This window comes from Sebastes umbrosus, chromosome 23 (genome assembly GCF_015220745.1).
Source record: "Sebastes umbrosus isolate fSebUmb1 chromosome 23, fSebUmb1.pri, whole genome shotgun sequence".
NCBI lineage: Eukaryota > Metazoa > Chordata > Actinopteri > Perciformes > Sebastidae > Sebastes > Sebastes umbrosus.
In genome coordinates, this window is record NC_051291.1 from 21,393,538 (window position 1) to 21,462,063 (window position 68,526).

At 39.8% G+C, this 68,526-nt stretch overlaps 16 protein-coding genes across 17 annotated transcripts; 3 read left to right on the forward strand and 13 right to left on the reverse strand.

The window, feature by feature from the left end:
• The first annotated feature begins 9,744 nt into the window (after positions 1 to 9,744).
• LOC119482510 (histone H3) lies at positions 9,745 to 25,917 on the forward strand. Its single transcript, XM_037760048.1, is given in 3 exon segments — positions 9,745 to 10,100; positions 14,342 to 14,363; positions 25,423 to 25,917. Coding segments are annotated over 3 exon segments (747 nt in total). The 5' UTR covers positions 9,745 to 9,807; the 3' UTR covers positions 25,855 to 25,917.
• LOC119482504 (histone H3) lies at positions 10,940 to 11,664 on the reverse strand. Its single transcript, XM_037760042.1, has one exon. The coding sequence runs from the start codon at positions 11,420 to 11,422 to the stop codon at positions 11,012 to 11,014; it is 411 nt and encodes a 136-aa protein (XP_037615970.1). The 5' UTR covers positions 11,423 to 11,664; the 3' UTR covers positions 10,940 to 11,011.
• LOC119482507 (histone H2B 1/2-like) lies at positions 11,983 to 13,258 on the reverse strand. Its single transcript, XM_037760045.1, has one exon. The coding sequence runs from the start codon at positions 12,782 to 12,784 to the stop codon at positions 12,401 to 12,403; it is 384 nt and encodes a 127-aa protein (XP_037615973.1). The 5' UTR covers positions 12,785 to 13,258; the 3' UTR covers positions 11,983 to 12,400.
• On the reverse strand, positions 14,635 to 15,125 carry LOC119482509 (histone H4). Its single transcript, XM_037760047.1, has one exon. The coding sequence runs from the start codon at positions 15,047 to 15,049 to the stop codon at positions 14,738 to 14,740; it is 312 nt and encodes a 103-aa protein (XP_037615975.1). The 5' UTR covers positions 15,050 to 15,125; the 3' UTR covers positions 14,635 to 14,737.
• On the reverse strand, positions 15,365 to 17,346 carry LOC119482505 (histone H2A-like). Its single transcript, XM_037760043.1, has one exon. It carries the CDS (start codon positions 17,174 to 17,176, stop codon positions 16,793 to 16,795), a length of 384 nt encoding a protein of 127 aa, XP_037615971.1. The 5' UTR covers positions 17,177 to 17,346; the 3' UTR covers positions 15,365 to 16,792.
• LOC119482500 (histone H1-like) lies at positions 19,128 to 20,363 on the reverse strand. The gene has a single exon (XM_037760037.1). The coding sequence runs from the start codon at positions 19,818 to 19,820 to the stop codon at positions 19,140 to 19,142; it is 681 nt and encodes a 226-aa protein (XP_037615965.1). The 5' UTR covers positions 19,821 to 20,363; the 3' UTR covers positions 19,128 to 19,139.
• Positions 23,339 to 24,154, forward strand: LOC119482502 (histone H1-like). The gene has a single exon (XM_037760040.1). It carries the CDS (start codon positions 23,358 to 23,360, stop codon positions 23,889 to 23,891), a length of 534 nt encoding a protein of 177 aa, XP_037615968.1. The 5' UTR covers positions 23,339 to 23,357; the 3' UTR covers positions 23,892 to 24,154.
• A 7,401-nt stretch (positions 25,918 to 33,318) lies between the features above and the next one.
• Positions 33,319 to 34,582, reverse strand: LOC119482499. Its single transcript, XM_037760036.1, has 2 exons — positions 33,732 to 34,582; positions 33,319 to 33,403 (listed from the first exon to the last, which is right to left on the reverse strand). Exon 1 carries the CDS (start codon positions 34,578 to 34,580, stop codon positions 33,828 to 33,830), a length of 753 nt encoding a protein of 250 aa, XP_037615964.1. The 5' UTR covers positions 34,581 to 34,582; the 3' UTR covers positions 33,319 to 33,403; positions 33,732 to 33,827.
• A 2,024-nt stretch (positions 34,583 to 36,606) lies between these two features.
• On the reverse strand, positions 36,607 to 37,118 carry LOC119482508 (histone H4). Its single transcript, XM_037760046.1, has one exon. The coding sequence runs from the start codon at positions 36,927 to 36,929 to the stop codon at positions 36,618 to 36,620; it is 312 nt and encodes a 103-aa protein (XP_037615974.1). The 5' UTR covers positions 36,930 to 37,118; the 3' UTR covers positions 36,607 to 36,617.
• A 643-nt stretch (positions 37,119 to 37,761) lies between these two features.
• LOC119482506 (histone H2A-like) lies at positions 37,762 to 38,254 on the reverse strand. Its single transcript, XM_037760044.1, has one exon. It carries the CDS (start codon positions 38,220 to 38,222, stop codon positions 37,839 to 37,841), a length of 384 nt encoding a protein of 127 aa, XP_037615972.1. The 5' UTR covers positions 38,223 to 38,254; the 3' UTR covers positions 37,762 to 37,838.
• A 2,042-nt stretch (positions 38,255 to 40,296) lies between these two features.
• LOC119482501 (histone H1-like) lies at positions 40,297 to 41,788 on the reverse strand. 2 transcript variants are annotated; one of them, XM_037760039.1, is made up of 2 exons: positions 41,075 to 41,788; positions 40,297 to 41,044 (listed from the first exon to the last, which is right to left on the reverse strand). In XM_037760039.1, the coding sequence occupies exons 1-2, from the start codon at positions 41,529 to 41,531 to the stop codon at positions 40,944 to 40,946; spliced, it is 558 nt and encodes a 185-aa protein (XP_037615967.1). In that variant the 5' UTR covers positions 41,532 to 41,788; the 3' UTR covers positions 40,297 to 40,943. The 2 variants fall into 2 exon arrangements, with proteins under 2 accessions (XP_037615967.1, XP_037615966.1); XM_037760038.1 differs by having other exon boundaries at positions 40,297 to 41,788.
• Positions 41,789 to 45,835: 4,047 nt separating this feature from the next.
• LOC119482503 (histone H3) lies at positions 45,836 to 46,459 on the forward strand. The gene has a single exon (XM_037760041.1). It carries the CDS (start codon positions 45,988 to 45,990, stop codon positions 46,396 to 46,398), a length of 411 nt encoding a protein of 136 aa, XP_037615969.1. The 5' UTR covers positions 45,836 to 45,987; the 3' UTR covers positions 46,399 to 46,459.
• Positions 46,460 to 47,395: 936 nt separating this feature from the next.
• Positions 47,396 to 47,831, reverse strand: LOC119482840 (histone H4). Its single transcript, XM_037760726.1, has one exon. It carries the CDS (start codon positions 47,761 to 47,763, stop codon positions 47,452 to 47,454), a length of 312 nt encoding a protein of 103 aa, XP_037616654.1. The 5' UTR covers positions 47,764 to 47,831; the 3' UTR covers positions 47,396 to 47,451.
• Positions 47,832 to 50,279: 2,448 nt separating this feature from the next.
• Positions 50,280 to 50,736, reverse strand: LOC119483176 (histone H2A-like). The gene has a single exon (XM_037761273.1). The coding sequence runs from the start codon at positions 50,709 to 50,711 to the stop codon at positions 50,328 to 50,330; it is 384 nt and encodes a 127-aa protein (XP_037617201.1). The 5' UTR covers positions 50,712 to 50,736; the 3' UTR covers positions 50,280 to 50,327.
• Positions 50,737 to 53,204: 2,468 nt separating this feature from the next.
• On the reverse strand, positions 53,205 to 56,114 carry LOC119483098 (histone H2A-like). The gene is made up of 2 exons (XM_037761140.1): positions 56,026 to 56,114; positions 53,205 to 53,684 (listed from the first exon to the last, which is right to left on the reverse strand). Exons 1-2 carry the CDS (start codon positions 56,053 to 56,055, stop codon positions 53,331 to 53,333), a joined length of 384 nt encoding a protein of 127 aa, XP_037617068.1. The 5' UTR covers positions 56,056 to 56,114; the 3' UTR covers positions 53,205 to 53,330.
• On the reverse strand, positions 55,546 to 56,094 carry LOC119483097 (histone H2A-like). The gene has a single exon (XM_037761139.1). The coding sequence runs from the start codon at positions 56,053 to 56,055 to the stop codon at positions 55,672 to 55,674; it is 384 nt and encodes a 127-aa protein (XP_037617067.1). The 5' UTR covers positions 56,056 to 56,094; the 3' UTR covers positions 55,546 to 55,671.
• Positions 56,115 to 68,526: the final 12,412 nt, after the last annotated feature.

Below are 68,526 nucleotides of genomic sequence, written 5' to 3' on the forward strand. Positions count from 1 at the left end.
TACTTCATATCAGAAGAAAATCCCTCGCTGTGCAATATCAGTCCATATTTATGTGAAATTGTCATGTGGATGTAGACTTTGGACAAACTTTTTTTTGTTTTATTTTTGTAATGGTGTTTTGCTGATTTCTATTTTTCTAAAATGATGAAAGACTGATGAGCGGAGGGAGAAAAAAAATAATATCATCTGAACACATTTGAAGGGAGAGAAGATGTTTGGTTGTTGCTGAATTTGTCCCAGTTTAGTTTTCCTCGACGACACCCCCCTCCTGCTCTGACCGGAGCCAAAGCCATAGCCTATCTCAGTTAACAACACACCAGTGTCCCCAACAGCAAGATGCATTCAGGGTCTCACCGTCTGGGGCCGACACCACAGACTCCTCTTGTCAGCTCATTTTAGCTGTTGGATTTTATGAGCGACGTTTCGGTTTCTACTGTATGTTCAGGGGCTTGAATCCGAAGTATTTAGTATTTCTCTACCTTTGTGTGGCCTGTTCTTCTTGCTGTTATTTTGTACTTCCTCCTACATATCAATCAAGCAACTATAAGTGGCATGAGTATGTGTGTCAGTGAGAACAATGAATGAGTGTGATCGCCAGAATGGGAGGTGAAATACTGTAAATTCTCAAATGAAAGCCGACTAATGGCTTCGGTGTCTGGGCCGAAACTAAAGTATCCTCATACGACAATTAAAGTTCATTCTTCTTCTGCTTTGTGTGAAACACATAGTTTAGGATACCTCATAAATTTGGTATTTTTTACCTAAATGTTGGAATATATTATGCTGCCTTCATGTTTTATGGGAGTTACTGCAGTTTCTGACCTGTAAACATCCAAGTTTTGACAGTTTTATGAGTTTCCACTCTTTACAAAGCACAATCTCAGGAGATTGAAGTGTGATTTATTCCCAAATCTAACCACAGAGGTTCAGCTTCAGAGCTTTCAACCACATTTCAAGGCAATTGTGCAGATCTTTTCTTCCCAAAGGGTCAAGAATTAATATCAAATATAACTTCAGGTAACATTAGTAGACCAGTTTATTGATTGTTGATCGCTTTGTTAATATTGTGCTCGAGAAATCGAAAGGCCGGCTTTGTAAAGACAACTGGAAACTCAGATAAAACTAAAAGAGCACTTGGAGAGCGCAGACCTCCGCAGGCCCAGTGAAAAATAATCCATATATCCACCCCGTAATACAGATTCATTCCATGTCCCATGCTACACCCTTCCACCGAGTTTCATGAAAATCAGGCTGGTAGTTTTTCTGTAATCCTGCTGACAAACAAACAAACATACAAGCCAGACCGAAAACATAACTCCTTGGCGGAGGTAACTATAACAGATTTCTAGAAATTTGCTTTTCCTGCATTTTGGTGAGAAATGGAGTAAGTAAATAAGGTATTGTCCTAAATTAAAGTCTACAGGTGAGAAGGGTCAGAAAAGGTCAAATATAGGCCTATATCCAACTTGAAGCTTTGGCAAACAAATATGGATTCCTCACGCCAAGTCCGTCAATTAAGGTAATTTAATGGATGTTTTATCGTCCATTTTAACTCTCACACGACCAAGTCTGCAATCATACAACCATCTTGAAAGATGTCGTGGATGTTTCACAGTTTTCCATATCCACCATTTATCCCATACGGCTGGCGACAACAACGCAGCGTTAGCCCCTCTAACAAGAGTATAGAAGCAAAGAGACGAAACTCTGGTGTTTTTTTTTTTAACAGCCGCTGCCGCCATTTTGGACTGCTATTTATATTTATAATATTTTCTTGTTCAACACAGGCCATTTCAGTAAAATCTGACAACAGAAAATAGAAATAATTTAGTTTTACTTTTGTACGACACTTTTGTAGGCGGACGTTTTACTGGCGTTTGGTAGTCGCTGTCAGTCCAAAATGGCGGAAGCGTAGCTCTGCTGCTGGGCGCTGATGTTGCAATGGAACGAACAATTGACTTTCACTTCTTGGCAATATATGTTCTTTGCCTCTAATAATCTAACGTTAGATTAGTGCCTTGTAAGCGGATGTTAGGTCGCTAGTAGCTTAGCTACCAGTAGGTCTACTATTGTCGTTCACAAACTAGTGATAAACAAATGGAAATGTGAGATATTTACTATTGAATTTCGAAAACAAGATAATGTCAAGAAAATGTAAACAATTGATCCAAAAGTTGAAACAAAAAACACTGTTTTACTGTGCTTTTATCGCATTACGCTTTCACAATAAAAGTCTTTCAAGGGAATTATGGTCTCTGAACAAGTGGGAGGCTTTTAATGTGAAACTGAAAAAAAATGAATGAGGTTATTCACAGGAAGTTAACATGGATCAAGAGCGAGGGACGCAAAATATAATCAAATGTACCTAAAAAACAGGAGGATTTATTCAAAATAATTTCCTCTTTCTACTAAAGACTCAGCTACTATTTGAGCATTTACAGTAATTCCTGTTTATTGTTTCAATCCTGTTTTCTGCAGTTGTGAAATGTGTTCTGTGTATCCTTGAAGCTGCTATCCCTGTACTGTGTAGATCGGAGATGTCCAGCCTTATCCCTGAAGTCCTACAAACATCCTCCATTAGCTGTCCACATACCTCATATACACACCAACACACGTTGATTATGAACTCAGTCATTAAATGTGGTTCAGTTTGGGCCTTTCAGGGAATCAACGTTTTCACTATTGAGAACTGTGTTTTCATCCAAAAGTGACTATTCTGTCTTGTGTTAAGAATTTAACCTGATTAACAAGGTGCATCTCTGTTCCTTTAACCGAACAAAGTTTCAACCGTACTGATATTTCAGAGCCGTGGTCGGGGCCATAGATTCTAACTTACTTCAAACCGCCTACGGTTATTGTCCCATGAGCAGCCAAGATGTCAGTTAGCTAGCTCGTTAGCTTTCAACACCCATCAATAACTCTTTATTGAATGAAATCTTGAGAACAAAATGCCAGTAAAATTCTAAGTACAGAGAAAACAGAAAGAAGCTTGGCGAACTGATTAGCACTAACATGTTCCTGGCTAACTAGCGTGTTAGCATTTTATCTCTCCTGCCAGTTTTTCCAAGTTGAACTGTTTGTTTTTGATGAAAACACAGCTGTTTACTTCTGGGCAAAACTCACAATGTCAAATCTGTGATCCCGTCAGAGGCACAAACTGGAGCTCGTGGGCCACACATTTGTTTTATTTAATCAAATCAAACATTTTGCAGCATTTTATAATATTTCTTGAAAAGCGACTGTTTGTAGGCATACCTGCAAAGTGTTTTTTTTTTTTTTTTTTTTTTAAATGCATGGTTTTGATTGAGCAAAGCCCTCCATTCATATTCACCCAGGGATGTTGTGTTCTGCCAACAGTAGTGGAGGTAGTTTCCTTTCTGTGTGGAGTCCGTAGACTTTGCTGCCTGTGAGTGTGAATCATCCGTGAAGCTGCCTCCGTCCATTAAGTACCTTTTTACTGACGCCATTCCCCAAAACAACGCTGCCAAATTGGTCTGAATAAGCCAAAAGTTTTCTGACGTTCTCTGTGTATAAGTGGTTTAAGTGTATCACATGTTAAACCTCATCCCGTTAATGTTACATTGTGTTTTTAACAAAAAAGAATCCTGTTTGTTAAATTGTTGATAATATATGCAGAAGAGTTATGAAATAAACTGAAACAAACTCAGATGTTTGTTGGCTGATTGCATTTCATTGTTTACCCACTTGATGGAGACATTTTCGGTATTTCAAGCTCAAAACATCTCTCAGCAAAGTCTTTTTTTATGTTATTAAACATTAATTTAGGGCTATTTAACATAATAAACTAGATTTTGACACAATGACCTTCAAAACAAGACCTCAAGGTTAGAAAATAAATCAGTTGATATGGTGCTTCAGTGGTGCAAATTCCCAAACCTACTTCTTAATTAATTGAGCACACAGTAAACCAGAGAGATTAAACTGTAAAATTGAATTTAGACATGCTAAGATAAATAATAACAATGATTTTGAGAGTGTATCGAGGCAGTGTGGGTGCCCTTTGGGACTAAAATATACTCTTAAAGGAAAATTGTACTAGATTTGTTTCAGTCTTCTACACTTTTTTTTTGTTTAAGTTTTCATACTTTATTTCAAAGGTTCAATACAGTAGTTAATTAATGCACGTTTTTCATTATTAAAAAAATCTGTAAATATATTAGTTTAATATTTTTAATAATGTTGTGTAGCATAATTTATTTATTTATTTATTAATTCATATAATTAATTTTGATAATGAGCAAACAAGCTATAGAACTAAAACTATACTTTCTATATCACTATAACTATACCCCGCTCAGTCAAAATAATAAAAAATTTGGATTTTTACAGGGAATCTGCTGGGTATAATTTGACACAGAGGGCCAGATGCTATTTCACCAGAGAAGTACAGGTTGGTTGGTTGGTTGGTTGAAGATGATGGACATTTGAAGACCACTGATCCATATCACAACACACTGAGGGTTAATCTGTCCTAAATGTAACACTTTTGTAGATAAAAGTGAATAACCTGAACAAGAAAGGCTGTTGCATAATGTGAAGCTCGCTGGTATGAATTCAGCTTCTATCTAATTAATAATGAATAATAAAATAGAGATAAAATTATTATTAATAATAGTAAAATTGTTATTATTAATAATAATTCCATCAAATTCTAACTTCAATTCAAAACTCAAAATATTTTGTAGCTATAATATACCACAGTCTCCACGGAAATTGTCCTGTCCTACTCCAAACAGCACGGATTTACCTCCAAATAAACTTATTTTTTAAAGAAAGCTTGTCCTATCAGTCCGAAATATGTTAGTTAAAGGGACAGCTTGTAACTTCTTACACGTATAAATCACCCGGGTCGGTTTCCAATGCGCGCTCGCATGTGCGCGCGTGTGTGGCTACACTGTTCAGACTCAGACTCCAACATAAACTACACGGAAGCACCAAAACCTCTTGGTTATATCTAGTGAAGCCCATCTGTTAAACAGTGTTGGCCGCGGTCGTAGGACGCGGGGGAGACCATAGCTTTGGTCTCCAGGGCCGGAGTCTCTGCTGTGCTCTTCTGCTCCTCTGCCTGCCTTCACTCGGCTCGCTCCACCTCACGTGCATGGGTGCACATTACACACTGCAGAAGAGTTAGTAGCTCTGAGAATATCTAGTGAATGTACAGTGGACGTTTGTGCAGAAATAACTGCTGCAGCTCCTCCAGACCAACAGAGGTTTCCCGTGTCTTGTGAAGTGACGGGGCTCAGTACGTGCCAGAGTCTCCCCTGTTCCCTCCGACCGCGGTTGGGAGGCTGAGGCAGGAAAAGCCAACACTAGGATCAGCATTGATTCATGGAGAGACCTTCGTCCTGGTCAGCGAACATTACTGCCAAGCAGGTGAAATATAGAGTGATATTGTGCTTTTAGCTGACGTGTGTCGCCTCACTGTTTTGAGCGATGCTCGTTCATGTCTATTTAGATCGAGCAAGCGCGAGCCCGACACTGACTTTTGTTGACTTAACGGCCACGGGTGTCGCTGTTAGCAAGCATTTCTGATTCTTAGAAACAGCCCCTTTAATATTTTTCTTATTTTGACAACAAGCAAATATACTGGGAAAAAAAAGTTCGGAAACTTGTGTATGGTTGATTATTTCTCTGTTGTTACAATGCTAATTGGCATATATTTTACATGGTTGGACAGGCCCGTTTGCGATGGTGTCGACAACACAGACAATGGAACCTGAACATGTGGGGGTATGTCATGTTCAGTGATGAGTCCAGGTTTCTGTCTGCCAAAGTTGGATGGCAGGGTCAAAGTATGGAGACGACACGGAGAACACTATGCTGATTGTTGCACCGATGGAGTAACAGCTTTTGGTGGGGGCAGTTTCATGGTGTGGGGCGGCATCTCCCTCACTAGCAAAACAAGGCTTGTCATCATTGAAGGCCATCTCAATGCAGTGAGATATCGGGATGAGATTCTGCAGCCAGTGGCGATCCCATATCTCCACAATCTGGGACCTAACTTCATCCTCCAAGATGATAACGCTCGCCCTCACAGAGCCAGGGTTATCACAGACTACCTCCACAATGTGGGAGTAGAGAGAATGGAACGGCCTGCCAAGAGTCCAGACCTCAACCCAATTCAACACTTGTGGGATCAGGTTGGGTGTGCTGTACGTGTTAGAGTGACCAAAACAACTACGCTGGCTGACCTGCAACGAATCCTAGTTGAGGAATGGAACGCCATCCCACAGCAATGTGTGACCAGGTTGGTGACCAACATGAGGAGGAGGTGACAGGCTGCTCTTCCACCGCTACTGAGGCTCCTGACGGTGTATTAAATGAATAAAGTTTAAAATAGCCAATATGTCTTGTTTGTTCCTTGTTACTGACTCAATCAATTCCAACTGGAGAACACACTGTTTACCATATTAATTGTAAATATTATATTAAAATATAAATTTTTCATGGGTGCTCCCCACATAATCAGCTGTGCTGCTCATCCCACAAATGCATGATCCTTACAAGTTGGACATCATTGTGAAGGTATATATACAGGCTTTCCAACGATGTAAAATACAATGCCAATTAGCATTGCAACAACAGAGAAATAATCCACCAAACACAAGTTTCCGAACTTTTTTTTCCCAGTTTATATGTGGCACTTAAATGATAAAATCAATTGAATAACAAGGGAAACGTGTCTTTAAAAAAAATAATACACCCATTAAAGCATCGTAAACACGTTAAATTAGGCTTTTTGTAACGATATACTGAAGTTAAAATGTACCTTCATTCACTTTAACGAGCCAAACAGCAGGCACAGACGTCTCTGACGATCAGCCAATGGCAGAGGGGAGACAGCACAGGTACATTTGCATGTGCGGTGTTTAATAAAACGCAGCGCACTAGTTCGTCCCACATTTCTCGGTGAATTTCAAACAAATTAAATAAAATGAAATGAATAAAACAGAACGGAATAAAAAAAATTATAAAATGCATAAAAATATATAAAGTAAAAAATAAAGAAAACTTAAAAAAAAGCCAACAGAACTGGGCAAGGATCAATATGAATATCGTGTGACTGTGTACAGTGTGTGTGCTTGAGACGGTGGGGGTGACTGGCGGTCAGTCACGGTGCAAATCAAATTAAGGCAAGATTAAAAAAAAATAATAATAAATAGATAAGTAGATTGATAGATAAGTAAAAGGATGGTGTTTAAAAGGGCGATGGGTAAAAAGATGATGTGGTTGTATGTGGTGTGTGGACTGTAGATGGAGTTAAAGGTCCCATATCGTGCTCATTTTCAGGTTCATACTTGTATTTTGTGTTTCTACTAGAACATGTTTACATGCTGTAATGTTCAAAAAACACATTATTTTCCTTGTACTGTCTGCCTGAATATACCTGTATTTACCCTCTGTCTGAAACGCTCCGTTTAAGTACATTTCAATGGAATTGCAACCTAATTGCATTGCTAGGCAACAGTTTGGGTCCATGTTTACTTCCTGTCAGCTGATGTTATTCACATACTCTGCAACAGGATATAAACTGATTGGCCGGCCGCCACTGCGTTGGAGATGTAGATGAGAAAAAGGAGGGGGCTGAGGACGGCACCTTGTGGGACACCGCCTTCGGGAGTGAAAGGGGAGGAGAGAGAAGTGGAGACTTTGACTTTTGTTTGTGGGTTGAGGAGAAAGCTTGAAATGATGTTGTAGATTGGAAATGGTATTTGGAGTTTTGGGTCTTGTAGTCTGTATATTAGTCCGTTGTGCCACATTTTGTCGAAGGCTTTTTCGATGTCGATGAATATTGCCTGGGTGAACTTTTTTTTGGTGAAACTGCGGGTGATTGATTCTGATAGTCTGAGGATGTTGTCGGTGGTGGATCTGTTTTTGCGGAAGCCGGCTTGGTGAATACCCAGGAGTCCCATGTTGTCTGTGTGTTGTGTTAGGCGTGCAGTGATGATGCGTTCAAAAAGTTTACCGATGTGACTGAGGAGGCTGATGGGTCTGCAGCTGGTGGGATGTTTTGGATATTTTCCTGGTTTATGGATCATTGTGACTATGGCTGTTTTCCAGGGTAAGGGGAAGTGACCGGTGGTGAGGCAGGTGGTGAAGAGGAGGCAGAGCAGGTTGAGGTAGGTGGTGAAGAGGAGGGAGAGCAGATTGAGGCAGGTGGTGAAGAGGAGGGAGAGCAGGTTGAGGTAGGTGTCTTGTGCTTGTTTGATCAGGATGGTGTCTATGTTGTCAGTGGGTGGTCATCTGCTGAGGTGAGTGATGGGGGGGATTGGTTGTTGTGGCCATGTCGACAGTTTCTTTCCAGTTGTGATCAGAGTGTGGATCTGAGGGACAGGAGTGAGTGTTCTGGACGTGGTTTCTGAACAGGGTTGCTTTTTCTTGGTTATTTTCAATAGATTTTCCTTGGTGTATGAGAGTTGGTATGTTGTTTTTGTTTTGTGCACTGTTCATGTTTTTTATTTTCTGCCAAAAGCTGCGTGTTGCTGTAATCTGTACTTGCTGTCCAGTTTATTGTAGAATAATTTCCATTGTTGCTGTGAGTGCAGAGTGAGTTGTTGTCTGATTTGGTTCTGGAGCCGGTTTATTTCTGTTTTGGTATCCGGTGATCTGTATTTGATGTTGTGCCTCCGTAGTTTTCTTTTCCTTTTGACCAGGTGTAGGATGCGGGATTGGAGCTGTTGCTGTGGTTTGGTGGCGGAGTGAAGTTGGATGCATGTGTTACGAGCCTGGGTGAGCAGTGATCCGATGTGTGTAGCCAGGTGGTCTAGTGAATGGTGGTCGAGGGGGATCTGAGTGAAGTCCGGGTGTCTTTGATGATGTGTTTCCTGTAGTTTTCCCAGTTTGCTTTTTTATAGTTGTACCGTGGTTGTCTATGCAGGTGCTGGAATGGGAGGGAAAAAGTGGCGAGGATAAGGTCGTGGTCGTGGCTCACATGGAAGTTGTGAAATGTGGCTGAAAGGTCTGGTGATGAGAGGGCAAGGTCCACTACGTCCATGGTGGAGTTGGCAGAGTGGATGTGTGTCGGTTCATCATTATTGAGGATAGTGAGGTTGGTGGATATATTTAAAAACAGTGTGGTGGCCATGTATTCATTATGTGTGAGTTCTTCTTGTGTCCGATTAAAAAGGGTTTCCCTGTATTTGATTCCCTGTTTGATTAAAAAAGCCACTCCGCCCCCATGGCCTGTTGGTCGCTCTTTTCTTAAAATATTAAAACCATCCAGGTTAAAGGGTGTTTATTTCCTGACCAGAGTTTCATTGATGGAGGCTACTGTGACTTGTTTTTCAGTTTAAATTTTTTTCAGTTCAATTTTGTTTTTCCTCACTCCTCTGATGTTTATGTGTAAAAAGGTGGTAGCCATTAAACAGGTTAAAAGGATTGGATAAAAAGACAACAAAAAAAATTATGGGTGGTTTAAAGATGGGACTGTTTAAAAAAAATGTGTGTTTTTCTGATGCTTTCCTGTATGGTTTTCTCCTTTTTGCATAGGAGTTTGAGGTCTTTCGTGTGTCTTCTTGAGGTTTGTGCTGGGGTCCTGGGGGGGTCGGTGGGATGTTCTGGGGGGTCGGTGTATAATTGCCAGCGTCAATGGTTCGCTTTTATTTTGAAGGCAATCTATCTTAACCGGAAATGTAGCGATTGCACTCTCTAGCGTGATGAAGAGCTAAGGGGGGGAAAAGGCGGGCTGAGCTGTCTTCAACTACGTCCGCAAAAGGCCTTTAAGTAGCAACGCTCGCCACTCTGTGGTATCAGTTTATTCTACTGAGCAAACTAAACTCTGACAAGATGAGTGGTCGCGGAAAAGGAGGTAAGGGACTCGGTAAAGGAGGTGCCAAGCGTCACCGTAAAGTGCTCCGTGATAACATCCAGGGAATCACCAAACCCGCCATCCGCCGTCTGGCTCGCCGTGGCGGAGTGAAGCGTATCTCCGGTCTGATCTACGAGGAGACCCGCGGTGTGCTCAAGGTGTTCCTGGAGAACGTGATCCGTGATGCCGTCACCTACACCGAGCACGCCAAGAGGAAGACTGTGACCGCCATGGATGTGGTGTACGCTCTGAAGAGGCAGGGCCGCACCCTGTACGGCTTCGGAGGATAAACCAATGACGACCTGATCTCTCTACAACACAACGGCTCTTTTAAGAGCCACCCAAACCATCCAAAGAGCTCATTTCAATTGTCCAAGATGATATATGATATTTAATATTTTTAAAGACTTATGTAAATTAATATATCCACAATCCCAACACTTCTTTAACAAACTCAATTTCTTACAAATAAAAGTAATGTTGACAATAGTTTTGAGATTGCTGCCAGGGTAAACCCTTATAAATGCCAGCCAAATGGAGAAATGTATGCTTTATATCAATTTCAGTTTACTGGTACACAGCACTGTATTTTGTCTATATTTTAGTAGAAAAGGGGCATCTATTACCAAACCCATGCCGGATTGTAGCTAAATATCTAAATAACCCTCACCTATGATCAGGGTGACATTTGTTTTAGTTCCGGAAAGATCATGTAGGCCGCCATTACACGTGGCTTCTCACTACGGTATCCTGGAATGGACATAAGACAAATTCCTTAGCGCTAAAACCACTGCCCTAAAACGTTGAATATATGTGCAGTGTCTGTAGCTACAAGTTTTATTATAACCGAGGTTAGATCCATATTTTTCGTATGATAAATTTCAGCAGGAGAACAAGACTGATAAACCTGCAGTAACATCTTTTCGGTCAGGATCACAGCTCAGAGACTTATCAGTTCTGATATGAAAAGCCAATAAGAGTCAGTAAAAAAAACATTTAAACCCACGCCGAATTGATACCATATATAAACAATGCATAGAAATATTAAATAAAGGAGTGACTTTAGTTCCAATATTATGTGATTTAGAGTATATTCAGTGATTTCAGTAGAAGGATCACAGCTCTTAGAGGCAGATGTGTGGCTCTTAAAAGAGCCGTTGTGTTGATAACTGTCAGGTCAGTCTAAGCCCGCTCTCCGCGGATACGGCGGGCCAGCTGGATGTCTTTGGGCATGATAGTGACCCTCTTGGCGTGGATGGCGCACAGGTTGGTGTCCTCGAACAGGCCGACCAGGTAAGCCTCGCTGGACTCCTGCAGAGCCATGACAGCAGAGCTCTGGAAGCGCAGGTCGGTCTTGAAGTCCTGGGCGATCTCCCTCACCAGGCGCTGGAAGGGCAGCTTGCGGATCAGCAGCTCGGTGGACTTCTGGTAGCGACGGATCTCTCTCAGGGCCACGGTACCGGGCCTGTAACGGTGAGGCTTCTTCACGCCGCCGGTGGCCGGGGCGCTCTTACGAGCGGCCTTGGTGGCCAGCTGCTTTCTGGGGGCTTTGCCTCCGGTGGACTTACGAGCGGTCTGCTTGGTTCTTGCCATTGTTGGTGAGCGTCAGCTTCTCTTAACTCAAGAAAAATAGTTGTGCTTCAACAGAGACAGCCACTGCTTATATAGCCAGAGCCGGCGCGCCGGCAACGCTGATTGGTCCAATGTATGCACGTGATACAGCAGCTCAGCTATTGGAGGAGAGAAATTTGAAAATTCAACTGACCCGCGCATCTTTTGATTTGTAAATTCCTAAAGCTTTGAGGTACTAACAATAATAAAATACAGATAAACATACTTTGTGTAATAAAAACATAAAGTTCTGGTCTGAATATTAGTGAAAATAATAATATATTGGCATAAATGATGCAATACTAATGTGTGTGAATACATACTTCTACAATAGAGTGTGCTTCTTTCTATATTACAGATTATTATAATACATAAAATAATAATTAAATTAAATATAAATAATAAATAAATAAATATCTGAATTACAAAACAGGAACAGACTATTTATTTGTATCAGAACGTATGTAAAAAGTAAAATATGCATATTGTATTGTTTTAAGTAGATTTTCTAGATTTAGGTACAAGTTGATATTACATAAACAACAAATGTGATGGAAAGGTGCAAAAAACAGGGCTCTCTCAAGTGAATAATTTAATCAATTATAATACAATATAACCAAACCTTTAAACTATATTAGATTAATCTTATACTAGTTGAATTGTTGATTATATGAATACTGTGTACTGTGCAATCTGAGTTTACTTCGTGTTTATTCATATACCAGAGGACAATATTTTAAAAAAAAAATTATAAAATGTTTTAAGATGAAATTAATAGTAACAGTAATAGTAGTTTTGCGTAGGGGCCAGCTTAAGGTAGAACCTAATCATGTTTCTTTATAGCTAAGTGACAACATAAACCATTCGTTGTTACTTGTACAATGTAGAACTTTGCTCTTCATAAGAAGTACGTAGCTCTTGAAAGAGCCGTTGGTTTGTGGTTTGTTAGAGCTGGACGGTTTACTTTGAGCTGGTGTACTTGGTCACAGCCTTGGTACCCTCAGACACGGCGTGCTTGGCCAGCTCACCGGGCAGCAGCAGGCGGACGGCCGTCTGGATCTCCCTGGAGGTGATGGTGGAACGCTTGTTGTAGTGAGCCAGACGGGAGGCCTCACCGGCGATGCGCTCAAAGATGTCGCTCACGAAGGAGTTCATGATGCCCATGGCCTTGGAGGAGATGCCGGTGTCGGGGTGCACCTGCTTCATCACTTTGTACACGTAGATGGCGTACCTCTCCTTCCTGGGCTTTCTCCTCTTCCTGTCCTTCTTGCCGGCGGTCTTCGCCACCGCTTTCTTGGATCCCTTCTTAGCTAAAGCGGGCCCTTTCGGTGCTGGATCAGGCATGATTACGACTGTGGAGTTCACAATTGTGTTTACAAGTGGCTGTACACTACGTCTCCTTAGACCCTAAATATGCAAATTATACTGTGCTGTCCCTTCTCTGTTATTGGCTGATTTCAAATGCGTCAGGGAGTAACTATGCGGAAGTCCCCACATGCATGAAATGAGTTTGCCTATAACTTGTCTGGTTGAAGTGATTTGAGATGCATTTTAATCACCATTGTATCTTAAAGGAAACATGGGTTATGTTTAGATAGTGGCATAGACATGTGGCGTGACATAGACAGCAAATATGTTAACAGTGTAAAAATACTAATTACAAACAGTAGTTCCTGATAATTCCTTTATAGCAAATATTTTTCCTCAATCAAACAAAATGATAATAAACTAAACAGCATGTCAGTTTAATCTGGGAAACAACCAGGGAAGTAACTAAAAGATTATTAATGTATGAAAGCAAATAATCTATATGCCACCTTTATGAAACAAAAAAAATTCTGTGAATAGTTGTTTTCCACATTTCATATTAATGATGTAGCATCGATGGTGATCAGTAACTTTAATGTTTGTTTATTTTTATGGTTTTCATCACTTGTTCTTTCTAAATGTCCTCATTATTCTAATGTCCTCACATTACAATAATGTTTATTTCATACATTTTGCTTTTTTAATTTCTATAATATTTTTCATTAAGCTTTGTGCATCATTGTAAATATTTAAATTATATATATATAATATATATATATATATTATATATATTATATATATATCTTATATATGTATATATATAAGATATATATATTAATTAAATAGGGGATTTAATGATTTTCTCTTATGACAGATATTGCAATTCTAATGTCTAATGTTCTAAAAAATCATATAAATTATTTATAAACAAAACAAATATTTTAATACGGTGTTAAGTAAAATGTATATGAAATGATTGAATTGAAATAATGTGATATAATTGAATTACCTCATTTTGCATATCTGACATGAACAAAAATTGGTGTTTGGACACATAAAATGCTTCATAGATGTATTAAATCTCATTATTTAGTTATTATTGAGTATGTCAAGATGGGTAATAACACTGTATATATTTATCAAGCATTGCACTGCAACTTTTATTATTAATAATATTAAATTGGACTTATATAGCGCCTTTCAAGAAACCCAAGGACGCTTTACAAAGAGGGCAAACAAACTCATCATGAATAAAACAGGTAATTAAAGAGTGATGTGTATGAAGAGTTAAAGGTCATAGACCTCTAAGAACAGGTGGTGCTTGAGATGCTTTTAACTTTTAACATTAACCCAAATTGCCATTACTAGGTCAAAATTGCCTGTAATTGTAGTAAGTTAGTAATGTTATGTGCCGAGGCTTCGGAGTGTGTCGAGTAATCCAGGAAGTTTTCTGTGAAGCACGTGTCGAGGCTTGTAAGATGCCTGAAGCCGAAATACAGTTGAGAGCTTATTATTCCTGAATAAAAACAAATAATGTCTCCCATCTACCATTTGCCTTTAGTTACACAAGCACATTCACTGCCCTGTGCCCAGTTAACCCACTGCCACATATCTGGTATATATGTACCTCTTTTACGCTATTTGACTGATTGGTGGCTTCATGTGCATATGAAGCCTAGAAGAAGCCTCGTGAAATGAACCCTTCCAATTAGCCGGGGATTCAGTAAGCTTGATCTTCCATCACAAGTTGTAGTTACACCCACATATATAAACCCAATGGCACCAGGTAAATATCTGTGAAGAGTTAGTCCTATGTATTTGATTATTTGTCAGATTCAACAGTGGGGAAATATTCTAAATGAAGGCTCTTAATATCCAAATATTTCTATTAAAAAATATATTCTTGGACAATTGAAATGAGCTCTTTGGATGGTTTGGGTGGCTCTTAAAAGAGCCGTTGTGTTGTAGAGAGATCATGTCGTTATTGCTTTATCCTCCGAAGCCGTAAAGGGTGCGGCCCTGCCTCTTCAGAGCGTACACCACGTCCATGGCGGTCACAGTCTTCCTTTTTGCGTGCTCGGTGTAGGTGACGGCATCACGGATCACGTTCTCCAGGAACACCTTGAGCACACCGCGGGTCTCCTCGTAGATCAGACCGGAGATACGCTTCACTCCGCCACGGCGAGCCAGACGGCGGATGGCGGGTTTAGTGATCCCCTGAATGTTATCACGGAGCACTTTACGGTGACGCTTGGCGCCTCCTTTACCGAGTCCCTTGCCTCCTTTTCCGCGACCACTCATCTTGTAAGAGTCAAGTTTGTTCGGCAGAAAAAACTGATACCACAGACTGGAGAGCGTTGCTACTTAAAGGCCCTTTGCGGACGTAGTTGAAGACAGCTGGGCGGCAACATTAGAAACTGATGAACTCTCACCTTCACGACCATGAGTTGTTTTGACTGGTGCCGTTGGATGTTAATAACAGGGTTTGCAGTCAGTCCAATCAGTTCATTTGGATATGTGAAAGTAAAATCCAGTTTAACTTAAATTGAATTTAATTTAATGGATGATTCAATATTTTACAGTAAGATTGTCCTGTAAAACAAGAACATTGGGTTGTCTTATTTCATCATTTTTTATTAATTATGATACAAACTCACCAGTAAACAGTCACACTTTTTGTTAGAAATGAGAAATATCAAATTCTTGCACCCTTTCTGCTTCTTTAATTATTATAAAACCTCAGCTTCTTACAATTTATGATACCGATGTTTACCAAATATGTGCAAGATTCACAGATTTAATCATCCAGATATTCGTCTATTATTCATCTTCATGAACAGATGTCAATATTCAGTTCGAATTTATTGGGGTTCTATTAATATCACATATTATTTAATGTTAATGTAACAGAACATATGAAATCATACTTAAACATCTGTGTAAATAAATAAAACTCAAACTTAAACACTTTAAACAGTTTAAATATATACAAATAACTGAAAATTTGCTGCTGCTCAAAACACAGTACTCAGAAAATGTTATATTTCCTAAATTAATGCACTAATGTGTGAATAAAAAAGTACAAGAGTAGGCTTACAAGTAAGCTTGTAAGAAGAGAGTGTCATCAAGTTTACACCTTACCAACTCAAAACTATTCGATCACTTTACCTTCCTTTACCCATACGGAGACCTCCTGCTGTCATAATAATAGTAAATAATGTTCTTTGAAACTAAAATATAATTCAGGTGTTTATGCAATATGAGCTATCAACAATATGTTATCTTAGATATATTACTGACGTTTATGTTGAATAAAAATAAATGACTCGATAAGTAAATTGTCTTTAAATGCAGCAAAAATAATATTAGAATAAATGTAGCACAATGAAGCAGAGATGCACATTTTTTTTAAAACAAATATATAAAGAAAATACAGAAATAAATAAGTTTGGGGACATAAATAACGGGGGAAATGCAAAAGGGAAAAATTGTGCATACATAAATGCACAAACAAATATAAAACAGATGAAAAAAAAAAATGCTAAGAGGTTAAATAGAAATAAATAAATGGGAAAATTAAGCAGAAGAGTAAATAAAAAGTGTAATAATACAAAGATACAGAAATATCAAGTTATGTCACATTAATATGGCCATTTAATTTTAATATTATATTAGCTGCATTTAATGACATTTACTTAGCAAGTCATTTGTTTAGGGTCTCTGATAGACCTCTTATATACTGTTCCATTAGACTCCATTGACTGAAATAGTATAGTTAAGATGTCTAACATACAGATACTGTGAGGAACTATTCAACCACGTTTCACAGGTGGGGCCTCTGAGAACAGAGACAATGTTAGTGCCTCTATGAGACCAGGATATATGATGAAATGTTTAATAAATAAAATAACAAAGACCCTCTAGGTGTAATGCATTTGATCTTCATAAGTCAGTTTGTTTGCATTTTCATCAGGAATGATCTCTTTGAGAGGAGTGGGTGGCTCTTAAAAGAGCCGTTGGGGTAGTTGTGACCGGTATGGAGATTTACTTCTTGGCGGCCTTCTCGGTTTTCTTGGGCAGCAGGACGGCCTGGATGTTGGGCAACACACCACCCTGAGCGATGGTCACGCCGCCCAGCAGCTTGTTCAACTCCTCATCGTTGCGGACGGCGAGCTGCAGATGGCGGGGGATGATTCTGGTCTTCTTGTTGTCACGGGCGGCGTTTCCAGCCAGCTCCAGGATCTCAGCGGTCAGATACTCCAGCACCGCCGCCAGGTACACCGGCGCTCCGGCACCAACACGCTGAGCGTAGTTACCCTTCCTCAGATGTCTGTGGACACGACCCACAGGGAATTGGAGTCCAGCACGGGATGAGCGGGTCTTTGCCTTGGCTCTGACCTTTCCGCCGGTTTTGCCTCGTCCAGACATTTTCACGTAGTGGTTTCAGTTTAGGAATGCTAAAGCGGAATACCTTCGGAGAGAGACAGCCCGGGGTTTATATAGAGATCAACTCGTCACTCATTGGTCAGGTATATCAGCCGGTCGCCCAATCAGAGGGACCTACGTCACGTCACTAGTCCAAAACTGCGTCCCTCCAGTATCTGGGATTTACAAAGTAAAACATCACAGATCAGATAAATAAGAAAATAACATACACTATTTATGTATATACAGTATCAGAAACAAAGTATAAAAATAAAGTAGAATTTAATGGATGAAAGTGAACAAATTCAATGAAGCACATAATGAAGAAATAATAATTAAAAAAATGAATCAAATAAGATATACTATTTATGGTGTGTATTTCTATACATACAAGCAGAAAAAATACAGTGTCAGAAAATAATATAAAACAAAGTAGAATTGAATGGATGAAATTAAAAGAAAAAATACAGTATGGCACATAATGAAATATTTTTTGAAATAAGTTATTAATATACATTTTAATAAAACCTAGCTGATTAAAGCTAACCTGATCTCCTCAGTCAAAGAAGCCTGCATGTGAGGAGACGTATTAAAATACGTATTATTCACGTGCATCAATATTAAACAATTTAAATTCCTAAAAGTCAAATTGAATTAATCATATCAAAGTTGTAAATCGCGAGACACTGAGCAGATCTGAGGGACCTAAATGCTAAAGAGGCCTTCATGACCTCTCAGCAAACATTCAAAATGATTTAATCAATAATAGCAGCTGAAATCATTGTATGTAAATTGGATTTCCAGTGACTTTGAACTAGTATTCATTGTCTCATTAAGATATTTGTAGGAAACATGTAATTTAAAGTGTTAAACTTGTCATAAACATGTGCCTGCAATATGACCAAGATGAGTCACTATTAAATAAGAAGTACTCAGATCCTTCACTTAAGTAGAAGTACTAATACCACACTGCAAAAAGTAAAATATGTAAGTATAACCAGGAATTTGTACTTGAATATTATATCATTAGATTATTATTATTATTCATGCATTAATGTAAAAGCAGGATTTTACTGTGGTAGTTGGTTGAGGTGAACTAATAAGTATTTTCATTATGGATTAATCTGCTGATTATTTCCTCTATTAATCAATTAATTGATTGGTTTGTTAAAATAATGTAAATAGCGGGAAATGGCATCACACACTCTCAAAAGTCTCAAAATAAATGTAGTGCAGTAAAAAGTACAATATTTGCCTCTGAGTTATGGTGGAGTAGAAGTATAAAGTACAGTACCTGAGTAAATGTACTTAATTACTTTTAATCAGTGGTGAAATGTCAGTGACACAATCCGCGTAGTTTCTGAGGCAAGTTAAAGTTTCCTAAAATAGGAAAAAAAAAAAAAAAAAAAAAAGGTATTATAATCACATGGTGGCACTACACGTTGTAGGGTTTTATTTTGTTTAATAATTATATTCTTTTTTGACTTAATCTTTACTCTGATTTCAGGTCTCCTATAAAGGTCTTTGTGGCTTTTTTCTTCCACGGGGCAGGTCTTTAATATCGGGATAATCTATATTTATAATCAGTTATTTTTAGGAAAAATCATGTTGATTGAATATTATATCCTATTCAAATGAAGCTACATTATATTTACTACATACCTGTTTACATTACAGTTCATTCACGTTGCAGTTACTGTAAACCTATTTAATACAAAATAATATTTTAGAGTATTCCTATATTCTGCACTTTTATGCAATATAGTCTCACTTGTGCTTGCAACGCATGTTGATTTTGTGCTTTGAAAAAAATCTGAGATACAAGCATATCATTGCCAATGACTATAATTGACAATAAACAACTTGGCCCCACTCTTATTATAAAAACATCAGGAAAAGTGCTCGTTTTGCAGATTTGGGTGGCTCTTAAAAGAGCCGTTTGGTTGTTTAGCAAACTTAAGTTCGTTTACTTCTTCGCTGTTTTCTTGGCTGTGGGTTTCTTAGTTGAGGTCTTCTTAACAGATTTTGGTTTAGTAACCCTCTTCGGGAGAGCTGTCTTCCTTTTGGGTGTAGCTGCCTTCTTGGACGCAGCTGCCTTCTTGGGTGCAGCTGCCTTCTTGGGTGTAGCTGCCTTCTTGGACGCAGCTGCCTTCTTGGGCGCAGCAGCTGACTTCTTGGGCACAGCAGCTGACTTCTTGGGCACAGCAGCTGACTTCTTGGACACCTTCTTCAGGCTCTTTCCTGCAGCAGTTGGCTTCTTGGTTGGCCTCGCTTTCGCCGCCGGCTTCTTGGCTTTGGCGACAGATTTCCTCACCACCAGCTTCTTGGCTTTGACGGCGGGCTTTGACAGCTTGAAGGACCCGGACGCCCCCTTGCCTTTGACCTGCGTGATGCATTTTGACAGAATCATCCTCTTGAGGGCTTTTTTCAGATGGACGGTCTTGTGTTCAACATCGTAGCCTTCAGCGGCCGCTGCCTTCTTCATAGCCACGAAAGACATGCCTTTAGGGCCCTTGTTGGATGCCAACACTAACTTGATGGCATCAGTGGGACCGAGACCGGGCTTCTTGGTCGGCTGTGAAGCTTTCTTCTTCGCTTTCACCGGGGCTGCCGCTACAGGGGCTGGGACTTCTTCCGTTTCTGTCATGATGCTGTATCAAGTTGATCCTCTCGACTAGTCTGATGTGACTGATGAAGTCTCCCAGCAAAGAGAGGAACTTAAACACACCATGAGAACCGTGGAGACTCAACCCAGCCTGCCGCTCACCGGTGCAGCAGGAATACTGTGCCACTTGTGTTTTCTCTGTACCGATAAAAGTATAAAATACACATCTGGAGGAAGTACTAAAGTCTAAAATTGAATCGAACTGATAGCAAAGGAGTTTCTTCTCACATTTAAGTCAAAAGAACCGTAATACCTTTCTGCATTTTGTTTGGAAAGCGTTAAAACGTCTCCTATCTGCCGCTGTGTGAGGCTCTGCTGCGTGTCTTTTCCTCGTGATTTCTCTCCTAAATGCTTTAAAACACACCAGAAACCCACTCAAAAGAGTTTAACAGCGAGAAGAGATGTTTGTTCAGAGACCCAATGTGAAAACACTCAAGTCTTGCGAATATTTATTTATTAAACAGAGGTTCTTTTGGTATCTGCAAAACACACTCCTATTGAGATAGGTCACTGGCTGAGTTTTACTTCCTGAAACAAGGTGTGCCCTTTATGTAGCACATTGTTCTTTTTAATATTAATACAACCATCTTTTTATATGAGATAGTTATAACAATCTGAAATGTGTTAGACATTTAGATCTAACACTGTTAGGACACAGAGGCTCCTATACAGCCCCCAACTTCCTCAGGAGACAGATGAGCTCCCACAAGTTGTTAACACTAGACATCATTTATTGAGCTCTAGTCTTGTTCATTGACTTTTGTATAATATCAGAGAAACTAATTATTCAATAATTATATTTTTTATGCCGTAAATACAATCAATTGCCAGTTTGTGAGCTACACAAAGTAATGTGGTGTAATTACAACAGTCTATAAGGTGTGAATAATATTAATACTAATAATAACACGACACAATCCAACACCTCACTGTTTCACCTCAACAGTTTTAACACAAACCGATCATTAGAACCTTGATGAAGATTTATTGCAAGGTAAATAAAATAAATTAATTACGTAAATTACTGTAAGAAAGGTGTAATGAACATAGCAATGGTTAGTATACTACTTTATGTAGTTTTGTACCATAACATTTTTACTATTATGTGTTTGTAATGGGTCGTGAGTCATGGTCATATGATTAATGCTTTCACAGATAAGGTAAGGTAAGATACAGTATATCATTTTAGTTACTCTGTTGTGAAATGTATTACAGCAAGTTATATTGTTTCATATCTAATATTTCTTTACAATGTTCAGAAAAAAAGGCAGCTACAATCACTCCTGATCTATACCAAAATTAGAATTATCATTGTTATTCATCTTTTATTGGCGTAGTACAATCTCACAAACTTGGAACGTCTTTGGCCTTAAGGTAAATATGGTATTATAATATAATACCAGACAACAGTGCTTTCTATTGAAGAAATATCTGTCCATCCCATGTTTGTAACTGTGTATCTTTAATATAAATATAATTTAGTCTTCTATTAGTGCTATTTATATATACTTTATACTGTTGTTTTTATTTTATTCCAATATTGGTTATCAGAATCAAAATCAGAAATAATTTATTGATACCTGGGGGAAATCGGGGTGTTACAGTTGCTCATGGAGTATGTAACATGGAAATTATATATATACTACAATATATAACATAATTTATGTAAAGAGATATAAGTAAGTACTCAAATTAAAAATAATAAAATGAGAATTAAAAAAAAGATGTACACATATTTGCATTAAGATGTGCAATATATAACAAATAACCAGAGTGCAGTGTACAGTATAAATGCAGTATTAATGAGAGTATTGCACAGTTGAATATAGGTCAAATTATTTTAGAGTTATGTGAACAATAATAGATTATGAGGTAGTAACAGCTGACGGGTGAAATAATCCTGTATAGTAACATATAATGGATATAAAGGTTGATGTTGGAGTCATATTTAGGCTTTCCTCTGTAGTGCCAGTCACCTATTTGTTTTATATCAAATTTGCAAAGTGTACAAACTAACTATGATGTGATTGAGAAAGAAACTATGCTTTTTATGGAACATGTTGGGTTGTTTATTACAAACATTGTGCAGAACAGAACATTCAAAACTTAATTTCACATCAATATCTTATTATTATATAACTTTACTTAAAGTTTTAGCACATATTTCTTCTAACTAAACAACATGAAAGCAACGAGGAGTGAAAGACACAATCTGCAGACAAATATATTCATAAATATACCTTCAATTGTAAGAGAGATGTGCCAGGCTGAACATATCCATCTCAAACTCTTACAGCTGACAACTGACAGCGAGTCATCCAGCAGGCAATAAGATTGCTGCACTCTTGAGCTCATCACTTGACACTTTACCTTTATATACCTTTATATACTTTACATACTGTTTTACAAACTGTTACACCTCTGTGTGTGTATATATTTACTACTTCTCTATACATACTATGTTCCTGTTTACACCTCTGTGTACATACTGTATATTACTTCTCATCATGCATGTACATACTACATCCTGTTTACATTCAGTTGTCCCATCAGAAATACTGTCGTCAACTACATTACAAATTTACATTACTATTTTATACTTACACTTACTTATGTTTATATTTATTCACTATTTCATACCTTAAATAATAATTTTACTTGTGCATTTACTTGTGTGATATCCCCTGTTATATACATATACATAAACTGCTACTACTACTACTAATAATAATACAAATAATAAATATATGATAAATATTAAAGCAATACATAGACATTATATGTTACCATAACATATATATTTTGTATTGAACAATGTCATTCGTTCCAACTTTATGAGCAGCTTACTTGGTTTGCTGCAGTAGAACAGTTGATCTTCCTAAAGAAAGAAAATAAGTCAAATAAAATATTAATTTCATGTGCATTCGCTTTAATGACTAAGAAATACTTTTAGAATTTAGAAGTAAAAGTATAATGAATTCTAAAACAGAGTAAAACAATTGATATGCAGAGTGACAGGCCCAAGTAACTTTTGAGTGTGTTTGCAGACACCAAACTAACATCTGTTTCATACAGATTTAAAAGCAAGAACTCATGGTTTTTAGTTTGAATCTTTAAACAAACATCTTCACTCAACATCTAACTGGTTTTAGTGGACTAACGATGTCTTTTTAAGCATTTAGGAGATGAATTACAGGGAAATGTCAAACAGCAGTGCCTCACACGGTAGTAGTTTTGACAGGTTTAGAGGTTTCCCAATCAAAACACAAATACCTTCAAAGCCTTATTCGATTTATATGTGAAGAGAAACTCCTTCGCTATCAGTTTAATTAAATTTTAGACTTTAATACTTCCTCCAGATGTGTATTTTATACATTTATTGGTAAAGAGAAAACACAGGTGGAACAGTATTTTTGCTGCAGGCTGGGTTGAGTCTCCATGGTTCTCATGGTGTGTTTAAGTACATCTGTTTGCTGGTAATTTTTTAACAGTCACATCAGGCTAGTCTTCTACAACGCAATGGCCGAACCTGAAGTCGCTCCACCCGCAGCCCCGGCTGCTAAAGCGCCGAAGAAGAAAGCCCCCACACCTGTGAAGCCTGCTGGCCCCGGCGCCCCTGAGCTCATCTTGAAGGCGGTGACCGCCTACAAAGGTCGTAAAGGGATTTCTTTCTTCGCTCTCAATAAGGAGCTGGCCGCTCAAGGCTACGACGTGGAACACAACAAACACCACATTAAACATGCTGTTATGAGGCTGTTGGACAGTGAAGCCATTGTACACACCAAGGGAGTCGGGACGGTTGGGTCCTTCAAGCTGAATAAAGATGCTCCAAAGGGTAAAGAGGTAACGAAGAAGCCGGCCGCGACGAAACTCACCGCCGCTAAGAAACCAGCAGCCACCAGGAAGACAAAAGCGGCGACACCCAAGAAGGCGAAGAAGCCCGCTGCAGCCAAGACGAGGCCGGCCAAGAAGTCCGCAAAGAGCCCGAAGAAGACGGCGGTCCAGAAGGCAACTGCTCCCAAGAAAGCTGCTAAGAAACCAGCTAAGAAGTAAACGTCCTGAAAGATGCTTCATTCCAACAAAACAAAAGGCTCTTTTGAGAGCCACCCAAATGTTACACTGAAGAGACAATCTCCTTTTTTATTTTCTATATTTATTTGTTTGTGACTTAGATTTTCTCTGTCACTCTATCATATTGGTATATATACTTTTATTTAGAAAGTTCAGTACAATAGTTAAATAAACATGTTAAGAAAAATTAGTGAGTAAGATATTTCACAGTATAAACATTTTATAAAAATATTAGGGCTGACCCGAATGCTTCAAAGCTTTGACCGTTGCCACGATATTCAACCTCTAAATCACTATTCGAATGCTTTGATTTTTAAACTTTTTAAAAAATATTATATACAAGTCTATAAAAATGTATGTAAAAAAAAAAAAAATAGCCCATGAAATAAGGAATAATTCTACAACATTATCAATGATTATATAAATTGTTGTATTATTATACACCGCAAAGCTTTGAATATTTCTCACCGAAGTTTAACAGCCCAAAAAAATCATTTTTGGGTCAGCTCTAAAAAGTAAAATACATTTTACAACAAATAAATGTAAGGAAAGGAAAAGATTAATTAAAAAGAAAAAAAGAAAAAAACAATCAAGGTCTGCTAAAAATTTGATTGGTTTATTATTATTATTATTATTATTATTATTATTATTATTATATTGCACCATATACTATGTATTATATCCCATACCATACTGTTTTATACCATACTACATTATGTAAATGTTATACTGTCTTAATACATATATTATGTTGCTATATTAATACAGACATTAAGTAATCACATTATATATTATTTTGGTATACTCTGTTTACATGTACTCTAGACTATTAACCCCACTACTGTCTACCTCCTAATTTTGTCTTGAATTGCCGTTGTATAAATTCAATTTTTTTATTCTTATTGTAGCTTTATACACATCTTATTAATAATTTATAGGTCATCTAACTGAATGCACACATTAGCAGTGTATACATGAATGAATCTAACTAATTACCTGTAGTAACAATGTATAGTAGTAGTATTATAGTAACTATTATTTGGTTGTCAATACATATTATACAATACATTATTTATATAGACCAACAACACATTTTTGTCAAGGGGTTTTGCAATCGGTAGGCTACAGCATACAATACCACAACGATTTTAACCATTGTTTAACATAAAATATGTAAAATATATATTTGATATAGATATTTATGTATAAAATGTGTAATGAACACAGATCTAGAGCCCTGTTGAAACGTGTTAACAAACTTGACTATATAGTGTTTATTTTATTATTAATATAATATAATAATATAAAAAAACGTGTTTATTTTATAAATTAAACTAATGTTTATGTCTGTAAAAAGTGTATTATACTGCCAACAGTATGTTTGCTTTTGCTTTTTTTTCCCCTGCTGTATCACGTGCATACATTGGACCAATCAGCGTTGCCGGCGCGCCGGCTCTGGCTATATAAGCAGTGGCTGTCTCTGTTGAAGCACAACTATTTTTCTTGAGTTAAGAGAAGCCGACGCTCACCAACAATGGCAAGAACCAAGCAGACCGCTCGTAAGTCCACCGGAGGCAAAGCCCCCAGAAAGCAGCTGGCCACCAAGGCCGCTCGTAAGAGCGCCCCGGCCACCGGCGGCGTGAAGAAGCCTCACCGTTACAGGCCCGGTACCGTGGCCCTGAGAGAGATCCGTCGCTACCAGAAGTCCACCGAGCTGCTGATCCGCAAGCTGCCCTTCCAGCGCCTGGTGAGGGAGATCGCCCAGGACTTCAAGACCGACCTGCGCTTCCAGAGCTCTGCTGTCATGGCTCTGCAGGAGTCCAGCGAGGCTTACCTGGTCGGCCTGTTCGAGGACACCAACCTGTGCGCCATCCACGCCAAGAGGGTCACTATCATGCCCAAAGACATCCAGCTGGCCCGCCGTATCCGCGGAGAGCGGGCTTAGACTGACCTGAGACCAGCCACACTTGACCACAGTTAACACAACGGCTCTTTTAAGAGCCACACATCCGTCTAACGGAGCTGTGATCCTGTGAAGCATGGTCCCCCCGTCAAAGTCATTGATTATACTCTAGATCAGAAATGAAGCAAGTGACAGTGTAACGCTGATAGTAGCCTATTGATTGGAATCTGACGAGTTACGCTATTTGTCCACCAGAGGGCGCTGTTGACCAGAGAATGGGTCATTCCTGTAGAGATGGATGACACGTCTCGACTATCTCATGTATAAACCAGAATGCTTAGATTTAATCTAATCAGTCCATTTTATTACTATTACTATTTTAAGACTAAAATGAATGGTTAATTACTTATTTTTCTACCAAACTATCTCATTGAAGGGAAATAGTGTAATTTTATTTTTTTAACCACACACCTGTTAAAACCCAAATACCCAAGCATATCTTGGAATGAATTATCCGTACCTCTATATGATTAGAACCTGCAGAAAATAAATAAATGACTCGAAAAATAAATACATTTATAATTAATTGTAGCAATAAATAAAAAAAAATTGATATTTCTGTTTTAATTTGATTTTTATTTATTTATCTATGTATTGACCATCTTAGACCCACAATATAGCTGTTTTAGTCTTTCTTATGGGGGTACAGGAGGTCTTTAGGGGGAGATAGCTGGTCAACAGTAGATGTTACATAGAAGTGTTGTATATCATCTGAAAGCTGGGAACCTTGAGATTAATTTAATTAAGTTGTTCTGGTCATAAATCCGAAATAAACATGAATTAATTATTTTTGTGTAATTCAAGACTGTTTAGGGACCCCAGTATGCAGAAATATTCAAATACACCATTTTGAAAATAGACAATAACATATTAATAATGCATTAAAAAAATTGCATGTGATTATCATGAAGTGGGCATGTCTGTAAAGGGGAGACTCGTGTGTACCCATAGAACCCATTTACATCCACATATCTTGAGGTCAGAGGTTAAGGGACCCCTTTGAAAATGGCCATGGCAGTATTTCATCGCTAAAATTTAGCCCAACTTTGGAGCTTTATTTAGCCTCCTTCCTGACATGTTAGGTTTTCTAGTTTCATATGATATGTGTCTTCACTCTAAAACTGAACCTGCTAGAGCAGGGGTATTCAACTAAAATTTAAAGAGGTCCAGTTAGAGAAAACTTTTTGAAGCAAAGGTCCGGAAGATCATGTCTAGCTATTTAGTGTGATATATATTTAAGTAGCCTAGTAGTTGTTTCAACATCTGCATGTAATCAACACCTGACTGTTAAATCAAATGAATTCAGTACGACATAGAACTGAACATATATGTATGACTGCAGATATGTATAATGTTCTCTCATTAACTAAATAAAAGTAGGGCTGCATTTCAAAATAAGACAAAATAAATAAAATGTGAAAATTGTGCATGTTCAAATAAAGTGCTTAACTTCAGAAAAATAAAATAAAGGGAGGAAAAGCTTGAATTTCCCCTTTTCTGTTTCACATCTTGACTCAACGGTCTCAACCAATTTTACAGTCTCAACAATCTTTACAATCTCAACACATCTTAACAATTGAACAGTTTTAGAGTATCACTTTCTTCCCCTCTTATATCCCACTCCCCCACGTTTTTGCTCAGTGAGAGAATTGAGCTCTAGCTCGATTTTAAACCTGGGCTTGAATGGAGTCAGGGCCATTCTCATACACATGTGGAGGTGCTCATTGGTGAGCCTGGAACGGTATTTAGTTTTTATTATGTTTATTGTGGAGAAAGCTGCCTCGCATTTGTATGTGGAGCCAAACATGGTCAAGATGTACAGGGCTACTTTCCTCAGACCTGGGAAAGCTGTCTCAGGGACCATTTGGAGCCAGAAAGTGGAAGGGTCAGTTCTTACAAACTGCTCTTTCAGGGCCACATCTGCTTGGAGATCAACCAATTGCATCTGGAGAGGCCCAGCATTTACCCATTTAAAGTGCTGTGTGACTTCCTTGAGAACCCCCTGACATCTGTGATGAGAAATGGGTTCTGAATGAACATGGTGAGCTGCTGTCCAAAGCTGAAGCTGTCAAAACGATTGCTGAAGTTTACAATCAGCTTATCAATAAAGTCAACAAAAGAAGACACATCTCTCCGTTCCTGAACCTGTTCCTGTTCCTGCACTGCTGGGAAGTGGGCACAGTCTCCCTGCAGGTCTTCCTTGAACACCTCAAGTTTCCTCTGAAAGGAACGGACAGCTGTCATCAGTTCACAAATTGAATTGTCCTTGCCCTGTAGCCTCAAATTCAGTTCATTCAGATGTGAAGTGATATCAACCAAAAAGGCCACATTATCCATCTGTTCCTCATTTTCTAAAAAGAGAGAAAACGGTGTTGCCTTCTGACTTCTTAGCTCTGCCAAAAAAATATGCTACTTCCCTCCTGATGGACCAAAAGCGCACTAACACCCTGCCTTTGCTGAGCCATCTCACACTGTTGTGCAGCAAAAGATCATCAGCATTGGCATCAAAAGAGGAATTCCCTAAGCATATGATGCTGGTAGGAAGAGGATGCACTGAGAAAATTGATCATTTTCATCATTGTATTCATCACATCAGCATGCTCATCTGACAGGGAGGCGCAGAGGACAGATTGATGAATGATGCAATGGTAAGCTATGAGCTCAGGATTGTCCTCTTTCAGTCTTGCTACAACTCCTTTCTGTCTCCCTATCATAGCAGGGGCTCCATCTGTGGTTATTGAAACCACTTGTTTTGGCTCTATTCCTCTCTTTGTTAACATCTCCTTAATGGCCAGGTAGATGTCTTCTCCTCTTGTACTGGTCTGAAGGGGAGTGACACCTAACAGGTCTTCACAGAATGCTTTCTGGTCTGTGTTGAAAGACCTGACATACACTAAAAGCTGAGCATTGTCACACATGTCAGTGGACTCATCCACAGCTAAGCCTACACATGGTGCCTTACGCATGGCTTCATCTAGCTGGGTTAACACGTCCTGAGTTCCTATTTCACTTTTCTTTGCGGCAGATGACGCTGACATGGGTATTTGCTTTATTTGATCACAAAGCTCTTGTTTTTGTTTTCCCTCAACAAGTGTTTCAGCTACTGCACTCATGCATTCTTTGACAACCCCTCCATCAGTAAATGGCTTTTTGTGTTGACCCAAAATCCAAGCAGCTCTGAGGGAACGAGAGCACGTTTTTGGGCAGTGAATGTGTGGCTCAGGATCCTGGTGGACTGCTCATATTGGGCTCTGAGACTACTTCTTTTCTGTGATCTCACTTCAGATTTGAGTGTTTGTTCAAAACCTTTATGTTTTGTCTCATAATGGCGTTTCACATTGGCACTTTTAATAAGTGCCACGGTTTCTGAACATATGAGACACACTGGTTTAGTGCTCCCAGTGGGAAGTATGAACAGAAATGAGTCTGTCCATTCCGGATTAAATGCTCTATTTTCGCTGTCCACTTTTCTTTTTTTGGAGAGCACCATTAGTTCTTTATTTTTCTCTCCCAACACTGGGCTGTGACTGGACAGGAGATGGCAGAGGGAAGTGACGGATCAGGAACCGAGTTAGGCAAGATGGAATTAAGTGGCGGGAGTTATGGAGAATGGGAAATTGTTCGGAAAAAGAAACGTAAAAAGAATCCAAATAATATATTGGATGATAGTTATTATGTTGACAGAGAAGCTGTAACAGAGAGGAGGAGAGATGATTATAAGGTAATCGTTAAACTTGCGCAAGAAGGGGTTTCTTTTGGAGAGTGGAATCCAATATGTAAGGAAATTGGAGAGATAAAGAGTGCTAAAGTGTTGAGAAATGGATCACTGTTGATTATGTGCAAGGATGGAGGACAACAAGGGAGAGCAATCAGGATGAATAAAATAAATGGCAGGAAAGTACAATGTTCCCTAGCTGGTGACAAAAAACTAGTCAAGGGAGTCATCTCAGGGATCCCAGTAAATGTACCAGATGACGATGTTAAAGCAAACATAACTAATGCAAAAGTAAGTGAAGTCAAACGCATGAAATCAAACAGAAATGGGATTAAATGTGACAGTCTCTCAGTCCTGATCACTTTTGAGGAGGGAAAACTTCCCGAAAAGATCTACATCGGATATATGTGTTATGATGTCAGGCTGTATATTCCCCCACCACTCAGATGTTTTAAGTGTCAAAGATTTGGACATGTGGCGGCTGTGTGTAAAGGAAAGCAAAGGTGTGGAAGATGTGGTGGAGACCACGGCAAATGTGCCCAGGGAGCAAAGCTGAAATGCTGCAATTGCGGCGGAGAACATAGCTTAGCGTACAGTGGATGTGAGGTCAGCAAAAGAGCGGCAGAGGTGCAGCGAGTCAAGGTGTATCAGGGAATCAGCTATGCAGAGGCAGCAAAGAAGGTTTCAGAAGGCATAAAGGTGACAAAGCAAAATAACACTGTGAATGAAGATGTTGGAAAATATGGGGGATGTGATAAGTTGAAGGAGGAAACTCTGCTAGTGAGAAAAAGTGACTTTGTGCTCTTTATGGCAGAATTAATCAACTGTTCGGCACAGTCAAAAAGTCGCAATGAAAGGATTAAAATAATTGTCAGATCAGCTGAGAAGTACCTTGAAGTGAATGGGTTACAATGGGAAACAGTTAGAGACATTCTTAATGAAGATACACAATCCTCTCAAACATCGGCTGGATCCTCTGAATTGTGTTAATTCTGCTACAATGGAATGCCAGAAGCTTAATAGCAAATGGACAGGAGTTTAAGAAGTATATTGATAATTTACAAAAGAAACCTAATGTAATATGTATACAAGAGACATGGTTGAAACCACAGTGGGATTTTGTTGTAAAGGGATATTCTGTAGTTAGAAGAGATAGGGAATCTGGCAATGGTGGAGGAGTTGCAACATTCATACAGAATGAAATGAGTTACAACATAATGCATGTAAACACATAGCATGAATCCATTGTGGTTAAGGTTTGGACTGACAGAGGTGATATAGATATAATTAACTTTTATAATCCATGCGGGAAATTAAGTCAAGGTATATTGGAGGATGTAGGGGGATCATTGCAAAACAATGTAATATGGTGTGGGGATTTTAATTCACATAATTCATTGTGGGGGAGCAATAGCACAGATGCAAATGGTGTAGTTGTAGAAGAATTTATAGATGATCACTGTTTGGTGTGTATTAATAATGGGGAGGGAACACGGTATAATTGCACTCAAAACAAAGAAGCAGCACTTGACCTAACATTTGTAAATAGTACTTTAGCAGGTGTAAGCACATGGAAAGTAATAAAGCATACTTCAATGAGCAGTGATCACTACCCCGTAGTGACTAAAGTTGGTGTAAAGATTTATTATGATAAGGGAAAGAAAATTCCTAGATGGAAGTTGGAAAATGCTAACTGGGCTGCTTATCAAGAGATAAGTGCAAGGGAATTAAATAAGATTATCAAATGGATATATTTAATGGTGAACTAGTTAATGAAATAATTCAGTCCGTTGAGGAAACAATCCCAAAGAGTACAGGAACTAAACGTATTAAGAATGTACCCTGGTGGAATAGCGACTGTAGCAAAGCCATAAAAAACAGAAATAAAGCATTTAGGGAACTCAAAAAACTTCATTGGCAGGATGCTTTGATCCAGTATAAAAGGGCACAGGCAATAGTAAGGAGAACAATAAGAACCCAAAAACGCACATTTTGGAGGCAATACTGTAGCAGTATTGGAAGAGAAGTACAGCTTTCAGATGTCTGGGGCATGATCAGGAGAATGGGTGGGATCAGAAGGAGTTCTAAGTTACCAGTGATGAACAGGGGCGATCAAATGGCTGTCAGCAACCTAGAAAAGGCTGAACTTCTGGCGCAAACGTTCAGGAAAGTTCACAGCTCCGACAATCTAACAGATGAGGCCAGGCGCTGTAGAAATAGAGTTTTATTGGAGAATTCAAAAATATTAGAGAAAAAAGAGACATGAGAAGATCCAATAGACCTGCCTTTTAGTAGGTTTGAATTGAGAAGAGCAATAACTAGTGCACGTCAGACCACACCTGGTAAAGATGGCGTATGCTATAAAATGTTAGCGCACATGGCAGATAACACTCTGGTCACTGTGTTAAGACTGGATAACAGAGTTTGGGAAACTGGCCAACTTCCTTCAGTGTGGAAACAAGCCGTATTAGTGCCTATTCTAAAACCAGGGAAAGACCCATCAGATCCATGTAGTTACAGACCTATTGCCCTAACCTCTCATTTATGCAAAATTATGGAACGTATGGTTACAGAGAGATTAACCTATTTCCTGAAAAGTAAAGCTCTTTTATCTCCACATCAAAGTGGGTTCTGTAGGGGTCGCAATACTATGGACTCTGTTTTATGCTTAGAGTCAGACATCAGGAAAGCACAGACCAACAAAGAAGTAGTAACAGCTGTCTTCTTTGATGTGGAAAAAGCATATGATATGCTCTGGAAAGAAGGGTTACTCATTAAATTGAATTCATTGGGAATTGGTGGTAGAGCATATAATTGGGTGAAGGACTTTTTATTTGACAGGAAAATACAGGTAAGAGTAGATGCAGAATATTCAAATGTATATACAGTGGATAATGGAACTCCACAAGGTAGTGTATGTAGTCCGTTATTATTCAATATAATGATCAATGATATATTTTCTCAGTTTGAGCAAAACATAGGAAAATCTATGTACGCGGGTGACGGAGCTCTTTGGATAAGAGGCCGCAATGTATCATTTGTTAATAAGAAAATGCAAGCTGGGCGAATAAATGGGGATTCAAGTTATCAGTAGCAAAAACACAAGTTATTTGTTTCTTAAAACGGCGTAAAATCGCACCCATTTCCCTAAAACTGTATGATCAACCTCTGGAGCAAGTCAAAGCTGTAGATTTCTGGGGATTTGGTTTGATGAAAAGCTCACATGGAACATTCATTTAGATCAAATCAGGAGCAAATGTAAAAAGAAGTCATCAATATACTTGGTTGTTTGACAGGACAGGAGTGGGGAGCAAGTAGAGCATCTTTACAAAATATATACTGGGCTCTCATGAGATCTGTCCTTGACTATGGGTGTGCAGCTTACATGTCAGCAGCAGAATCAAACCTCAAGAAATGAGATGTACTACAAGCTCAGGCTTTGAGAATCATTAAGATAAGATAAGATAAGATTAGATAAAATGAACCTTTATTAATCCCCGGAGGGAAATTCAGGTGTCAAAGCAGCAACATCAGCAAACAGAGTGAAACACAGGAGAGGTAAAGGTATACAAACATTATAAAGACAATAATAGAGATCTAAAAGATACAGAGTGAATGGGTGAACATAGTGTGTACAGTCTGTCAATAAATAAATGTAGAATGTAGGAGGAGAGGTGTGGAAGGTGGGGGGGGGGGGGGGGGGGGGAGGAGGGGAAGGAGAAGGAGGGGAAGGAGAGGTGTGGAGGGGGGGCACTGGTGTTGGTGAGTGAGGACCCAGGCTGTCCTGCTGAGCTCATGGGGGTTGGTTGGTCAAACCTGTTGAAAAACAGGTTTAGCTCATTTGCATGTTCCTGGGTCCCCTCAACACCAGGTCTCGGCTGTTTGTAGCCAGTTATCTTCCTGAACCCCCACCCCCTACACACACACACACACACACACACACCTCCCTGGAGCTGTCGGCCTTTAATCTCCCCTCCAGTCTGTCTTTGTAACTGTCCTTGGCCGCCCTCAGCTCCTTCTTCAGCTCCTTCTGGACAACCTTGGCCCCCTCAATGTCCCCGGCCATGAAAGCCCTCATCTTCCTGTTCAACAGGGCTTTAATGTCCCCATTGATCCAGGGCTTGTTGTTAGGAAAACAGCGTACCTTTTTGGTGGGTACGATGCTCTCCTCACAGAACCTGATGTAGTGAGTGATGCAGTGGGAGAGTCCATCGATGTCCTCACCGTGGACCCTGTCAAACTACTCCCAGTCTGTTGACCTGTAACACTCCCTCAGCTCCTCCTCAACTTCCACTGACCACTGTTGAACAGTCCTGGTGGTGGCGGGCTGCCTCCTGACAACAGGCTTGTATGTTGGCACAAGCCTGATGAGGTTGTGGTCTGAACCGCCAAGGGGGGGGAGAACAGTGGCGCTGTATGCCTCCTTAATGTTGGCATACAGCAGGTCCAGGGTCTTATTGTGTCTGGTGTTACAGGTCACATACTGGGTGAAGTTCGACAGGGCTCTGGAGACCCTCACATGGTTAAAATCACCATTTACAATGATGAATGCGCTGGGGTGCCTCGTCTGTAATCCCGCGACGGTGGAGTGGATGACGTCAGTCGCCTGCGCCGCCACAGCACTCGGTTGAATGTAAACAGTAACTATGATGCAGTGTGAGAACTCTCGAGGCAGATAATATGGCCTCAAACTCACAGCCAGCAGCTCCATGTCCGGGGTACAGATGCGCTCCTTTACAGTGATGTGTCTGGGATTACACCATCTGGAGTTAACAAAAACAGCAAGCCCTCCGCCTTTCTGTTTACCGCTCTGTTTGTCTCTGTCAGCTCGCACCACCGTGGATCCGTCCGGTTCCACTAAGCAGTCTGGTATAATCCCCTTCAGCCATGTCTCCGTAAAGCACAGCACACTGGACTCTCGGTATTCCCGTTGGTCTTTCACCAGGGCTGCTAGCTCGTCCGTCTTGTTGGCCAGAGATCTCACATTCCCCATGATCACCGAAGGTTTAAATCTCCTCCTCTCCTTCTCCCTCCCCCCCTCACGATCACACCGGCTCTTGATCCCCGTCTGTGTCGCCGTATCTCGGCAGGTAAATCCTTCGGTGGCGCTGCTACTCGGTCCCGAAAGGCGAGGAGCGCTTCAAACGAATACACCGTCCGTCCGTTGTCCGATCATGTCCGTTGGTCAGGCTAACTAAATATAATAACTAAATAAGACGGCTGTGAAAAAGGAAACTATTTACATAAAGTTTGCCGTATTCTATCACTGACAAAAACTAAGCGCAGTAGAAAGTTAAAAGTCACGAAAAAGTAGCAAAAAAAAGACAAAGAAAGTAGAAACACGGAGAGCTACTAAGACAGGCTGCCACTCGCGTCGGCGCCTAGCAACCAAACCTAGTTAGTGGATCATTCAGAACATCTCCGGTATCAGCAATGCGAGTGGAAGTGGGAGAAATGCCCCTACGGATTAGAAGAATAAAATGAATGCTGGCATACTGGGTTAATCTTCAGGGGCATTATGAAACTCACCCTACCAAAAGTGTTTTGACAGACTGCTGGGAACAAACTTCATAAGCTTTGGGTGGGTAGGTGAGGCAAAGGCAGAAAACATAGGGTTATGTCAATTCCAGTATTGCTCTACAGTTTCAGTTTCCTCAATTCCTCCCTGGTTATTCCGCTTACCAAATATAGACCTCAATATACAGCAGGAATTGGCTGCAAAGATCCTGAGACAGGGTGTGCAGGTGCAGCAGTTTATACCCCGGTGAGTGAGACCTACATCAAGAAACGAGTATCAAATGATGTGTCAGTATATACTACAGAAATATTGGCAATATTATTGGCCCTGCAGTGGATAGAGAGGGAAATAAAAAACACCGTTATTGCATCTGACAGTTTTTCAGCACTCACAAGCATAGGATCTAGTAGATCATCAGTCAGAACGGATATAATTAATGAAATATGTCTCATAATGTATAGGATGGAAATGAAAGACACAGGTACACGATTCATATGGGTTCCTGCTCATGTTGGTGTGGAGGGAAATGAGCAAGTAGACATTCTGGCCTAACAAACACTAAGAATTAAGAATATAGAATTACAAATTCCATTAAGTAAAGCTGAGGCTAAACCATTCATCAAGAACTATGCACAAAAAGTATGGCAGGAGTACTGGGATGATCAGGAAACTAGAAGGCATATGTACAATATACAGAAACATGTTAGGGCAGGGAGAAAGGTGGGCTAAAAAAAGGGAAGAAAATATCATCACTCGACTGAGAATCGGACATACAGGTCTTAATTATACATTTTATCGAATAGGCAAGCACCCAACTGGGAAATGTACACACTGTAACCATCCAGAAACTGTTGAACATGTACTGATACACTGCAGTAATTACACTATCCAGAGGAATCACCTTTTTCAGTCACTAAGGAAGGCAAAACACAACGACTTTTCAGTGCCAGGTCTATAAGGGAATAAAGCAGATAATATATACAGTGAAATTATTCAGTTTTTAAGAAAAACTGATTTAGTTAAACGAATCTAGTGTTTTCATCATTATTATTATTATTTTTTATTTTATTTTGTTTCTGCACAACCTTCTGTTCCACACTCCAGTCGAGATGGTGGCGGTAATGCACCTCTAAGATGGTTTGCCAACCGCCAATAAACACCGAAGAAGAAAGCTTCACTGATATGTAGTTTTGTAGAAACAATATTTAAATTTACAAATGGACCACCCCATTGGAAAAATGAAGTTTGGACTTGTTGATGGTTATAGAACATTAAGATCAAATACAAGAAATTAGCTCTTTAGATGATTTATGTGGCTCTTAAAAAACACGTTATTAATGATAAATAATAATTAGCAATAACAGCGATTAGTGTGCTGGATATCATGTATTCAATGTAGAGCAGAAAATATGTATATTTATGATATTAAAATATAGAAAATGAGCTCTTTGGATGGTTTGGGTGGCTCTTAAAAGAGCCGTTGTGTTGTAGAGAGATCAGGTCGTCATTGGTTTATCCTCCGAAGCCGTACAGGGTGCGGCCCTGCCTCTTCAGAGCGTACACCACATCCATGGCGGTCACAGTCTTCCTCTTGGCGTGCTCGGTGTAGGTGACGGCATCACGGATCACGTTCTCCAGGAACACCTTGAGCACACCGCGGGTCTCCTCGTAGATCAGACCGGAGATACGCTTCACTCCGCCACGGCGAGCCAGACGGCGGATGGCGGGTTTAGTGATTCCCTGGATGTTATCACGGAGCACTTTACGGTGACGCTTGGCGCCTCCTTTACCGAGTCCCTTACCTCCTTTTCCGCGCCCACTCATCTTGTCAGAGTTTAGTTTGTCCGGTAGAAGAAAAACTGATACAACGGAGTGGAGAGCGTCGCTACTTAAAGGCCATTTGCGGACGTAGTTGAAGACAGCTCAGCCCGCCTTTTCCCCCCTTATCTCTTTAACAAGTTAGAGAGTGTAATCCAATTTCCGGTTAAAATGAAGTCCCTTCAAAATAAAAACTAACCATTGACACTGTCAATCGTACTTGTCACTGTCTGGATTACTGTCTCTCCGTGGATTAAAATCATTACTATACTGTACCTAATAGTGTATATATACATTATTCATATACCTCCAGCTGTTTATAATGTATATACTTTGTTACTTTTACCAGCACTAAATAGCAAGTATGTCTATTTATTTCAGTTGTATTAATGCTTCTATTATTATACTGTACCATATTTTTATATACACACTATACATTCCTGTACCATATCACATTTGATATTCTACTGCACTATACTATGTTATCACCACTATAACATTGCACGGAGTAGTATTTCTTGTACCTCTTACTATATAGATATTTATGTCAATGTTCTTAAACAATCAAAATCTGATTGGCAGTTTATCAGTAATGTGCAACATAAAAGTAAATGAAGTTAAACATAACAATGAAAGTATACCAAATCATCGCCATGCTTGATCAATTTTTATAAGATAAATTAACTTCAAAGTAAAAGCATTGACACTTATTTTAGTATTGGTGCTACATTGTTTAAAGTTGTACCATCAAATTTTAGTAACAGGGTTTTCAATCAGTCTATTTAGTTTATTAGTATTTTGGTTGTGAAAAACAACTAGCTTGAGTAACTTAAGCTTTCATCAGGAATGATCTCTTTAAGAGGAGTGGGTGGCTCTTAAAAGAGCCGTTGGGGTAGTTGTGACCGGTATGGAGATTTACTTCTTGGCGGCCTTCTCGGTTTTCTTGGGCAGCAGGACGGCCTGGATGTTGGGCAACACACCACCCTGAGCGATGGTCACGCCGCCCAGCAGCTTGTTCAACTCCTCGTCGTTGCGGACGGCGAGCTGCAGATGGCGGGGGATGATTCTGGTCTTCTTGTTGTCACGGGCGGCGTTTCCAGCCAGCTCCAGGATCTCAGCGGTCAGATACTCCAGCACCGCCGCCAGATACACCGGCGCTCCGGCACCGACACGCTGAGCGTAGTTACCCTTCCTCAGATGTCTGTGGACACGACCCACTGGGAACTGGAGTCCAGCACGGGATGAGCGGCTCTTAGCCTTTGCTCTAGCCTTTCCGGTGGTTTTGCCTCGTCCAGACATCTTCAATAAGTTCGATCTGTTTACGTCCGAGAAAGCAGAATGTTTTAATGACGGTAAACTCCGGCTTATATAGCAAAGAGCTTGTAGCTCATTGGTCAGGTACAGCAGACGCTCGCCCAATCAGAGAAGTCAACGTCACCTGGCAAGTACAACACTTCCGCCCTACAGTAATTTACAAACATGAATTTCTACACCATAACATAACATACAGTCAAAAGGGCCCATGTCAGGAATGGATACAACTAGTTAGTATTATATCATATAATAGAGTATATTTCATACACTGTCAGTGACACCAAAATATCCATATATAGTTTACTGTCTTTAATGCACATTACTTTTTTTGTACATATCTGTCACTGCCAATATAAATCCTACTCACAGTACATACAGTATAGACGTGTATGCATGTACATATTGTACATAATCTTCCATCCAGTATTTATTTATTTGCACTATTTGTATTGTTTACAACTTCCAGAACATTTTACTTGTATGTAGACATTTTATTTTATTGTTGTATTCTTATTTTATTGTTGGTCATTATTGTTCCCAGCTGTTATTTATATTCTGTATAAGTACACTTAGAGAGATGCATAAAACCGGAGTCAAATTCCACCTAATTCTGATTATAAATGTACTATAGGTAATTCTGTTTTGAACAGGAATTCTTATTTATGGAGTGTATTTATATACATACAAACAAACAAAAGTACAGTGTATTAAAATAGAGTAAAATAAAGTAGAATTTAATGGACGAATTTGAGAAAAAAAAACAGTGAAATAATAATAATAATCAGCTAAAATAGATAATAGAATAACATACAAGTAGAAAAGATAATATGAAACAAAGTAGAATTTAATGGATGAAATTTAAGAAAAATACAGCAAAGCACATTATTAAATATTTTTGAAATAAGTTATTAAAATACATTTTAATAAAACATAGCTGATTAAAGCTAACCTGATCTCCTCAGTCAAAGAAGCCTGAATGTGAAGAGACGTACTAAAAGACGTATTAATCACGTGCATCAATATTAACTAATTAATCATATCAAAGTTGTAAATCGCGAGACACTAAGCAGATCTGAGGGACCTAAATGCTAAAGAGGCCTTCATGACCTCTCAGCAAACATTCAAAATGATTTAATCAATAATAGCAGCTGAAATCATTGTATGTAAATTGGATTGTCAGTGACTTTCCATTCATTGTCTCATTAAGATATTTGTAGGAAACATGTAATTTAAAGTGTTAAACTTGTCATAAACATGTGCCTGCATATGAACAAGATGAGTCACTATTAAATAAGAAGTACTCAGATCCTTTACTTAAGTAGAAGTACTAATACCAAACTGCAAAAAGTAAAATATGTAAGTATAACCAGGAATTTGTAATTGAATATTATATCATTAGATTATTATTATTATTATTATTATTCATGCATTAATGTAAAAGCAGGATTTTACTGTGGTATTTGGTTGAGGTGGACTAATAAGTATTTTCATTATGGATTAATCTGCTGATTATTTCCTCTATTAATCAAGTAATTGATTGGTTTGTAAAAATAATGTAAATAGTGGGAAATGGCATCACACATTCTCAAAAGTCTAACCAGTTACTAAAGCTGTCAAATAAATGTAGTGCAGTAAAAAGTACAATATTTCCCTCTGAGATATGGTGGAGTAGAAGTATAAATATGTACTTAATTACTTTTAATCAGTGTTGAAATGTCAGTGACACAATCAGCGTAGTTTCTGAGGCAAGTTTCCTAAAATAGGAAAAAAGGTATTTTAATCACATTATTTATTTATGAATTCATTAATGTATTTTTAAATGATGTACACATTGACTGTTTGATGGTGTAAATCCCTTTTCAATTTGAAGTATTTATTGACAGATTAATATTTAATTTGTAAATTCTTCTCATAATTCATCGTTTTATTGTCCATTAAAATGTCAAATAATGAAACACATTTATTGGTACCTGTTTTTATTCTACAATTAATAAATGAATTTCTAAACACATTTATTATTGCCTATTTTTATTGTACAATTAATTATTAAACAATTTAATGCTCTATTACTATTTCCGTGACTCTTGTGGTCCTCCATACATGGTGGCACTACACGTTGTACAGTTTATTTGTTTTTATTAAGTATATTCTTTTCATACTGAATCTTTACTCTGTCTTTGTGGCCTTTTTCTTCCACCGGGCAGGTAGTTCATATCGGAATAGTCTATATTTATAAGCAGTTATTTTGAGGAAAACCATGTTGATTGATTATATCCTATTCAACTGAAACTATTTTATATTTTACACATCACAACCCTCATTTTATAAACTTTTACTACCAGTTTACCTTCTCACTGTGCATATACATTTACTAAATTCCTGTTGCCATTACAGTTCATTCACTTTGCAATTACCGTACAGCTATTTTTAGCACAAAATATTTAATATTTCATAGAGTAGTTCTATATTCTGCACTTTTATGTAATATAGTCTCACTTGTACTTGCAACGCATGTTGATGTTGTACTTTAAAAGAGCCTGAGATCCAAGAGTATCATTGCCAATGATTGTAATTATTGCATATGACAATAAATAACTTATTAAATTGGGCCCACACTTATTATAAAACATCAGGAAAAGTGCTCTTTTTGCAGATTTAGGTGGCTCTTAAAAGAGCCGTTTGGTTGTTTAGCAAACTTTAGTACGTTTACTTCTTCGCTGTTTTCTTGGCTGCGGTCTTCTTCGCTGCCGGCTTCCTGGCGACGGGCTTCTTGGCTTGCTTGGCAGCCTTAGCTTTGACAGCCTTAGCTTTGACAGCCTTACCTTTGACAGCCTTACCTTTGACAGCATTGGCTTTGACAACCTTCTTCGGGGTATCTAGCTTTTTCTTAGCTGGAGCTGCCTTCGTCGCTGCCTTCTTCGGGCTCTTCTTCACCTTCTTGGGTGTTGCCGGCTTCTTGACGGCGGGCTTCTTCGCTGCCGGCTTTCTGGCGGCGTGCTTCTTGGTAACCGGCTTTACGCTGTAAAGCTTGAAGGACCCGGACGCCCCGGTTCCCTTTGTCTGCAGGACGAGCTTCTTCTCCATCATTTTCACAATAACGCGCTTAAAGGTTTTTCCCTCGATGCCTTCAGCGGCCAGGATCCTCTTTAGAACCACGCCAGAAACACCTTTGCGTTCCTTACAGCCGATCAACGCATTCGTGATGAGCTCAGCGGCGCCAGGACCGGACTTGGTTGGCTTGGCGACTTTCTTCCTCGGTGTTTTCACCGGGGTGGCTGGAACGGTTTCCGTCATGATGCTGTATCAAGTTGATCCTCTCGACTAGTCTGATGTGACTGATGAAGTATTCCAGCAAAGAGAGGAACTTAAACACACCATGAGAACCGTGGAGACTCAACCCAGCCTGCCGCTCACCGGTGCAGCAGGAATACTGTGCCACTTGTGTTTTCTCTGTACCGATAAAAGTATAAAATACACATCTGGAGGAAGTACTAAAGTCTAAAATTGAATCAAACTAATAGCGAATGAGTTTCTCTTCACATAAAAGTCAAATGAACCCTAATACTTTTCTGCATTTTGTTTGGAAAGCGTTTAAACGTCTTCTATCTGTCGCTGTGTGAGGCTCTGCTGCGTGTCTTTTCCTCGTGAATTCTCTCCTAAATGCTTTAAAACACACCACAAACCCACTCAAAAGAGTTTAACAGCGAGAAGAGATGTTTGTTCAGAGACCCAATGTGAAAACACTCCACTCTTGCGAATATTTATTTATTAAACAAAGGTTATTTTGGTATCTGCAAAACACACTCCTATTGAGATAGGTCACTGGCTGAGTTCTACTTCCTGAAACAAGGTGTGTCCTTTATGTAGCACATTGTTCTTTTTTAATATTAATACAACCATCTTTTTATATGATATAGTTATTACAATCTGAAATGTGTTAGACAGTTAGATCTAACACTGTTAGGACACAGAGGCTCCTATACAGCCCCCAACTTCCTCAGGAGACAGATGAGCTCCCACATGCTGTCAACACTAGACATCATTTATTGAGCTCTAGTCTTGTTCATTGACTTTTGTATAATATCAGAGAAACTAATTAAGATGAATTAGAAACAGACACCTGAACAGGGGCTCAGAAATGTCCATCCACTCTAATAACATACTCAACATATTTAAGTACATGACATTACATTTGTGACGATTACAACATTACATTTCTGAAGGAAATTGAGTCCAAAACTACAGAAGCCTATGAGTGTAAGTAAATAATGTACAATGGAAACAATTCAGATTAATTTATTATGTTGTAAATACACTCAGTTGTCAGTTTGTGAGCTTAAACAAAGTAATGTGGTGTAAAAAACAGTCTATAAGGTGTGAATAATATTAATACTAATAATAACACGACACAATCCAACACCTCACTGTTTCACCTCAACAGTTTTAACACAAACTGATCATTAGAAACTTGATGAAGATTTATTGCAAGGTAATAAATCAAATAAAATACATTAATTGTAATCATTTTGTAAATTACTTTTAGGAAGTTGTACCTTGTGGACATGGTGGTGGATATTATACTATGTAGTTTGGCACCATAACATGTTTTATATTACATATTAGAATTATCATTATTAATCATCTTTTATTGGCATAATTCAATCTCACAAACATGGCACGTCTTTGGCCTTAAGGTGAATTTGACACAATAACAGACAACCGTGTGAGTATCTTCCTTATAAATATAATTTAGCCTTCCTTTTTATTTCTTCTATTAGTGCTATTTTTCTATTCTTTATTGTATTGTGTTGTTTTTATTCTATTCTAATTTAAATATTTGAATATCTGTTTATAATCCTGTATTGGATGAAGTTATATTTAGGCTTTTATCCGTAGCTCCAGTCACTTTATTTTACAACCCATATGTGCTGCAGTGTACAAACTCTGACTGGGATGGATGTGCGGAGTCAGCACTTTTATTATTACTGCCACTATGTCACTTAAATATGGAGGACAGAACCTGCCAAAATAAAAAATAAATAAATAAATGACTCGATAAATAAATATGTCACTAAATGTAGCAAAACTAATATTATAAATTAGTATAGCCATTATTTAATTGATAGAATGTGACATAAATTGATTTCTCTGTTTTTATTTGCTTCTTTATTTATTTATCTTTGTATTAATTCCCTTATTTATTTGCTCTTTTGTTTAATTTTCCCTTATATTTATGTATGTATTTATTTTTATAATTGTTTTAATTAATGTATTTATTTTTCCATTTATTCATGAATAAAAAAGAAATGCAAAAAGAAAGAAATAAAAAAGAAATACAAAATAAATACATAAAAAAGAAATGCAAAATAAATACATAAATTCAAAATAAATACATAAATTTAAAAATCGTATAGTCATCAGTCAGTGAGGTTTGTTGATAAAAAAAAATCTATAATCATGATTATCTTATTCCCCCTTTTGTTTCTTTACAATTGAGGACGTTGGTATCATGTGGTATCTCTGGGTCGAATTGGACATCTAGTGGCTGAATGTTATCAATGTTGTCAATAGCACCTTTAATTACATTTTAAATATAGTTGTCCAAAGGTAGTGCTCCTAACTGTCAGACAGTGCATCGTCATATTTAATCATTATCAGCTATTGTGCTGCAGTCTACGTAGGCCAGAGTTGTGTCAACTACTGTATGTCATACTTTTTTTTATCTTTGTGATTACATTGATCTATTTTAACATTTTACTTTTAACAAATCAACAAGAGCACAAACAAAATGTCACTGTTTTACATGACAAAAACAAGCATCTCTAGCGATATAATGATGTCATTATATTTATTTTGGGGGATTATTTAACAGGGGTAGTGAACATTGCTGTAAACGCGCCAGATTTTTTGCCTTCTCCAGCTGTAGTAGTTATGTGAAATCTCTCGGATTTTAAAATAAATGACAATAATTTATTTACAAAATGTTAAGGAACCTGAAACACATTTCAATAATCTCTCAAGTCTTAAAGCTGAAGTAGGCGAGATTGGAAAAAATATGATTAAAAAAAGTTATTTTTATAAAACAGTCACTGTATCGTGACAGGGATAGCAGCCCACTGGACTATTTCTCTGAAATAGAGGAATTTGTGCAGTGGTGTGACAACAACCATCTTGAGCTGAATGTGAGGAAGACAGAGGAGATGGTGTTTGACCCAAAGATGGTGGGTGACCTCAGGCCTGTGGTTATCAAAAACACATCTATCACACAGGTCTGTTCATACAGGTATTTAGGGGTCCACATCGACAACACTCTCAGCTGGAAGCTACATGTTGGAAACCTCTGCTCCAAACTTCAACAGCTGGTGTATTTTTTACGCAGACTCAGGTTCTATGCAGTGGAGCAGAAGATCATGTTACTTTTCTACCGGGCTGTCTTGGAAAGTATCGTAAGATATGGCATCACGGCCTGGTACGGTAACCTGACTGTGCAATTGAGGTCACAGATTTCTCGCCTGGGACAGACTGCCATGAAGATTATGGGGGTCAAAAACCACCCTACCCTCCAGATGCTTTATGAGCAGTCTGTCATCACACAGGCACAGAAAATTGTGTTAGACCTAACTCACATCTTACATCAGGAGTACCAACTTTTACCTTCCGTCTGGAGATATAGAGTCCCACGGTGCAGATTGAACCGTTACAAACATTAATTCTTGCCGATGTCTATTAAACTCCTCAACAACTCGTAACATAAAGCTGTCATAATGACAGTGCAATATGGTTAGACAGTGCAATATGTTAGATAGGGTCAGTGCAATATGTTAAATTGGGACAGTGCAATATGTTGTTGTCAAAGGGGTCCCTTGACCTCTGACCTCAAGATATGTGAATGTAAATGGGTACTATGGGTACCCACGAGTCTCCCCTTTACAGACATGCCCACTTTATGATAATCACATGCAGTTTATAGTTTACAGTCATAGTCAAGTCAGCACACTGACACACTGACAGCTGTTGTTGCCTGTTGGGCTGCAGTTTGCCATGTTATGATTTGAGCAGATTTTGTCTATTGTCTATTAAACTTCTCAACAACTCGTAACATAAAGCTATCATAAGGAGAGTGCAATATGTTAAATTGGGACAGTGCAATATGTTGCATTTGTGTAATATTGGGCTATTGTCTGTGCAATATGGGCAAGCTGGTAGATGGTGCAGTGCACTACCTGGGTGCAATACCTGCCATGGTGTGTGTGATAGTGTGTGCCATTACGTACATGGACTGTGTATGTGTTGAAACGTCTGTTTCTGTGAAACTGTTTCCCTGTCTGATGAGGAATTGTTTATTATTGTTGTTGATGCTGTTTTAATTTAGTGTTTGTAACTGCAGTTGGATGGAGACCAGGAAAAATTTCCCCACGGGGACAATAAAAGTATATCTTATCTTATCTTATAAAAAACATGGGCCCCTGTGTCCTCCGGTGCTCCTAATGGTATCTGCGAGATTTCAGTATGTTTATCTGTATTTTTTATTGTTAGTACCTCGAGGCGTTAGGACTTTATAAAACAAAAGATGCGCGGGTCCGTTGAATTTTCAAATTTCTCTCCACCAATAGCTGAGCTACTGTATCACGTGCATACATTGGACCAATCAGCGTTGCCGGCACGCCGGCTCTGGCTATATAATCAGAGGCTGTCGCTGTTGAAGCACAACTATTTTTCTTGAGTTAAGAGAAGCAGACGCTCACCAACAATGGCAAGAACCAAGCAGACCGCTCGTAAGTCCACCGGAGGCAAAGCCCCCAGGAAGCAGCTGGCCACCAAGGCCGCTCGTAAGAGCGCCCCGGCCACCGGCGGCGTGAAGAAGCCTCACCGTTACAGGCCCGGTACCGTGGCCCTGAGAGAGATCCGTCGCTACCAGAAGTCCACCGAGCTGCTGATCCGCAAGCTGCCCTTCCAGCGCCTGGTGAGGGAGATCGCCCAGGACTTCAAGACCGACCTGCGCTTCCAGAGCTCCGCCGTCATGGCTCTGCAGGAGTCCAGCGAGGCTTACCTGGTTGGTCTGTTCGAGGACACCAACCTGTGCGCCATCCACGCCAAGAGGGTCACTATCATGCCCAAGGACATCCAGCTGGCCCGCCGTATCCGCGGAGAGCGGGCTTAGACTAACGACACCAGCCACACCGTACCATAGTTAACAACACAACGGCTCTTTTAAGAGCCACACATATTTCTCTAAGAGCTGTGACCTTAAGTATTATACTGCAATGCGTGGTCCCAACGTCAAATTCATTAATTATACTCTCACAATATCGGAATGAAATCCACCCTTTCAGTTAACATTTCAATCCTTTGTTTTCATTTGATATAAAGCTGTACTTCGGCATGGATTTGAGTAATACATGTTGTTTTCTACTGAATAACAGTATTGTGATAAATACTAGGCATTCTACTGTAATGCGTGGTTCATCGTCAAAATCACTGATTATACTAAAGTTAACATTTCCATCCTTTGTTTTCATTTGATATTGCAATTGCGTGGGTTTGAATAATTAAATACCTTACTGAAGTACAGTATTGACGATAATGTCTAGTGTGCTGTTTACCATATATTCATATATATCAACTTTTTATATATATATGCTCAATTACGGAGGTACAAACAGATACAAAGACAACTGTTACGTTACATAATGCAAGAGTTAGTGTAATATGCTTATTATATTAATTTAACGTAAACGCCTTAATGGATTTTTTAACAATAGGGAGTTTTCCAAAAATTACTTTGCCTGCAATACAGCATTTTGTTCTTCTTCAATCTTGACTAAATATGGCATTTATCCAGAACATTCTTATATCTATACACACATTGAAAAAATAGATAAAGTTTCACAACATTTTAGTTGCTATTTCTTGTCCCCTTAGCCTCAGAGTACTTTAGTTCCTATCTGACATTGTTTGCGGTGGACAGGTGAGAGTGTAACACACAACAGCATGTGCATCACGTGACTGTAGAACGGTACCAAAAGACTAGGTTCGAGTATATTAGTTCTCCTGGTAGCAATCTTATTATAATAGATGTAAATGGTGCTAAATAAACATATAGGGGTTAATAAATTGATGCGTGGAAAACATACACAGGAAATGAGCTCTTTGGATGGTTTGGGTGGCTCTTAAAAGAGCCGTTGTGTTGTAGAGAGATCAGGTCGTCATTGGTTTAACCTCCGAAGCCGTACAGGGTGCGGCCCTGCCTCTTCAGAGCGTACACCACATCCATGGCGGTCACAGTCTTCCTCTTGGCGTGCTCGGTGTAGGTGACGGCATCACGGATCACGTTCTCCAGGAACACCTTGAGCACACCGCGGGTCTCCTCGTAGATCAGACCGGAGATACGCTTCACTCCGCCACGGCGAGCCAGACGGCGGATGGCGGGTTTGGTGATTCCCTGGATGTTATCACGGAGCACTTTACGGTGACGCTTGGCGCCTCCTTTACCGAGTCCTTTGCCTCCTTTTCCGCGTCCACTCATCTTGTCAGACTCTAGTTTGTTCCGTAGAATAACTAATACCAGCAGAGTGCTGAGCGTCGGTATATAAAGCCCCTTTGCGGACGTAGTTGAAGACAACCCGTTGCGGACGTAAATGAAGACAGACAGTTTAGTCCGCCTTTTTTCTGATCCGTTTATCAAGCTAGAGCGTGTACGCCAGTGCATTTCCGGTTACGTTAAAAATCCGGCAATTGTACTGGCCTCTCAAGTCCTTACATGGACTATAAATGTATAATTCTCAAATATTTATTATTACAGCTGATAGACTGTATTTTACTTATTGTACCTAAATTCTATTACACCAAATTTAGCTAGAATATTGGCTGTTTTCTTTTCGGATGATGACATACTGATCTACACAGACCACACTGCTGTATGTGTAGTTATAATAATACATTAATAACACAACACATTTTCTTTTCTTCTGACCAAACATGTAGAAAAGTTATTATTGTTATTAAAGTAGTAACTCTTCCCTTTGCCACAAACTCTACTTTAGTACTAGTAGCTAGTAGGATTTTAAGGCTGTTTAAGGCTTCCTCAGACTACTGATAAATGCAGTCGCCTTCTTAAATACCCATAATGCAAGCACACATGATATACAGTAGTTGTATGTTCCTGTTGCAAATAGTCACCACCAAGTAGTAGAAATAAAATAGATTATGTATTGAGGATGTACATAGATAAAAGCCTATATCAAGGCTACACAAGGTATTTAAAAAAACGAACATAAAAAAGATTATGCTAGAAAAATACCAGTATTACTCCATAGGTAAATAGCCTACTCCATAAAGGCCAATGGCTAAATAGCCATCATTTATTGGTTACTAAATATATATATTATAATTACACTTACTATACCACCCCTTGCAAAAACATAGTAAGAAAATACACTAAAAATATACACAAATTTATAAGGCTACATATACAAAAGGTACATGAATAAAATCACAATATATACAAAGTGAAGGAGCTTTTTATTTATTCGTTGTTAGTATTTAGTTATTGTTTTACTAATAAGTAGTATTGTTTGATTTATTATTCTAGTTGTAGAGGAGCGTATCATATCACCATTTATGTTTACAGAATGGTTTTACATGTTAGGCAACAGCTTTGGTCCATGTTTACTACACTGTAACAGGAAATACTATGTTAAAAGATGTATACACCGGTTGATGTTAAAGTGGCAGCAGGCAGTATATTTTTGGCATCATTGGGCAAAAATCTCATAATAACCTTTCAGCATGTTGTAATTCAAGTGTTCTGAGAAAACTAGACTTCTGCTCCTCCTCATGGCTCTGTTTACAGGCTTTAGAACATCTAGCCTGTGACGGGAGACTTTGACCAATCACAGATCATTTCATTGAGAGAGCGTTCCTATTGCCTGTGCTCCATTCATTTGAACTAAACTTGGATTTCCTTCAACAGATTTCACAATGGCGGCGATGCATAAACTTTCTAATTTTACAGCTAAACCGTGCACTACAAGATGATTTTATGAACATCAAAGGAGAGAAATAGGCATTCACGTAACAGAATATTGATTCATAATTGATCAGCGCTGTCTAGTTTGACCGTTTGGTCAGAGTTTGCGAGTGATTGACAGCCGGCTCTCATAGACGGCAGATGGACAGCAGACCTCAGATCAGGTTTTACTACGGTGACCAGACGGACTGTCCCGGTTTCAAGCTGGGTGTCCCGAGTCCCAACACATATCTGTAAAAACATTCAAATGTCCCAGTTTTCAACAGTCACTAACAATATGTCCCGGTTTTCACTACAATTAAAGTAAGGATATTATACCGACAGACATTTATCATGTTCCACTCATTAATTTGTTCCCATTAAATAAGTATAAAGAGAGCCAGCATAGCGCACCACTGCAGTCTCTATAGCGAGTGATGTTGCGCGTGGTCAAGCCAACATTACTCACTGACGCAACAGATATCCGCTGGTTACATTTAGTGTAGTTTTGAACCACAGAACCCTCCGTGATTATGTGCACATGAAACTTGTCGTTTTGATTCATTATTCTACACAGTTCCTTCTGCGCATCAACAGGCATTTCGCTCCTCTTATAACTCCCTCAGGACCGTCCGTTCCATCTTTCACCCGAACAGTGTCTCCATCCTGGCCAAAATGTCGTTTGAGCTCCACAATTATAATTATAATAGCCTGAGACGAAACAAGTTAGAAAATAATGTACGTAGTCCCAGACAACAAAACGATTCCTCTGAGGGAAACTTTCTACAGGACTCCCAAATGGTCAGTGCGTCATGGCGGGGATAGCTCTGTGATTAAAGGGGGAGAAAGTAGTGAATGTGATAAATCATGATTGTCACAGCCTCTAATGTACAGCTTTTAGAATTAAGAGATTATTGAAATGTGTCTTGTTTAACGAGCTACACTGTTATATCATCTTAGTTTTATGTATTCTTTGTTTAGTTAGAAGGCAGATATTTTGTTTTTCATCAGGATTGATCTCTTTGAGAGGAGTGGGTGGCTCTTAAAAGAGCCGTTGGGGTAGTTGTGACCGGTATGGAGATTTACTTCTTGGCGGCCTTCTCGGTCTTCTTAGGCAGCAGGACGGCCTGGATGTTGGGCAACACACCACCCTGAGCGATGGTCACTCCGCCCAGCAGCTTGTTCAACTCCTCGTCGTTGCGGACGGCGAGCTGCAGATGGCGGGGGATGATTCTGGTCTTCTTGTTGTCACGGGCGGCGTTTCCAGCCAGCTCCAGGATCTCAGCGGTCAGATACTCCAGCACCGCCGCCAGGTACACCGGCGCTCCGGCACCGACACGCTGAGCGTAGTTACCTTTCCTCAGATGTCTGTGGACACGACCCACGGGGAACTGGAGTCCAGCGCGAGATGAGCGGGTCTTGGCCTTTGCTCTCGCCTTTCCGCCGGTTTTGCCTCGTCCAGACATGGTTAACTCAGATTACTTCGTAGAGTAGAAGGCGAATGTTCAAATAATGGCCAAATTCTCATTTAAATAGCCACTACGGCTCCTAGCTCGTCGCTCATTGGTCAGGTTGAGCGCCAGTGTGATCGTCCAATCAGAAATTAGTTTGTAAGATACCGTAGAGATCAAACTGCTTCCGCCCGCAGTTTGTGGGATTTACAAAATAAGAGTCACAGCAAAATAAAACTATACAAGTTAATCACAGTAGGAAAAAATAGAAATAGAAACATCAAAAACAGCATCTATGTAGATTTAGAAAATGTTTTAAAAGGAAATTATGTTTTGTTTTTTCTATGTGAAGCTTTTGAGCTGCATGTCTGTATGAAATGTATTATATAGGCTAAATAACGTTTGGTTTAGTCTTCAACAGCAGATCAACTTCAAGAGGATTGTCAGGTTTCTAAAAAGATACAAGGTTTATTGAACTATTGTTGTTTTTTATTATTACATTCAACAAAGCATACAGTGCCACGACTCTTGATATGTTTTCATTTTTGCACTAGTTAAAGTCTGTCACAAAACAGTTGATTTTCTTTTCAGATGTTAGCTTTTCATTTAGCACACGTAAAATAAATATTTAATTAGCTTTGTAATTTCAGCCTTTATTTTCTGATTCCCCCATATCTATTGATTTTGTCAGGACGTCATAAGAAGGCCAACAATTCCTGCACAATCTCAAGTTAATTCTTTTCCTTTTTGTGTTTCATGTGACGTGGTAAAGTGTTATGGTTATTAGGTTAGCCGTAGATAGTTTGAATGGATATCTCTCCTAATCACAAAGAGAGTTTCAGCATTCAGTCCTTTCAGCAGAAACTTGTGCTGCGTTCTAATAATTAACTCATCTGATTTATTTCTTTTGTACCCTAAAATGGGAAAGTAAATCCAGTTTCCACTATTTGAGTTTGGACTGTAGATGACTGACATTTAATATGTGACATGTATTGTATATTAAGTCTGATTACCAACCACAGACTTCCAAATTAACACAAACCACTGCACAACCTTCAGATCTGAAATACTTAAATGAAAGAGTTCAGCCTCGATGTGCTCTGGAAACTGCTTTTAATCAGTTTTCAATGTTCAATATTGTATAATTGCAATACATAATACTAATCCAGGGATAATATGACGCTTAGATACTGCTTGGGTATTGTATATTTTCTCCTTGAAGTTCAAAGACACTGCACACCCATGATCTTGATATTTCATTTTATTTTTATTTCTACTACCAACTTTAATTGTTAAAGGGACTGTTTGTAACTTTCTAAGCGTATAAATGTACCGGGTCGGCACACATGTGCGCTCGCGTATGCGCGCTCATGTGTGGCCGCTGTCTCGTCTCCTCTGCCTACTAGCCTTCACTCAGACAGCGCGCGCGTTCTCGCTCCACCTCTAGACGTGAACGCGCGCTCACTCCACACTGCAGAAGAGTTAGTTTAGCTCTGAGAATATCTGGTGAGTGTACAGTGGACGTTTGTGCAGAAATAAATGCTGCAGCTCCTCTAGACCAACAGAGGTTTCCCGTGTCTTGGGAAGTGACAGGGCTCCGCATAGAGAAACGTTACGTCTCGTTACCGACCGGTTGCCGGTGTCTTCCTACTCTTTCCAGCTGCGGGCGGAGGGAGACGAGTTTCTCGCTGGGGAGCCCTGCTGCTGAAGCCTGCGCTGAGGCAGGAGAAGCAAACACAGTATCAGCATTGATTCATGGAGAGACCTTCGTCTGGTCAGCTAACATTACTGCCAAGCAGCTGAAATATAGAGTGATATTGTGCTTTTAGCTGACGCGTGTTGCCTCACTGTTTTGAGCGATGCTCGTTCATGTCCATTTAGAGCGAGCATAAGCACGACGCTGACTTTCGTTGATTTCACGGCCACAGGTGCCGCTGTTAAGAAGCATTTCTGAAAGTTACAAATAGTCCCTTTAAATGTATAATTTTATTTAATTTTTTTTCTACTACTACTGACTTTGATTGTAAGATCCAACATTTTATTTTATTACTACAACTACTCTACAGACTTTAATTATTAGATTCAAAATTGAATTTCATTTATTATTTTTCTAATACTACTCTACTATATTATATTATTATTATGTTTAATTTTATTGTTTTTTTATTATATTTTAGTTCTACTACTACTCTACTGACTTTAATTGTTAGATCCAAAATGTTATTTTAATTTTATTTAAACTACTACTCTGCAAACTTTGACTGTTATTTTATTTAATTTATTGATATAAATCAATTTTCACTGTTTCACATCTCTACAATTCTTTTTTTTATCCCATGTCCTTTTATTCTTCAACTATTTATTTTATCTTCATTTAAAATTAATTTTTTGCCTACCACTTTCACTCCTAATTTTGAAGCTTTATTTATTATTATTATTATTATTCAAACCTCATATAAATATTTGGCACCATTACTGTGTTCACCTCAGACAAATAACTCTACAATGTCTTATCCTACACATTTTATTTAGTTAAAAGGGCAGCCACTTAGTTTTTCTTGAGGAATGATCTCTTTGAGAGGAGTGGGTGGCTCTTAAAAGAGCCGTTGGGGTAGTTGTGACCGGTATGGAGATTTACTTCTTGGCGGCCTTCTCGGTCTTCTTAGGCAGCAGGACGGCCTGGATGTTGGGCAACACACCACCCTGAGCGATGGTCACTCCGCCCAGCAGCTTGTTCAACTCCTCGTCGTTGCGGACGGCGAGCTGCAGATGGCGGGGGATGATTCTGGTCTTCTTGTTGTCACGGGCGGCGTTTCCAGCCAGCTCCAGGATCTCAGCTGTCAGATACTCCAGCACCGCCGCCAGGTACACCGGCGCTCCGGCACCGACACGCTGAGCGTAGTTACCTTTCCTCAGATGTCTGTGGACACGACCCACGGGGAACTGGAGTCCAGCACGGGATGAGCGGGTCTTGGCCTTAGCTCTAGCCTTTCCGCCGGTTTTGCTTTTTTTTTTTTTTATAAAGACTTTATTAAATTTTTACAAGTTTACAGGAATTTAGTGAATATACATAGGATGTGACATGGATTACAATAGAAGAATACAAAAAGAAAAGACAGTTATGCAAATAAAGTGCTATGTGGAGAAGTCATTGATTGTTCGTTAAAAGTGCCTCCTTGAGCGCACAAGGTTAGAGGTCAATTGAGAAAGGCCGGAACCGGAGGGACCGGGCTCTGGGGCATGGGTAACATCACAATATACAGGGTAACATCACAATATACAGGGTAACATCACAATGTTCAGGGTAAACATCACAAAATACAGGGTATCAGAAGTCCAGTTGGCTCCATGGGAGGATCTGGTTCTTGTCCAAAGTTCTCCTCCTTCTGAGGTCAGTCAGTATTTGCTTCACAACGGTATCGCTGTCAATCACAGTCTGTTCCAAGACCATGACGCACCTTGTTTTCCATAGCTTGAAGCAAGTGATGCTAATAATTAGTTGTGAAAGTTCTTTTTGTTTTACAGACATCTTTTCATCCAACAAACCATACATCACAGATTTATAACCGACTTCATGAGCCAGGCCGAGGCCTTGGAGCATGGACCAGACCTCCTGAGCTCTGTAACAGTCCATGAGCAGGTGTTGCTGTGTCTCGTCTTCGTTACAATAAATCATGGGACATGTTTTTGTAGTAACGTAACAACTCCATGAGACAACAGCTCTTACCGCAAGTCTGTTAACAGATATCAGCCACCGCACATCTCGAATGCTCTCTGAGAGGTTTTTAGTTTTCAATGTTTTAATTACTTCAGTACTTTCAGTATCAGTTAAATATTTATGTTTTATTAGGCCACCATATTTAGAATCATTTATTTTTTTGAATATCATTTTACTTGGTAAGCCATTCCAGTCAATCTGCAAATCTTGGTATTGTGAGATGAAGTCTCCATATATCAATTTATAATCAGGGCCTTGTCTGGCTCTACCTCTCCTCTTTCTCCACATGGAGACATCTCCAACCCAGAGAGCCTTCCTGCAGATGGCAGCAGAGACATTTTTAATAAAAGCTATATGCAGTCTACTCCCCAGCTCAACAGCTCCTAACCCCCCGTATTCTTTGCTTTTATACATTAGTTCTCTTTTAGTTACTTCCCTGGTTGTACCCCAGATTAAATTAACACACTGTTTATTTAATTTAATTATCATTTTGTTGGATGGAGGGAAGATGTTGGCTAGGAAGAGGAGTTTGGATAGGATGAAGGTTTTGACGATGTTAACTCTTGTTTTATAGTGAAAGTTACAAATAGTCCCTTTAAATGTATAATTTTATTTAATTTTTTTTCTACTACTACTGACTTTGATTGTAAGATCCAACATTTTATTTTATTACTACAACTACTCTACAGACTTTAATTATTAGATTCAAAATTGAATTTCATTTATTATTTTTCTAATACTACTCTACTATATTATATTATTATTATGTTTAATTTTATTGTTTTTTTATTATATTTTAGTTCTACTACTACTCTACTGACTTTAATCGTTAGATCCAAAATGTTATTTTAATTTTATTTAAACTACTACTCTGCAAACTTTGACTGTTATTTTATTTAATTTATTGATATAAATCAATTTTCACTGTTTCACATCTCTACAATTCTTTTTTTTATCCCATGTCCTTTTATTCTTCAACTATTTATTTTATCTTCATTTAAAATTAATTTTTTGCCTACCACTTTCACTCCTAATTTTGAAGCTTTATTTATTATTATTATTATTATTCAAACCTCATATAAATATTTGGCACCATTACTGTGTTCACCTCAGACAAATAACTCTACAATGTCTTATCCTACACATTTTATTTAGTTAAAAGGGCAGCCACTTAGTTTTTCTTGAGGAATGATCTCTTTGAGAGGAGTGGGTGGCTCTTAAAAGAGCCGTTGGGGTAGTTGTGACCGGTATGGAGATTTACTTCTTGGCGGCCTTCTCGGTCTTCTTAGGCAGCAGGACGGCCTGGATGTTGGGCAACACACCACCCTGAGCGATGGTCACTCCGCCCAGCAGCTTGTTCAACTCCTCGTCGTTGCGGACGGCGAGCTGCAGATGGCGGGGGATGATTCTGGTCTTCTTGTTGTCACGGGCGGCGTTTCCAGCCAGCTCCAGGATCTCAGCTGTCAGATACTCCAGCACCGCCGCCAGGTACACCGGCGCTCCGGCACCGACACGCTGAGCGTAGTTACCTTTCCTCAGATGTCTGTGGACACGACCCACGGGGAACTGGAGTCCAGCACGGGATGAGCGGGTCTTGGCCTTAGCTCTAGCCTTTCCGCCGGTTTTGCCTCGTCCAGACATGGTTAATTCAGATTACTTCGTAGAGTAGAAGGAGAATATTCCACGAACGGCTAAATACTTATTTATATAGACACTGTGGGTCCTAACTCGTCGCTCATTGGTCAGGTTGAGCGCCAGTGTGATTGTCCAATCAGAAACGAGTTTGTAAGATACCGTAGAGATCAAACTGCTTCCGCCCGCAGTTTGTGGGATTTACAAAATAAGAGTCACAGCAAACTAAGACTATAAATGTTAATCAAAGTAGGATAAAATATAAATAGAAACATCAAAAGCAGCATCCATCAGTGATGTTATAGCCTTAGCCTTGTTTAATCATAATAATAATCATCATTATTTGTATCCCTGGTGTTTATTTTATTTTATTCTATTAACTTTTATTTATTCATTTTTACATGTTATTGTTGTCATTTTTTGTCTTGCAAAATTGCATTTATTGTTGATGTTTTTTGTTGTTGTTTTTTCTATGTGAAGCACTATAATGTAAGTAGGCTAAATAAAGTAAATCAGCAGATCAACTTCAAGAAGATGGTCAGGTTAATAAAGAAATATTTGTGTTGTTTTTTGATGAGCCATGACTCTTGATATGTTTTAATTTTTACACTAGTTAAAGTCTGTCACAAAACAATTGTTTTTCTTTTCAGATATTAACTTTTTCTTTAGTTGTTTAGCACACGTAAAATAAATATTCAATTACCGTTGTAGATTCGCCCATGGTTTTCTGATTCTCTCATATCTATTGATTTTATCAGTACATCATAAGAAGGCCAACAGTACCTGCACAATCTAAAAAAACGGACTCTTATATACTCATTTTTGTTCTTCTGATGTATTTAAGTGTTAAATATGTGCATTTAAGCAACATTAAATGTTTTTTTTAATACACACAAAAGCCTATTTTTATTATTATTAAATTACCCAAACAATGGTCCCACTGGGCCCAGTCAGTAATCCAGTCTGTAGACTAGAAATGGAGGTTCAGATACAGAGTAGAGTACAGTACAGTACAGTACAGTACAGTACAGTGATGGAAGCTCAGAGGTCACACAGTAGAGCAGAGTAGAGTACAATATAGTAGAGTACAACATGTTGTAGAGTACAGTAGAGTGCGGCAGAGTGATGGAGGCTAAGAGGTCACACGGTAGAGTACAGTAGAGTAGAGTAGAGTAGAGTAGAGTAGAATGATGGAGGCTCAGTGGTCAGACAGTAGAGGGTAGAGTAGAGTAGAGTTGAGTAGCGTGATGGAGGCTCAAAGGTCAGATAGTAAAGTAGAGTAGAGTAGAATGATGGAGGCTCAGTGGTCAGACAGTAGAGTAGAGTAGAGTAGAGTACAGTTGAGAGTAGAGTAGAATAGAGTAGAGTAGAAGAGGTCAGACAGTAGAGTAGAGTAGAGTGATGGGATTCCGAGGTCAGACGGTAGAGTAGAGTAGAGTAGAGTGATGGGGGCTGAGAGGTCAGACAGTAGAGTAGAGTAGAGTAGAGTAGAGTAGAGTGATGGAGGCTCGGAGGTCAGACAGAGGAGTAGAGTACAGTAGATTAGAAGAGGTCAGACAGTAGAGTAGAGTAGAGTGATGGGGTTCAGAGGTAGTACAGTAGAGTAAAATAGAGTAGAGTAGAGTAGAGTAGAGTAGAGTAGAGTAGAGTGATGGGGTTCCGAGGTCAGACAGTAGAGTAGAGTAGAGTAAAGTGATGGGGTTCCGAAGTCAGACAGTAGAGTAGAGTAGAATAGAGTGATGGGGTTCCGAGGTAAGACTGTAGAGTAGAGTAGAGTAGAGTAGAGTAGAGTAGAGTAGAGTAAAGTAGAGTAGATTGATAGGGGCTCAGAGGTCAAACAGTAGAGTAGAGTAGAGTGATGGAGAGTGATGGGGGTCCGAGGTCAGACAGTAGAGTAGAGTAGAGTAGAGTAGAGTAGAGTGATGGGATTCCGAGGTCAGACGGTAGAGTAGAGTAGAGTAGAGTAGAGTAGAGTAGAGTAGAGTAGAGTAGAGTAGAGTAGAGTACAGTACAGTACAGTACAGTACAGTACAGTACAGTACAGTACAGTACAGTGATGGAAGCTCAGAGGTCACACAGTAGAGCAGAGTAGAGTACAATATAGTAGAGTACAACATGTTGTAGAGTACAGTAGAGTGCGGCAGAGTGATGGAGGCTAAGAGGTCACACGGTAGAGTACAGTAGAGTAGAGTAGAGTAGAGTAGAATGATGGAGGCTCAGTGGTCAGACAGTAGAGGGTAGAGTAGAGTAGAGTTGAGTAGCGTGATGGAGGCTCAAAGGTCAGATAGTAAAGTAGAGTAGAGTAGAATGATGGAGGCTCAGTGGTCAGACAGTAGAGTAGAGTAAAGTAGAAGAGGTCAGACAGTAGAGTAGAGTAGAGTAGAGTAGAGTACAGTTGAGAGTAGAGTAGAATAGAGTAGAGTAGAAGAGGTCAGACAGTAGAGTAGAGTAGAGTGATGGGATTCCGAGGTCAGACGGTAGAGTAGAGTAGAGTAGAGTAGAGTAGAGTGATGGGGGCTGAGAGGTCAGACAGTAGAGTAGAGTAGAGTAGAGTAGAGTAGAGTAGAGTAGAGTAGAGTAGAGTAGAGTAGAGTAGAGTGATGGAGGCTCGGAGGTCAGACAGAGGAGTAGAGTACAGTAGATTAGAAGAGGTCAGACAGTAGAGTAGAGTAGAGTGATGGGGTTCAGAGGTAGTACAGTAGAGTAGAGTAGAGTAGAGTAGAGTAGAGTAGAGTAGAGTAGAGTAGAATAGAGTAGAGTGATGGGGTTCCGAGGTCAGACAGTAGAGTAGAGTAGAGTAAAGTGATGGGGTTCCGAAGTCAGACAGTAGAGTAGAGTAGAGTGATGGGGTTCCGAGGTAAGACGGTAGAGTAGAGTAGAGTAGAGTAGAGTAGAGTAGAGTAGAGTAGAGTAGAGTAAAGTAGAGTAGATTGATAGGGGCTCAGAGGTCAAACAGTAGAGTAGAGTAGAGTAGAGTGATGGAGGCTCGGAGGTCAGACAGAGGAGTAGAGTAGAGTAGAGTATAGTTGAGTGGAAGAGGTCAGACAGTAGAGTAGAGTAGAGAGTAGAGAGTAGAGTAGAGTAGAGTAGAGTAGAGTAGCGTGATGGAGGCTTAGAGGTCAGACAGTAGAGTAGAGTAAAGTACAGTACAGAGTACAGTCGAGTAGCATGTAGAGTAGAGTGAGTTGTAGGGACCCACCAATTTGACTGGTGGCCAGTGACCACATGAACTCAGTAACATGGTCCTTGACCCATGGACTCAGCTCAGCAGCCATTGGCTACTGTAGCATTCACACATAGGTGTGAAATTCACCCAGGATGGGGGTCCGAGGTCAGACAGTAGAGTAGAGTAGAGTAGAGTAGAGTAGAGTAGAGTAGAGTGATGGGATTCCGAGGTCAGACGGTAGAGTAGAGTAGAGTGATGGGGGCTCAGAGGTCAGACAGTAGAGTAGAGTACAGTAGAGTAGAGTAGAGTAAAGGAGAGTGATGGGGGTCCGAGGTCAGACAGTAGAGTAGAGTAGAGTAGAGTAGAGTGATAGGATTCCGAGGTCAGACGGTAGAGTAGAGTAGAGTAGAGTAGAGTAGAGTAGAGTAGAGTAGAGTGATGGAGGATCTGAAGTCAGACAGAGGAGTAGAGTAGAGTAGAGTAGAGTGATGGGGTTCAGAGGTACAACAGTAGAGTAGAGTAGAGTAGAGTAGAGCAGGGGTTCTCAGCCTTTTGCAACTGAAGGCCCACTTGTGATTGTCAAAACATTTCCGAGGACCACCTTCCCAAATAAATGAGTAAAAAACCTAACATGTTTATACAACAAATAATAAACTGGGCTATAGATATGTGTTATGCCACTGTCAGCTGTAATGACAAATACATATTCTGCTTACCCTCAGTGAGACACTTGGGCTTGCCTCTGGGAAATAATGAGATCAAGTCGTGGTGGGATGGGTGAGAGGCTGACACGCAGAGTAGCATTCAAAGTTGCTTTCAGTTTGTTCCTTGCCTTTGATTTTGTGACAGTCACAATGGAAAACCCTGACTCACATAAATAGGTGGTGGTGAAAGGCAACAGAAATTTGATTGCCCGTTTTGACAGAGAGGGATATTGATTGGCAGCCAGTATCCAGAATGAAGCATGGTCTACTTGTGTGAGCTGAAGCTTCAGGCTGCTGTCTGCTGATAGTTCCATCAGTTCATTTTCCAACACAGTGGAGAGAGCTATGTCTTCTGAAGCAGGATCCACAGAGAAAGGGTCCAAAATCCAAAGGTTTCCATCTCGTGCATCTTCTGGGAAGTAGTCTGTAAACTTTCCTGACAACTGAGTCAAATGCTGGGTTATAACACTGCATATGTTGACATGAGGAGTGGCTTCCAAAGTTTCACTTAGGAGTGAAAACACGTCAAATCGTCCCTCCTTGACTCTTCTGTGCCACAGAATATGTTTTTTCTTGAAGCCCTCAATTTTGTCTGAAACCAAAAACACTGTGCTGTTTCTGCCTTGCATTGATATATTGAGCTGATTTAACTGGTCAAATATATCTGATAAGTAGGCCAGTTTTGCACAAAAGTTACCATCAGTGTAATGCTCAGCAAGAGGGGAGTGCTGCTCTTCCAGAAATGTGTGCACTTCTTCTCTCAGTTCAAAAAGGCGATTAAGCACGAATCCTAATTTAATGTATTCAGGGTCATATTTCCTCACCACACGCTTCAGAGCTTTTACTGGCGCAGGGTTGTCTCCCACATCACTTTTTCGCTTTAAAAACCGATCCATTTTGTCTTACTGCATCCGAGAACGTTAGCTAGCTAACAGTGGCAATCACGTTTGTCTCTACCTGATGATGTTTGGTGTTTTTACACAAGGCCTATTGAAGGAGGTTGGGTCACACTTAATCAACGCGCCTTCGGGGTACCGCACATGCAAAGTAATATCTGCTCTGCACTTGCCGAAATTGAGCCGATCGCAACGCATGACCGCAGCTCCAGTTACACTGCGCATGTGTTATACCCAATACAAGACCCGTGTCCGCCCGTGTCTCAGCCTCCTTCAATAGGCTTTGGTTTTACAGCAGCTGGCATCTTACCTCCTTTAGGTTTTACCTGTTCACTTTGCTAAATAATAATAAAAAATAATCTAGTACCACTGCCTCCGCGGCCCACTAGATGGCGCTCTGCGGCCCACCGGTGGAGAATGGCTGGAGTAGAGTAGAATAGAGTGATGGGGTTCAGAGGTACAACAGTAGAGTAGAGTAGAGTAAAGTGATGGGGTTCCGAAGTCAGACAGTAGAGTAGAGTAGAGTAGAGTGATGGGGTTCCAAGGTAAGACGGTAGAGTAGAGTAGAGTAGAGTAGAGTAGAGTAGAGTAAAGTAGAGTAGATTGATAGGGGCTCAGAGGTCAAACAGTAGAGTAGAGTAGAGTTATGGAGAGTGATGGGGGTCCGAGGTCAGACAGTAGAGTAGAGTAGAGTAGAGTAGAGTGATGGGATTCCGAGGTCAGACGGTAGAGTAGAGTAGAGTAGAGCAGAGTAGAGTAGAGTGATGGAGGCTCGGAGGTCAGACAGAGGAGTAGAGTAGAGTGATGGAGGCTCAGAGGTCAGACAGTAGGTGAAATAAACACCAGAGATGCTTTGCTACAAGCAGAAACTGTAGGAGCAACTTAGGACATGGTGTTGCAAGTTCCTCCTCTAGATAGTATTTATTATGGCTTCCTTCTGGTGTCCTTTTGACCATATTTCTATCACCAAGAAAACGTGTCAACAAGGCATCTTTTAAATAAAGTTGCGCTCATTCATCGGTTTACTCACGGTTATATGTCCGTTCTGTCAATGGATGCATTGATATCGATTTGCAGCCTGTGTGTGTGCGTGCGTGTGTGTGTTAAACTACATAAACCAACCCAAACAACCCAAACAGGATATGCCGCGGCAACCCAAAGTAAAGAAAAAAGATTAACTTAAACTTTGTCTTAGTGAAATGAACAAAACTATATTAAAGCCCGTTAAAAAACTATTTCGGCTCTTGGCGTCCTTAAACAGCTGCGCTGTGCACAGCTGATACTAAATCACTATGACAGCATCCACTGGTGCCAAATTTATAAACAATTTAATGCCATGGTTGGCCACATGGGGCAAAAATACCAACCACTATCAACATAATGTACCTCTTATAATAAGGAATTAAACTTCTCCTTTCTTAATATTTGGCTCCTACATACCGGCCCCTATTGTTCTAAGTGCAAAACGTAACAATTCAACTAAACAAAAAAAATGGAGCCAAACTAAAAATAAAATAAATACGTTTCTTAGCGTACTACCTCATAACTGTGTTATGTGTTTGAGTGCACTTGAAATCTTGATTTAATCTGAAGCTTCTACTAAGAGGCATATCTTGCTGATTGGCCGCTGTAGAGTGCTGGTCTTTGTCTTCAGCAGTACACTCCTGACATGTCCTCTTGAGTCAGCCTTTGCTTCTATGATTCTACCCAAGATCCATGAGCCTCTAGCAGCATTACTGTCTGCCACCACTACGATATCTCCTGTTCTGAAGTTTCTCTTGGTGCGATTCCACTTCTGCCTTGCTTGCATCAGAGGAAGGTATTCTTTTATCCATCGAGTCCAAAAGAGGTTTGAAATGTATTGGATTTGTCTCCATCTGCGCTTGGCATATAGATCTTCCCTTTGGAACAATCCAGGTGGGAGAATAGGTTGCACCTTGAGCTGCAACAAATGATTGGGTGTAAGGGGTTCCAAGTCATTTGGGTCACTGGAGGTTGTTGTTAAAGGGCGACTGTTAAGTATGGCCTCAACTCCACACATGACTGTTTCTAAGCTTTTGTCATCAAGAGTCTGCTGTTTTGTGACTGACAGAAGGATTCTCTTGATTGAACAAATCAATCTTTCCCACACCCCACCATGGTGTGAACCTGCAGGTGGGTTGAATGTCCATTTTACTCCTCTTTGCAAGAGAGCATCTTTGATCTTATTTAGGTTCCAAGCTTGGAGTGCTTCTCTCAACTCTCTCTCAGTAGCAACACGATTTGTGCCATTGTCTGATCTGATTTCCTTAACCTGCCCTCTCCTGCAAATGAAGCATCTGAATGCATTTATACATGAACTGGTGTCAAGGGAGTGGGCCACTTCTAAGTGAACAGCTCTACAGGACAGACATGTGAAGATTACTCCATATCTTTTGACTAGGCTTCGGCCTCTCTTGACTTCTATTGGCCCGAAGTAGTCTACACCAACAAGTGTGAAGGGAGGTAACTCAGGTATCAGACGGTCTCTGGGTAAATCTGCCATTTTTTTGCTCACCTAGAGCTGAGTGAAGGCGTCTGCATGTACCGCACTCTGATATAACCTTTCTAGCGAGGGTGTTCGCACAAGGGATCCAATATTTCAGTCTTAACTGAGATAACATGATGTTTCTTCCACTGTGGCCTACTTGGTCATGGATGTGTTTGAGCAACAGCTTGGAAACATGATGATCCTTCGGCAGGATTATTGGATGCTATGTTTCCTCTGGCATATCCGACCTGCTTAGTCTTCCGCCCAGTCTGAGCAGGCTATTCTCCAATCTAGGGTCTAAAGATGGGGCTATCCTTTCTTACTGTGAGGCCCTTCTTTAAACTTGCAATGTCGTTTTGAAAGCCCTGTTGCTGACAGAAGCATGCAATAGCTTTTTCAGCACCGCTTATGTCATCCACTGAGAGACTGACATTTGTTATGGAGCTTTTAAACTTGTCCATCTTTTCCTTAATTAGTCCATTCCATTTTGCTTGACTTGCTTCCTGTGACTGGACTGTTTCAACAACTTCTTTTCTTTTCACATGCAGGTCTCGAAGCAGTTTCTTGAGTTTTAGAAGCCAGGCGACTGACTTTGTAAGTCGGTGCCAAGATGAGAAGTGATGAATCAGAGAACTAGTGCTGTTGTGTTGTTCTTTCATTATTGTATTGACAATTACTCGTTCCTTCTTTATCTCAGGGTCATCTGGACAAATCGAAGTTAGTTCAGTTGTCAAGATGGGCCACTCCTGCTCTGCTCTTTGGAGAAAGACCGGTCCATTCTTCCAAAGATCTGATCTTATGAGGGCTACAGCAGTTAGACCTCTAGAGGCAAAGTCTGCCGGATTGTCTTTAGTGTTGATGTATCTCGACTGCTTGACATCTGACACTTCTCTGATGGCACTAATTCGATTGGCCACAAATGTCTGGAATCTTTTGGTCTCATTTTTAATATGCTTCAAGACTGCATTGCTGTCAGTCCAAAACACTGATCTGTCTAGCTGCAGATGTAGCTCTGAGGTTAACAGCTAACATGGCTGCAGTCAACTCCATCCGAGGTATGGTAATCTGCTTGAGGGGCGCTACTCTGGCTTTTCCCATCACAAATGCTACATGCACTTGATCTTGTGTGTTGGTGAGCCGCAGGTAGGACACTGTTCCATATCCAAGCTCACTCGCGTCACAAAAATGGTGCAATTGTGCCCATTTTATCTTGCCGAAGCTTGGTGGTTTAATGCATCTACTAATGCTGAAGTTCTCAACCGTACGAAGATCTGCAAGCCATCTTTGCCATGGTTGAATGAAACCATCTGGGACCTTTTCATCCCATCCATATTTTAGCTTGCAGAGCTCTTGCGAGATTAGTTTTGCAGTGTAAATGAATGGTGCTATAAATCCAAGAGGGTCGTAAACAGAGCTTACGACCAACAAAATGCCTCTTCTAGTACAGGCTTGAGGCTTAAGTGCAACCTTGAATGTAAACTTGTCATCTTCCACTGACCACTGGACTCCAAGAGCTCTTTCAATGGGAAGGTCTTCTGAGTCTAAGTCCAAGCTCTTTATTTCTTTTGCTCTGTCTTCTTTGGGTATAGAAGCCAAAATGTCTCTGCTGTTACTTACCCATTTGTGAGACGGAATCCACCTTGTGCAGTCTGCAGAGTTCTTTACAGAGTGCTATTGCTTGTCTTTCTGTGGACACAGACCTAAGACAATCATCAACGTAGAAGTTGTCCATTACAGTGCCGATGGCCTCAGCAGAGAATTTATCCTTGTTGTCCTCTGCAGCTTTTTTGAGTGCATAGATAGCACAGCTTGAAGATGACGTAGCTCCAAAAAAATGCACTGTCATCCTGTATTCCCCAAGGCTTTGGTGGAAATCACCTCCTGGCCACCATAGAAAGCGCAGGAAGTCTTTGTCTAATGGCGTGACTCTAACTTGATGGAACATACCTTCTATGTCAGCCATCATAGCAACAGGCTCCTTCCTGAAACATAACAAGACACCTATGAGGGTGCTGGTTAAGTTTGGACCTTGAATGAGCTCATTATTCAGTGAGAATCCATTGAAAGAGGCGGAGCAGTCAAACACAACAAGGATCTTTTCCTTCTTGGGATGGTATACGCCATGTTGTGGTATATACCACACCTTTCCATCGTTTCTTTTAAGCTCAGACCTTGGTACAGCTTCAGCATGACCTTTTTCTATGACCCCTTGCAGGAAAGCGGTGTATTCTTCTTTTAACTTTGTATCCTTTTGTAACTTTCGTTTCAGGCATGATGCACGATGCTGGACCACTTGAAAATTATCAGGCACTTTAACTTCGTCCTTTTTAAAGGGCAACGGTAGCTGATAGTGTCCATCCTTGATTTCAGCCTTTTCCATTATCCCCATGAATCTTTTGTCCTCCAGCGACATCTCATTTTTTTCTTCATAGGCCTTTTCAGGGAAGTCATGGTTATAATGCGATTAGCATAGATGACTTGATTCTTTTCATTAGATGGGTTATCCAAAAGGCCATTTACCACCCATCCTAAGACGGTTCTGACGGCATATGGCACATCACCTTGGCTGTTGATAACTTGCCGTGGTTCTAGAAGCTTGGGTGCATTCATTCTTATGAGTAGCCAAATGTCTGCATCAATGTGTGGTATATGGACCTCTTTTAGGTAGGGCCATTTTTTGATCATGTCATCAGTGATTACAGGCTCTTTTGTGACTGGAATTTCATCCTGAGTGTATGTCTCAGGGAGCTGTAAAAATTCCTCTCCATCAAGACCGCTCACTTCAAGGCATTTGAGCACACTGCTTCCCACTATTTTCTGTTGACCCATAGTGCGCAACAGGATTCTTGTTTTTTTTCCTTGGACTTGTAACTGCTGCCTAAGGGCTTCAGTGCAGAAGGATGCAAGATCTTCCTTGATCCAAGAATGCATGTGTCTGTATTATCAGATTTGAATTTAATGCCTTTAGTTGAACAGGTATGACAGAAAGTGGGACTAATTGAGTGTTACCGACCCCCGTGCAGGCATTGGAGTCCAAAGAGACTAGTGCACTTACAGATGCTTTCTCTGTCTTTACTGGATTTTCAAATGTCCGTCTTCGCATATGTAGGACTGTTGGATGCCTGAGAGTACACTCTTTGCAGATCATTCTTTTCTGACAGTTTCTACTAAGATGCCCTCTGGTGAGACAGTCAAAACATATGCCTTTTCCTCTTGTCAGCATGACTTATTTTTCCAAAATTCATGCATGTTTCTAATCCATGATTTGCATTGCAGTATGGACAAGGCTGTTGAACTGGTGTTAAGCTGGGAGGACTTGCAGGAGTGTTTGACTTGGGAGCGAGAACTGAGTTGTTTGAAGTTGCTATGGTGACGAAGCTACTTCTTTTATAAGCCGGAGCAATTCTCAGCTTAGAGTCCTTGGTTACTTTACTGTCCTTTTTGGGTAAACCATCTTGCAAATCACCAAACAATGGATCCATAGCGATATTTGCATTTCTTTCAACAAACTCAACCAGTTGTCGGAACTGGGCTCTTTTACTGCTGCGTTTATAGTGGTCATAAGCTGTTGTCCTCCATCTCTCCCGTAGTTTATATGGGAGCTTTGCTACCGCACACTTCATGTTGGTAGCTTGATTCATTTCCTTTAGAGCAGCGGTCCCCAACCTTTTTAGCGCCAAGGACCGGTTTAACGTCAGACAATATTTTCACGGACAGGCCTTCAAGGTGTGGCGGATAAATACAACAAAATAAAATGATACGACCGGCATAAAAACAGTGGTATATTGTAAATATAATAATAAACGTGAATGCACTGTGTACTCATATGCAACTTTATTAGCAGCGTCCTCTTAACATCGCGCCAACAACATAACATGAGTATCATCCTCTCTGCCCCCTAACGCTCTCTGGTCGCTATGGTAACGTTTAAACATGCCTACAAAAATAAGATACAGATACACCACAAAAACGAATATAAAGTGCATGAAAAAATTAACTCACCATAACGCTAAATCAATGTGAGCCCTGAGCTTGTTTCTCTGCAACGAGACGGTCCCATCTAGGGGTAATAGGAGACAGTGACACCCGAAGTGTGTTGCTTATGTCCAGTCTACTCCGTAATTTAGTTTTGGTTGCTGTCACTGCAGAAAACCCCGCTTCACACAGATAGGATGTCGGAAATGGCAACAGGGTTTTCAGTGCTGTTGTGGCGATCTCAGGGTATTCTGCCGAGACTTTAATCCAGAACACCGGCAGAGTTGTTGTCGCCGCATAGTATGCAGAGCGGGCTTGGTGCGTGGGAGTCACCTGTCGCGATAAATCCATATTTTAAGTAGGACTCCTGGTATTGTCTGTTAAATGCAGCTTTCTTTTTCTTGGAAGTCGTTGGCCCTTCTTCTGTCTCTTCACTGGGCCTTTTCCCCTTCCCAAAGAAACTCTCCAAAGACGTCTGTTTTTTACTCATTTTGCTAGCTTGTGGGTTAAATTTTAGCGTTAACGTATCACTACGATGTAACGGAGAGAATCCGGTCATTTTTCAAAATAAAACATCATTCAGATTCAGATAATAAATAAAACGGAAATAATGTAAGTTATTTATTCTTTCTGTGCGGCCCGGTACCAAATGACCCACGGACCGGTACCGGTCCGCGGCCCGGGGGTTGGGGACCGCTGCTTTAGAGCATTGATGTTTACCATAGCATTACAGCAGCCAAGTAAGAACAGTGAATATGAATGCAAAGCTTTGCTGTCCTCTGCCTTTATAGGACTCCAATTGAGAGCTTTCTCCTGATATGCATGAGCGATGAGGATTTCGTTACCATAATGCTTTTGTAACAGCCTTTTAGCTTCTTTGTAGCCGTTTCCTGCCTCCATGTGTTGACAGCTTTTAACAAGTGACTTTGCTTTTCCTCCAGTGTACTGTTCCAAAAAGAGCATTCTGTCTTGGTTACTGCTTGTTCTCTCTTCAATGAACTGTTCAAATGTCCTCATAAAGCTCAGATATTTAAGCGGGTCTCCTTTAAACACAGGAATTTCTGTAGATGGTAAGGCTGCAAGTCTCTGCTCATTTATTAGCATGTCTGTTATCATAGAGTAGAGTACAGTAGAGTAGCGTGATGGGGGCTCAGAGGTCAGAGAGTAGAGAAGGGTAGAGTAGAGTAGAGTGATGGGGTTCCGAGGTCAGACAGTAGAGTAGGGTAGAGT

Coding starts and splice junctions, on each gene's coding strand:
- LOC119482504 (XM_037760042.1), bottom strand. CDS start 11,422: ATGGCAAGAACCAAGCAGACCGCTCGTAAGTCCACCGGAGGCAAAGCC.
- LOC119482507 (XM_037760045.1), bottom strand. CDS start 12,784: ATGCCTGATCCAGCACCGAAAGGGCCCGCTTTAGCTAAGAAGGGATCC.
- LOC119482509 (XM_037760047.1), bottom strand. CDS start 15,049: ATGAGTGGTCGCGGAAAAGGAGGCAAGGGACTCGGTAAAGGAGGCGCC.
- LOC119482505 (XM_037760043.1), bottom strand. CDS start 17,176: ATGTCTGGACGAGGCAAAACCGGCGGAAAGGTCAGAGCCAAGGCAAAG.
- LOC119482500 (XM_037760037.1), bottom strand. CDS start 19,820: ATGACAGAAACGGAAGAAGTCCCAGCCCCTGTAGCGGCAGCCCCGGTG.
- LOC119482502 (XM_037760040.1), top strand. CDS start 23,358: ATGGCCGAACCTGAAGTCGCTCCACCCGCAGCCCCGGCTGCTAAAGCG.
- LOC119482499 (XM_037760036.1), bottom strand. CDS start 34,580: ATGGGGAATGTGAGATCTCTGGCCAACAAGACGGACGAGCTAGCAGCC.
- LOC119482508 (XM_037760046.1), bottom strand. CDS start 36,929: ATGAGTGGGCGCGGAAAAGGAGGTAAGGGACTCGGTAAAGGAGGCGCC.
- LOC119482506 (XM_037760044.1), bottom strand. CDS start 38,222: ATGTCTGGACGAGGCAAAACCACCGGAAAGGCTAGAGCAAAGGCTAAG.
- LOC119482501 (XM_037760038.1), bottom strand. CDS start 41,531: ATGACGGAAACCGTTCCAGCCACCCCGGTGAAAACACCGAGGAAGAAA.
- LOC119482503 (XM_037760041.1), top strand. CDS start 45,988: ATGGCAAGAACCAAGCAGACCGCTCGTAAGTCCACCGGAGGCAAAGCC.
- LOC119482840 (XM_037760726.1), bottom strand. CDS start 47,763: ATGAGTGGACGCGGAAAAGGAGGCAAAGGACTCGGTAAAGGAGGCGCC.
- LOC119483176 (XM_037761273.1), bottom strand. CDS start 50,711: ATGTCTGGACGAGGCAAAACCGGCGGAAAGGCGAGAGCAAAGGCCAAG.
- LOC119483097 (XM_037761139.1), bottom strand. CDS start 56,055: ATGTCTGGACGAGGCAAAACCGGCGGAAAGGCTAGAGCTAAGGCCAAG.
- LOC119483098 (XM_037761140.1), bottom strand. CDS start 56,055: ATGTCTGGACGAGGCAAAACCGGCGGAAAG. Junction 53,685..56,025: donor GAGGCAAAACCGGCGGAAAG/GCTAGAGCTAAG, acceptor ACCGGCGGAAAG/GCTAGAGCTAAGGCCAAGAC.